General features: G+C 32.6%; 3 protein-coding genes across 7 annotated transcripts in view; 1 reads left to right on the top strand and 2 right to left on the bottom strand.

The window, feature by feature from the left end:
* Positions 1-4,286, bottom strand: part of LOC130818742 (uncharacterized) — a 6,920-nt gene extending 2,634 nt beyond the window's left edge. The window contains exons 1-7 of one of the 2 annotated variants that reach the window (XM_057684932.1): positions 4,226-4,286; positions 3,588-3,750; positions 3,392-3,494; positions 2,066-2,166; positions 1,443-1,511; positions 450-565; positions 318-372 (exon numbers count right to left, since the gene is read on the bottom strand). In XM_057684932.1, coding sequence (XP_057540915.1) covers positions 318-372; positions 450-565; positions 1,443-1,511; positions 2,066-2,166; positions 3,392-3,494; positions 3,588-3,719 — 576 coding nt within the window. In that variant the 5' untranslated portion in view covers positions 3,720-3,750; positions 4,226-4,286. Of the gene's footprint in view, positions 1-317; positions 373-449; positions 566-1,442; positions 1,512-2,065; positions 2,167-3,391; positions 3,495-3,587; positions 3,751-3,859 lie in introns of both variants that reach the window. The other variant, XM_057684933.1, reaches the window with a different exon arrangement.
* A 12,602-nt stretch (positions 4,287-16,888) lies between these two features.
* On the bottom strand, positions 16,889-47,217 carry LOC130818743 (uncharacterized). Of its 4 annotated transcripts, none has more exons than XM_057684936.1 (8): positions 47,013-47,217; positions 46,820-46,933; positions 42,466-42,713; positions 31,993-32,154; positions 31,743-31,899; positions 25,243-25,382; positions 23,254-23,289; positions 16,895-18,238 (listed from the first exon to the last, which is right to left on the bottom strand). In XM_057684936.1, exons 2-8 carry the CDS (start codon positions 46,896-46,898, stop codon positions 17,375-17,377), a joined length of 1,686 nt encoding a protein of 561 aa, XP_057540919.1. In that variant the 5' UTR covers positions 46,899-46,933; positions 47,013-47,217; the 3' UTR covers positions 16,895-17,374. The 4 variants fall into 4 exon arrangements, with proteins under 4 accessions (XP_057540920.1, XP_057540919.1, XP_057540918.1 ...); XM_057684935.1 differs by having other exon boundaries at positions 16,896-18,238; positions 47,030-47,217; XM_057684934.1 differs by having other exon boundaries at positions 16,897-18,238; positions 46,820-47,217.
* Positions 47,218-51,689: 4,472 nt separating this feature from the next.
* LOC130818498 (uncharacterized) lies at positions 51,690-52,244 on the top strand. The gene is made up of 2 exons (XM_057684670.1): positions 51,690-52,011; positions 52,141-52,244. Exons 1-2 carry the CDS (start codon positions 51,690-51,692, stop codon positions 52,242-52,244), a joined length of 426 nt encoding a protein of 141 aa, XP_057540653.1.
* Positions 52,245-61,803: the final 9,559 nt, after the last annotated feature.

Below are 61,803 nucleotides of genomic sequence, written 5' to 3' on the forward strand. Positions count from 1 at the left end.
GTAAAGATTACATAAGGACAGTAAAAGAGTTGAGAGCTGTCAAGTAGCCAGAGTAGTCAATGAGGCGAAGTAAAGCATTTTTCAGCACTGAAATTAGATTTGAAGATCATGGCTTATGACAATTTTCTCTTAGCATTGCTAACCCACAGCCTATTATACTTTGCAAGATCTAGAGACAGTTTTGTAATTTCCAGTTTCATATTCAGCCAACTTTGAAACAGAAACAGAGTACATTGAGAATATTATGATGCATTTTCCATATGAAAGCAAAAGGTCAACAATTAGAAAATTCAAAAATCAGAGAGTTGGTAACAAACCGGATACTTCTCAGCAAAATATATGAGATTCTCGAGAGATATAAATCCTCCACCCCTAGAAAAGAAGATAATGAGATTATGTGAAATTGTGGGACATTTATTGTAAAATTAAGCATCCAACATTTGGCCAACCTAAAATCTGTTGAGGGATCGGTGCCTTGCCACCCCATTTCTTTCCAGAGCTCTGACTTAAGAGGTGGGATCTCCCTAGTGGGAAAGGCCAACCTCCACAACTTCTTGAGCGCATCCTGGAACATATGATTTGAATAATTAGTTTCATAAGATACTAGCAAATATACATCCAATATACAAGGAAGTTTCACCATCTCTTTAAGTACTAGCACACAATGTGGAAGGAGTTAGAAAGAAGCAAAACAATCCATTTAGAGTTTTAGACTTTGGACAGGTAACGTTGTACTGAGTAAGGAAGTGCCTGAAATTTCACTAAGCAACATCACATGTCAATTGATATGGGTATGAAAAAAGGAATCATGTAGCCCATAGAAAGTTAATAGATACTGATTATGGTCAACACTCGATCAAAAACATCTACAGTACTTTACTAATTTTCATAGAGTATAATGCTAAATTGCTCGCAAATACCATATAGCTTGTCAATGATTGTATGTATCAGTTGATACAGACACTGAACAACATTAAAAACTACAAGTAATTTCTATTTAAAAAAAAATAAAGAATCAAGAATGTCTTTCATGAACAGTCGATATATAGAATAAACAAACCATTCAATAGCCATAACAGGAGGGAAGAGGATGCATTGCTCTATACAATTAAAACAGAAACAATTAAAGCATTAAGCACGTGCAAACAGTAGCAGAAAAACCAAAATGTCTGAGCAATTCCTTCAAAAATTCACTTACATGCATCACTAATTTACATATTTCAACAAGTTAGACAAAAAAGCATTCACTTTATCTATAGGTTTGCACATCCTAATGCTTTATTAATTTGTCAGAAGGCCCATTGCTTTAATTTTCCTTCAAAATTTGACGAAATAACTTTTCAAAGCAACTTTACTAGTGCTCATCAAATTTTCATATATTGATTCACTTAATACATTAAAGAGTCTTACAACAGTCTAATAAATATAAGATGAAGAACAACCTGATGCTCTATGTGGTTACCATCAAAAGGAACTTTCAACCTACTTTGGAGCTTTCGAAGTCTTTCTTCCTATGACATGACATGAAATAGCATCAGATAAGGGATGATTATTAAAAAACCAACTATCTTTCAAATGAAAATGAATGCAAAAAAATAAATATTCTCACACCACACAGAACCCCTCTACACCTCAACTCCCTAACCCCCACCACTACTCCCTCTATTCCTCCATCCGTTTGTCCCATATTCTGCATTTCTAATTCTATAAGACAACAAATATGAATCATCAAGCCATGAAAAAGTCAAAAATTATGTCAATACGAAAGTATCGAAAAGGAGAAGAAAAAAAATAGTGACACATGAATGACATGTATCATTTAGAAGAAAAGCTTGTTTGGAAAAGCAGGGGATGGATATTCATCCAATTAGCAAGGAGAACAGAAACTTTTTCCATCCAAATGCAAAAAATTCTCAAATATTATCAAATTGATTAAAATGTCAACAGAAGTTACTATTGCACAAGATGTTCATATTTATGTAAATTAAAATGGTCTAAAAAATGTCAACATAAACTACAATCATAGAGATCGCCACCTCAAAAGAGTGAAGATAAAATATTATACCTGTGTAGATGTAAGAGCTGGTGCAAACAGTGCTGGCTGTGATGTGAGTGCCGGAGTCACAAAGCGTCCAAACAGTGATTTTGAACCAAGGACTATATTTGCTGAGAGACAATATCAATATTTTATTGACATGTAAAAACACATGCACCACTATAACATAAGTAAGCCATAACAGAATCTAATGTGCACAAGATCTATAAAAACACATGCACCACTATAACATAAGCCATAACAGAATCTAATGTGCACAAGATTTATGGTTGTGAAACACAAAATGTACATTATGTCCAGAAAGGCATGATTAATTACTTCATAAATTTCACAACTCAATATACTGAACTAGAGATTTCAAGTGGGCGAAGAATAGAGGTACATTATAGTTTACTTTGTCCATTAGAATATCTAGACAAGTACACTTCACAAAAACAAGAATGTTCATAGCTTGTTGGAATCGAAGAAATGGGAAGGAACGGAAAGGGACTTTTCTCTACCATTTGTATAGCAAAAGAGAAGGAAATGAAAGGGAATTAGAGATATTAGTACCTACTTGCTAGTTGCTACATATTTGATGAAAAAAAATCTCTCCAACAATAAATTCCCTCTCCTTCCTTTCTTTTCTCGTTCTTTATGTACCCGACTCTTAGAGCTAAAGCTGATTAGAGTTGTCACTCTCATAATCTACCAAAGGTTGATAAATATTTTTTTCTTTATTCAAATGAGGGGAGAGTAAAGTTCAACAAAACAAGATCATATAGTCCACAAGGAAGAGGACCAACCAAGATATTGATTAGTCACAGAAAGGAGTAGGTGTAAATGCCAACACTCAAGCACTTTCATCATTAGTAACCATTCACAATCTGGTATGAAACCAGTAATTCATCTTGTACCTGTCAATTGGTAAGCAAATTTTTGGACTCATGATATGCACCATACCAATTACCAAAGAAGCCAGGAAAGATTTTAATAGACTTAAACGGATATATTGGCACAAATTAGTAGCTCAGACCATTCTCTCTTGATTGTAATGTCATGGTTAACAATAAAACAATACTACTTCAAGCAAGAAAGAAATTTGTCTTTCAATCCTCCAACCCCCCCCCCCCCCCCCTCTCTCTCTCTCTCTCTCTCTCTCTCTCTTTCTCTCTCCCTCTCTCCACCTAGCCCCTCAAAAAAGATGAACCGGCTTTTATCTGAATGGCAGATTCTAACTACTAACTAACAACAAACCGTTTAATGTATTAAAATATATTGTTTCACACTATTAACCCCTTTATAATCGGCTTCAAGCGACAGATAACACAAAACGAAACTGTCAATAAAAAGTACCTAGCCATTGAGCCCATTGTGCAAGTAGCTGTGAGAATATAAACGACCAATGGAGATTGACCTTCCTCGCTGGATCATCCAAAAGCTCCTCCAAAGTATATTGCTAAAATTATGGATCACAACAATATCATCCATTCAAAAGCAAACCAAAAAGTCAATATGAATAAAAAATATTTTACAAAGAGAATGAATTTACCTCATTATGTCGATCACCACCAAGCAATGGTTCCCCTAAACTCCCATAATCCGACGAATCATAATGTTCACGCCGTTTTCCATCAACATCCCCATGATGAAGCCTTCGCCTCAAGGTAGATGACGATGTCATAACCAAAATATTTCTTTACAATCAAATTCACCTAAATAGCATCAAATTTCACATCAAATAACAAAAAATTAAGTCAAAATCGAAAACCCCTAAAACCCCGAAATCCGTTAGTTGAAAAAAAAGCTTCAAGAAAAGAATACCTTTTAAGGATTAACAAAACTATGAATTTCTGAAATAGTATTGTATGTCTAATCCCTTTCGTGGCTTGATGTTCAATTTCCACAATTTATACGCATAAAATTTTAGAAAAATAATTGGAAACCTTCGGAAGCAAGGAAAGAATTAGGCAGAAAGTGAATATTGTATTGGTTGAGTTGAATTATTAGGTATTGGAGAACATTGAAATTGTAAATTGGAAATTCTTGGATTTTGATTGGATCGTTGACGATTCGACTTAAATTCTTGAATATCAAATAAAATTGATGATTAAAAATCAAAATCGAAGGACTCAGGCAAAATATAGAGGGAGAAAAAAATGTGTATTGGCAGAGTACAGATGAACGAACCTTCGAAGCAGGAGCTAGTTTCTGTTTGAGTTGCTGCTGCGCAGTGCGGCACGTGTTTGTCGATAAACATATTTAATTTTAAATATTAATTTTAAAAATTATTAAGAATTAATGTTAGTAAAACTAAACAAAGATTCTATTTCACTAAATTTTAACTTAAAAATATTTTTAAATAAAATATAAATTAAAACTGATAAATAAAAAGTATCAAAATTTAAATTGAACTATTATAATAATAGAAGGAAATATTTTATTTAGCAATCACAAACTACTTTGTAAAACAATGTTTTAAATTCAAAAGATATATTTTATCAATATCAAAAATTTCTTTTTTTAAAAAAAATGTTTTCGAATAAACTAGGAGGGTGAACCAAAATAATATAATGGTATATAATCTTAAAAAAAACAATTAGGACAGGACAAAAAAATTCTAAGCAAATATTTATTGGCCTATAATAATAACATATCATTCGGAACATTCATTAGCCTATAACATATCAATACCGGATGTTAGACAATTAATATTTTTATTGGTTTTTTTATTCTTGTACTAGCTTTTTAGACGGTCAAACAGCTAAAAAGTGTTTTGATAAATAACTATTAAAGTAACTATTAAGCCCAAATTAAAAAACCTGCTTATGATAGTATTTTCATTGGCTTTTGGTCTTTTTTTCTCTAAATAGCAGTCAACAATCTGAAAATAATTTTAGCGAACATCTCCGTAACAGTTGGCTTAACACTAGTTTATCAGTCAATAATTTCAATTCGTAGAAGAACTCCTGCTAATAGTCATTTTAAATAATTTTCTTATAAAGTTTAGTTTTATTTTAAATGAGGTTTAAAAGATGTTTTCGGATACACTGTGGTGATGCCCTATTATAGTACAACTGTTAATTCATAATGTATGTTATGTTTTGCAAGTAAATATGATTATCCCGTGTGAAATAGTTTGATTTATCATCATTCTTACAAAAGTATGTTTATCCTATGTGGAAAAAGTTATAATTTATGTTTTGCAAGAAATCGTATTTATACCAAGTGGTAAAGGGTTAAAATTTCAAATATAGATCTGCATACAATAGTATACATATGATGAATGAAGTGTGTTAGTCATAACAAAAGTTGTATACGTGTTTTGGGCAAAACAATGGTTAAGTTCGTTTTATACATAACAATGATTGTGTAAAATTTTGTCATGTTATTTTGCATTAAAAGGTAGACCGCCTACTAAATGATTTAAAAGAACTCATAGTAGTACCATTTTAGCAACGTATTCCAAATTTTACATATAAAAAAGTAAATGATTTGAGTTAAGTATGATTATTTGATTGAAACTGCTTTAAAACGCTTATGAAACGTTGAATTTAAATCAAGGACGATTATACAATTTATGAATGCAAAATTCTCTAAACAGGCTACACATTTCCAAATAAGTTTATTACTATAATTTAATATAAAAAGTTTAAATAACTTGTTTGGCATACACTAATGTTAGATACTCGACTTTTTGATGATATTATGTTTTTGTGTGTTTTTTCAATGTTTTTTTTTTTTTTTTTTTTTGCAAACCCTCTTGGCACCTCAAAGGATGATTAAAGGGAGAGCGGGAACTATTTTTGAGCAAGAGTATAGCTTTGCTACATTTATGATAAGCTACTTTGTTTCGCATAGAGAGATATTAGTTAAACAATTTAGAATTGGAAAAATTACCCTGAATAATACGAACTTTCACTGATTTTCCTACAATAATACGAACTTTTAATTAACCATGAATAATACGAACTTTGATACATATTTCCCGCTGGCATACCATTTTACCTGTTACCGGTAAACTTACTCATTCCTTTAAAAAAAATTTTTTGGCTGATAAAACTAAGTAAGAAAAATTACCCTGAATAATACGAACTTTCACTGATTTTCCTACAATAATACGAACTTTCAATTAACTATGAATAAAATACGAACTTTGATACATATTTCCCGCTAGCATAATGAAGAAATGGGGAATAACCGTTTCTCCAGGTAAAGAACCGGTCAGGTATGCTAGCGGGAAATATGTATTAAAGTTCGTATTATTCATGGTTAATTGAAAGTTCATATTATTGTAGGAAAATCAGTGAAAGTTCGTATTATTCAGGGTAATTTTTCCTTTAGAATTTAGCCGAAGTTTAAGTTGTAACTTGGACGTATGAACTCTATTTTGATGTGGTTGTATTCCTTTAATTTGAGAAGTCAAGATTTTCTTTTTATCTATGTACCAGTATGGTGCATTACTTTGTTTTGGTCCAAGTATTTACTTGGGCATTGGTTTACATTTAAGAAACCCCTCAGTTATTTTTGAAGAATAAAAATTAAGCTTAATTATTACTAAATTGTGGTTAGTCTTTTGTCTTTATAGATGGTATTTTAGAATGTTATAGTTGGTATTTTAATGCACATAAGTTGATATTTTAACTAGATTAAGTTGGTGTGTCTGAATTCTGAAGTTAGCATTTTAACTTATCATATTTGGTGTTTTAATTTAACATAGTTATTGTTTTAACTTAATATACTTACAGTTGGTAATTTAACTTAACATAGTAGATGTTTTACGAAATTTGAACAAAATAAGCTTTTTTGTAAAAAAATTTTCAAAGTGAGCTTAAGATAATTTTATTTCCCAAAATAAGCATCTTCTAATCACAGCTTGAGGAATGACAATGTTCGCTATTAGTAACAACAAATAATTATTAAAGCTGAGTCAAAAAGTCAATCAAGTAATCGCCCGCTGTTACTAACAATGGGTCATTAACATCCAAGTTAAGGGAAGTCAACTAAGTCAAAATATCAACCTAGCAATCGTCCCCTGTTAGTAACAACATGCAATTGTTGGGCTGACTTTGGGAATTTTTTTTAAAAAAAGCTTATTTTGTTCAAATTTTCATGTTTTACCAAGTTACAATAATCGAGCTTTTAACTACATATAGTTGTTATTTTAACCTAATTTAGTTGTATTAAATAATATCTACTTCTATTAATAAAAACATTTACTATATACCATCATAGTACCTACTTGTACATGTAAAATAACTACTATGAACGATGATAATACCTATTTCTACTGATAAAAACAACTACTATGATACATATAAAAAATCCACTTTTATGGTTTGTTAAGTAGGATTTTTTGTTATGTAAAATAAGACATTAAGCTAATTGTATTATTATCTTCTTCAACAATCCTATTTTTGATATACTATCAATCCCTACTTAACAAAACCTAAATCCCTTCTTGACATAATGTGAATCTCTACTTGAAATACACTAACCTCTAACTTGATATATTGTGAACCCCTATTTGAAGTATCCGAAATGCCTACATGAGGTATCCTAAAAGCCTACATGGGGTATCCTAAATGCCTACATGTGGTATCCTAAAATGCATACTTTTAGTAACATAAACCCTTATACGAGGCATCCTAAATGCCTTTTTGAGGCATTCTATATGCCTAATTGGGACGCTTGCAATTAATAGAGCAATCACATAAACACAAATTCTTGTGAGAGGCGGTCTCTTTGAGAGACCATTTTCAATTGGGTCAGCCCATTATATATTTTTTAAAATATTGTAGGTAGGCATTAAGAGTGATGTAAGTAGACATTGAAGACATTGAAAGTAGGCATTAAGTGATAAGTATTAAGGATAATATAAATAGGCATTAAGAATACAATAGGTAGACATTAATCTTTAATGGGTTGGACTTGAGATTTGCTCTCAAAGAGACGGTCTCTCAAGAGACTAGCTGTTACATAAATTAGTTAGCATTTTTTTCAAATTGATTGTAATGGATTGGGCTTCCTGAGAGGCGTCTCTCATAGAGATGTTCTCTCAATAGACCGATTGATTCTCTAAAAAGATAATCTATTTGAAAGACATATTTCTTTGGGCCGACTAGTAATTTTTATTAAAAAAATTTAAAACTTAAAAAAAACCATATGCTTCTTTTTTCATTCTTCTTTCTCAACAAATATCCAAGGTTGTTATCTTTCTTCATCAAATCTTCATAACTTGTATCCATATTGTCCATCAAGTATTTATGACTATCCTTCTTCTTTTCCAATTATATTTTCATCATTAAATTCAGAATGAAATCTTAAGTTATAATTTAATTAAAATTTTATCTTAAAAGGGTAATTTTTTCATTGTCAAACCTTGAACAAATTGAATCTTTAATTTACAGTTGAGCATGCTTTTCTTATTCACAATGAATTTCTTTTTGCGTTTTTTATTTTTTTTTTTGTTCTGCTTAATATAAATTGTCAAATTCAACCATCAAATTATTATACATGAATTTTCATTTGTATTGTGTTTGAAATAATTTTGTAATTTAAAATTATAAATTCAAGTATCAAAGCTTTCATTTCTTTTTAATATCAAATTTAAGTGGAGAAACCATTTTTTAATTGCGTGCCGTAGAGATTAGTTTTGTTTTTCTTTTTCTAATGTTAAAATGGATTGAGCTTATGAAAGGAGCTAATAAGAGGCGACTCTTAAAGAGACCGTCTCTTATAAGAGTTGCTGATAATCTTAGAGTGATTACTTAGAGAAATTAAGTGATTGCATAGGCCTATGTCATGATGAAACTGTAACATCCGTTTTTTTTTAAAAAAATAATAATAATAAATAAATAAATAAATAAATAAATTTCAAAAATTTTAAAAATAAATAAAAAATTAATAATAACTCCCCATTAACAAATAACTTTTCACTTCTCTTTCTAAATCATTTAACCAACCTCACATAACTATTATAAATTAAACCAATTACCCTTAATTTCATTCACATTATTACTCACACTTCCTTTTCTTCCTACAAACTCTTCCTCCATCCTCCAATTGCTTAAAATTAATCAAGAAAAGGCAAGATTTTGATATAAAAGACAGCGAATTCGTAGACAAAGATTATTAAGAGCGAACGTTTCTAGGATCGCGTGACAAGGTAATTCTCAATGTCCATCTAATTAGAACTATCCCGTTAGTATTATGTGCTAAGGGATAATTAATGTGTTTAAATGGGTGTATGATTTGATATGACATTATTTTGTATGATATTATGTTTTATATATTCTCAAATTATATTTACTATTATTTTTGTCAAACTTGAATTTATAATTTTTTTTTATTTCGATAAAATTTATATTATTATTTTGATAAAAAAATTAGATACGGTTCAAATTGGAAGAGAAATATTTATAATATTAATTTCTATTGCCACCAATTGATGTTAGAAGGGTGATTTGGAAAATGAGATTTCAGTTGGATATTCCTAAGATATATATTTATTGGGAAAAATTTATAATCATAAAATAAAATTTATAATGTATGTTTGATTATATGTTTGTGTGCTCGCAACTAAATATTAGAAATCTATTAAATCACGTGAAGTGTAACACGAGGGGAATGAAGCTCTTATATTTGTTGTGATCCAAGTATAAGAGTGATGAACATGTTGTCCTGTTTGGTTAATATAACTGCCGACAAATATTATTATTATTTCTGATACTTGATACGATGTTTGGTCTTCCTTCTATTTATTGTGATCCAAGTTGAAGGGGTGTGCACACTAGGGTTCCCTGAGACTACTCTGCTGGCCTTGAATTATTTGGGGTGACGACCTCTTGATGAAGTAAGTATAGGGGTAAAGCCTCGGCCTACTAGCATTCTTGTTTCCTCAAATTAAAAATTGATTATGTGTTTGTCATTATTAAATATCAAATTAATAAATTGGTTTACGTGATATTATATATATTGTTTTCTCAAATTGTTTTCTTTTAAACTCAGCTATTTATTATTTTCTAAAATTATTTTCAATTTAATTATATTTTATTTTCTTAAATCATCTTCAAACTTAATAGTTTTACGGGATGGAGTTGGAATTACTTGATTTCCTGATTTTGGGAGTTTTCCCTTGTTTTTCTTGCATTCTTATGTTGCAGGTTATTGATTGCGTGGGAATCTTGGAGTGAGGATCACCTAGAAACATAACTTTATTGGAGTTGTATTTCAGTTTAAATTTTACCTTAAGTGGTTTAAATTTTATATGGATACAAATTACGGTTCAGTCTTTTCTTATGTTGTAAGACCCTTTGTTAGATTTAAAATTATTAAGTTATTTCGTAGTCGTTAAGCCTTACATTTATTTTATTAGAAATAGATGTGGCGGTAACACTCCCATGAGTAGGTTTTGCTTCATATTTTTCATTAGAGGTGTTTTCTAAAGTTCGACCTATCCTGAGGGTGTTATAAAGTGGTATCAATAGCTTAGGTTTGTTTTGTCAAATCTTTGGGTTGTTTAGGAATTAAAGTTGATAAAGGCTTAAATTAAAAATAGGTTAGATGGTACAAGGTAAAAAAAAAATTATTTTAAATAATTTAAGTAAGTTACAAAAAAAATAAATAAAATAAAATAAATTATGAGAGTGGGGACCAATGAGTTTATTGTTTTGAAGTACTTTTAAGTACTTAGTAGTAGTAGTTATTTCTTTTAATTATATTTTCGTTGTCTTTCGTTTTTTTGTTAGTTGCCTCGATTTCGTTTTTGGGGATAGATTGGTTAAAGAAGTATCAGGCTAAAATTCGTTGTGCTAAACAGAGAATTACCTTTGGAGGCCCTAAGGGATATTAACTAACCTTCCAAGAAACTGCTTTCGAACCACCAAAGACCAAGCTTATCTCCGCCCTAAATCTCCAGACCCATCTTAGGAAAGGCTACCCCGTATATTTGTGCCATGTAAAGGACACGAGCATGAAAGAGGACGAGTTAGGAGAGATACTTGTAGTTAAGGAATTTGTTGATGTGTTCCCAGGTGAGGTTCCAAAGATGCCACCTGTGAGAGAGTTAGACTTCAAGATTGACTTAGTTCCGGGAACAAGACTCATTTCAAAGGCACCTTATAGGATGGCACCTGCCGAGTTACAAGAGTTGAAGGTACAACTTGAGGATTTGTTGGATAAAGGATATATAAGACCAAGTGTATCACCTTGGGGAGCCCCAGTGTTATTTGTTAGGAAAAAAGACGGATCATTGAGACTATGTATTGATTATAGGGATTTAAATAGTGTGACGGTGAAGAATAAGTATCCACTTCCTAGAATTGAGAATTTATTCGATCAACTTAGGGGTGTAGGAATATTTTCAAAGATTGATTTGAGATCAGGTTATCATCAATTACGAATTGCAGAAGAGGATATAGCCAAAACAGCTTTTCGAACAAGGTATGGCCATTATGAGTTCACAGTCATGCCCTTTGGACTCACTAATGCGCCTGCTGTCTTTATGGACCTTATAAATAGGACTTTTCAGCCTTATTTGGATAAGTTTGTAGTTTTTTTTATTGATGATATCTTAGTGTGCTCTATGAATCGAGAAGAGCATGAAGCTCATTTGAGGAAAGTTTTAGAGATTTTAAGAGAGAATAAGTTGTATGCCAAGTTTTCAAAATGTGAATTTTGGTTGGAAAGGGTAGTATTTTTGGGGCGTGTAATTACAAAGGATGGAGTAATGGTAGACCCCTCGAAGGTTCAAGCAGTAATGAACTGGCCTACACCCACTAATGTGACAGAAGTGAGAAGTTTCTTAGGTCTAGTCGGATACTATAGGAGATTTGTGAAAAATTTCTCGAGAATTGCTCAACCTATCACTAATTTGATGAAGAAGACCGCTAAGTTTCAATGGGATGATAAGTGTGAAACGGCATTTCAAGAGTTGAAATCAAGGCTTACCTCTGCTCCTGTGCTGACCTTACCGAATGAAAGTGGAGAATCTGAGGTTTATACAAATGCATCTAAGAATGGACTAGGTTGTGTGTTGATGCAAGATGGGAAAGTAGTAGCATATGCATCACGACAACTTAAGGCGCATGAGAAGAATTACCCCACACATGACTTAGAATTGGGAGCTGTAGTCTTTGCATTGAAAATTTAGAGACATTATTTATTCGGAGTAAAGTGCAAGATTTATACTGATCACAAGAGTTTGAGGTTCTTGTACTCTCCAAAAGAGTTGAATATGAGACAAAGACGATGGCTAGAACTCATTAAGGATTATGATTTGGATTTGAAGTATTGTGAAGGAAAGGCAAACAAAGTAGCTGATGCACTGAGTAGGAAGTCCAGTCATACAATGAATGCATTAATTTTAGCAGATGAGTTGTGTGAAGAGATTCATAGGATGAACTTAGAAGTGGTAAAATATGGATATGTGGGTACTCAATAGAATGGAATGACGGTTGAATCCGATATTTTTGAGGAAATTAGAGTGCAGCAAGTTACGGATAACTGGCTAACTAAATTGAAGAAGTTGAAGGAGCATGGTCAAGCACCTGCGTTCGAAAGTGATGAAAATGACGTAATGAAGTATAAAGGAAGATGGTGCATAACGCATGACGAGGAGCTTAAGACTAAGATTATGACTGAAGCTCATAATTCCCCATACTCAATACATCCTGGTGGTGACAAGATGTACAAGGATCTTAAGAAGAACTTTTGGTGGCCCAACATGAAGCGTGAAGTTACATGCTTTGTGGCGAAGTGTCTAACGTGTCAGAAGGTGAAAATTCAACATATGAAGCCGGGGGGAAAATTGCAACCGTTAGAAGTACCTGGATGGAAATGGGAGTCGATTTCAATGGACTTTGTAGTAGGATTTCCAAAGTCAAAAACAGGGAAGAATGCCATATGGGTGATAGTGGATCGATTAACAAAAACAGCAAGGTTTATAGCTATGAAGAATACTTGGACAATGCAACAGATGGCAAACGCGTATTTTCAAGAGGTGGTAAGATTGCATGGTGTGCCTAAGGACATTGTATCGGATAGAGATTCGAGATTTCTGTCCAAATTTCGGAAGATGCTACAAGAAGCAGTGGGCACGATACTAAAGTTCAGTACTGCATTTCATCCAGCAACAGATGGTCAAACAGAGAGAACGATTCAGACTCTTGAGGATTTGTTAAGAGCATGTGTTATGGATTTTGGTGGATCTTGGGAGGATAATTTGATGTATGTAGAGTTTTCTTACAATAATAGTTTTCATTCTAGCATAGGAATGGCACCTTACGAAGCCCTATATGGGAGAAAGTGTAGGAGTCCTATATGTTGGAATGATGTTAATGAGTCGTTGGGATTAGGACCAGACATGATTGAGGAGACTACAAAGAAGATAAGGATGATTCAAGAGCGTATGAGGGGCGCGCAAGATCGTTAGAAGTCGTATGCAGACCAAAGGAGGAGAGCATTAGAGTTTGAAGTAGGTGAAAAAGTTTTGCTCAAAGTGTCACCAACCAAGGGTGTCATGAGATTTGGTAGGAAGGGTAAATTGAGTCCTCGTTTTATAGGTCCTTATGAAGTATTGGAACGAATTGGGGAAGTAGCCTATAGATTAGCCTTACCTATGAACCTAGCTAAAGTCCACAATGTCTTCCATGTATCCCAACTCCGAAAATATGTCCATGACCCTTCCCATATCATACAACCTGAAACCATTGAACTTGATGAAACCCTTACCTTTGAAGAAAAACAATAAAAATCCTTGATACCAAAACAAGATGTACCCGGAACAAGGAAATTAAGTTGGTCAAGGTATTATGGACGAACCAACAAACCAAAGAAGCTACATGGGAAACCGAAGTTGACATGAGAAAGCGATACCCCGAACTTTTCGAACAGGTGCGTTGAGTTTCGAGGACGAAACTTTTTAAAATAGGGGGGGTGATGTGAGTCTATCAAACCGTCCAATTTTTTTTCTTTTAAAACTTCAGTAGTTAACTTTAAGTTCGAGGACGAACTTTTAGTTTAAGGGGGAGTGTATGTAACATCCGTTTTTTTAAATAATAATAATAATAAATATATAAATAAATAAATTTCAGAAATTTTAAAAATTTAAAAAATTATAATAACTCCCCATTAACAAATAACTTCCCACTTCCCCCTCTAAATCTTATAACCAGCCTCACATACTATTATAAATTAAACCAATTACCCTTGATTTCATTCACATTATTACTCACACTTCCTTTTCATCCTACAAACTTTTTCTCCATCCTCCAATTGCTTAAAATTTAATCAAGAAAAGGCAAGATTTTGATATTAAAGACAGCGAATTCGAAGATAAAGATTATTAAGAGCGTACGTTGTCTAGGATTGCGTGACAAGGTAATTCTCAACGTCCATCTAATTAGGACTATCCCGTTAGTATCATGTGCTAAGTGATAATTAATGTGGTTTAAATGGGTGCATGATTTGATATGACATTATTTTGTATGATATTATGTTTTATATATTCTCAAATTATATTTACTATTATTTTTGTCAAACTTGAATTTATAATTTTTTTTTATTTCGATAAAATTTAATGTTGGCTTCTTAAGTTTTGATGATGACTTCACTTTTAAATAAACAAACATGTTTTAGAGATTATTTTGTAGGTGAATATCCGATTTTGTTAAAATCGTTGATGGAGCCTATGACTTGGTTCGTGGAAGTTGTACGTGTATTCGAATATCCAAGAAGTTAGATAAATTCTTAGGACGTTAAAAGTAGACAGACGGTCTACTGTTCCCAAAGTTGACATCTGACAGAAGTTGTAGATGGAGACAGTACACTGTTCCTACGACGCAGGTCTGAAGAAAACATCGGCTGAAAAATTGCAAATAATTTATTTTCTGTTTTTAAGTTGATGTAACGGTTAAGAGTTAAATTAATTGCTTAATTAATTAATAAATTGGTTGGCAAAACTATTTTTAGGTTATCTAAAAATAGCCTAAGATTTATTCTTTTTGAGAAAAGATCTCCTTGTAATTAGGACTTTTTGTTTTAACTCCTATGCTATTTTTAGCTTGAAGGAACCGTTTTCCATTTTTAGCAAATGGTGACCGGATTCTATTTTTGGCATTCCACTACCTTTTTCTTTTGAGATCGTGTAAGTTAGTGGTAGGTATGCCTAAGGTAACTGACGGCTGTTCTCACTATAAATAGGAGGGACTATGCTCAAACCGAAAAGTATCCGAGAGTGTCCATAAAGGGAGATCTATTAAGAAAAATATTTTAAGCTATCTCATGCCAATTAATTTATTATATTTTTCTTAAAGCAATTATTTAATTTTTATCCTCTTGAGAATTTGGCCTTGTAAGGGTATTTGTGTGTTTTGTTGTAACTAGACTTAAGGGAAGTCTAGGGTAATAGAGAAACTTCAAGAAAAGCGTGAGAAGAGAAAGAAAAGGAGAAAGAGAAGAGAAAGAGAAATAGGCCTAGAATAGAGAAGCTTCAAGTGAAGCAAATTGTTTTATGTGAATGTAATTGATTGCCTAAAACATAGTGAGAATTTTGAAATCCCGAGGGGTCGTGGTTTTTCCTTCTTATTAGGCCAAGAAGGTTTCCACGTAAAATCTTTATCTCCTTTTATTTTTTTCATTTTAAGTTTAAGTTTTATTTTATTATGATAATTCCACAAAATTAGAGGCAAAAATCTTAAACTTAATGCACAATAATTCACCCCCCTCTTGATGCATTCGATCATCTATTTGCATTTCTACATTTATATTATTATTTTGATAACAAAATTAGATACGGTTTAAATTGGAAGAGAAATATGTATGATATCAATTCCTATTGCCACCAATTGATGTTAGAAGGGTGATTTGGAAAATGAGATTTCAGTTGGATATTCCTGAGATATATATTTATTGGGAAAAATTTATGATCATAAAATAAAATGTAAAATGTATGTTTGATTATATGTTTGTGTGCTCGCAACTAATTATTAAAATCTATTAAATCACATGAAGTGTAACACGAGAAAAATGAAGCTCTTATATTTGTTGTGATCCAAGTATAAGGGTGATGAACATGTTGTCCTGTTTGGTTAATATAGCTGCCGACAGATATTATTATTATTTCTGATACTTGATACGATGTTTGGTCTTCCTTCTATTTGTTGTGATCCAAGTAGAAGGAGTGTGCACACTAGGGTTCCCTGAGACTACTCTGCTGGCCTTGAATTATTTGGGGTGACGACCTCTTGATGAAGTAGGTATAGGGGTAAAGCTTCGGCCTACTGGCATTCTCGTTTCCTCAAATTAAAAATTGATTATGTGTTTGTCATTATTAAATATCAAATTAATAAATTGGTTTACGTGATATTATATATATTGTTTTCTCAAATTGTTTTCTTTTAAACTCAGCTATTTATTATTTGCTAAAATTGTTTTCAATTTAATTATATTTTATTTTCTTAAATCATCTTCAAACTTAATCGTTTCACGGGATGGAGTTGAAATTACTCGATTTTCTGATTTTGGGAGTTTTCCCTTGTTTTTCTTGCATTCTTATGTTGCAGGTTATTGATTGCGTGGGAATCGTGGAGTTAGGATTACCTAGAAACATAGCTTTATTGAAGTCGTATTTCAGTTTAAATTTTACCTTAAGTTGTTTAAATTTTATATGGATACAGATTACGTTTCAGTCTTTTCTTATGTTGTAAGACCCTTTGTTGGATTTAAAATTATTAAGTTATTTCGTAGTCGTTAAGCCTTACATTTATTTTATTAGAAATAGATGTGGTGGTAACACTCCCATGAGTAGGTTTTGCTTTATGTTTTTCGTTAAAGGTGCTTTATAAAGTTCGACCTATTCTGATGGTGTTACGGAAACAATCTAGTACAAGACTTGCTGTAACATTTAAGACGGAAGCCTTCCAAGAGTTGGATTATGAAAAATAATGATAGAGAAGAGAGATTACAAAATTTAAAGAGAATGAAACAAGTCTTTTTAAAATAGTGCAAAATATTTTCTGTTTCTACATCTTCACCATCTAGATCTAGCTGAATTCCTTTAATGGTGTCAGTGACCACTTAAGATGGATTTTGCTCAATTGTTCTTCAATGTAACCCAAAAGAACTAGATGCTAATGGATGTTTTATAAAAGGAACAAGTCTAAACTACAAATGTAACTAATAATGCCTTAATACTACATATTTCACATCCATCATATTAGAGAGACACTATTGTGCAGGTGTATAGCCTACAAGTGAGAAAGAAGCCGATAATGTACAGGCGCATGGGACTTGGGAGATATATAAAACATCCGTTCCCCCATAAAGTTGCAGCACAACCTACTGCCGCTGCATAGGTGATGTTGAAGGCTGATTATTTGAAGTATAAATACCAATACCAGGGGGCCGATAAAATCCACCACTTGCATTCTGGTGTTGACCTAGTTGCAGAGGAGGCTGGAGTGGCTGTGGACTTGGCGGGACAAGAGGCCGTGCAAGGTTCATGGCAACATGAGATGGCAAAGGTGGGGGAGGAGGTAGGCTGTTTCCACCATTAAATCCATAAGGCATCATATTATGCATCATGGTAGGCATCAGAGGCGGCGGAGGTGGGGGTGGAGGAGGTGGGCCCAATGAAGACGGAATGATCGACTGCAACACTTGATTGTTTGAAATTGGTTGCTGGAGATGGGTGAAATAGGGTGAGCTTCCAGCATCAAGATTTGCAGGATCTGTTCCTGATGATGGCTGTTCCAGTTTCACCCGTTTCCCAGGTGAGAAAGTGGGTAGACTAGAAGAAAATGCTGCCGTTTTCGATCCATCATTCTTTGAAGCAGCCTCTTCAGCCACAAGGGAAGAAAGGACCGAGGTAAGCATTTGCGCTGAGGATGTGAAAGAAGCAAGTTTGGCAGCAACAGCAGCGGCAGCAGCCTTTTTGCTCTCTTCATCAATTACTGCCATTGGGGCAAAAGCAGCTGTGCGTTGGCTCGGAGTTTGAGAAACTTGTTGAGCAGGAATCTGTTGACTGCCAATTGGTTGACTGAGAGGAATCTGAAGACTGCTTGCCTGCAAGCTTGGGTTATTAAGCTCTCCTGCCATTGGTGGTTCAGTCAAAACATGAACCGGTGCAGATGATACACCATGATTGTGGGATGATAGCTTTGACCTCAGGATTCCAACTTCATTAATTCGACTACGAGCAATCTGCAACACCATTGCCAATTTAGAGGCATATCTTTTGTAATAAAGAAGCAATTGATTGATGCCAAAAGCGCAAAAAAGGGTGAAGCATACAATGAAGGAGAAAAAACAAAAGAATAAATAGCCATTCTAAAAACAAAAATATGTTGAATTCTACTTGGGCATAAATTGAAAAATTACCGTGAATGATACAACCTTTTGTTAATTTTCATACAATAATACCAACTATTGATTAATCATGAATAATACCAACTTTGAGGGGTATTTTCCTAGAATAATTCCAACTTTAGTTTATTAACTAACATATCAATTTTTTTGTCTTATAATCACCTATAGTATGATTCTTTACATGCTAGGGATTTTCTAGAAAAATATCCCTTTAAGTTGATATTATTTATGGTTAATCAATAGTTGGTATTATTGTAGGAAAATTAGCAAAAGGTTGTATTATTCACGGTAATTTTTCCTAAATATTAAAAGAAAATGAATGCAACCTTTCTTACAACACAAGAATTTAGAGCACAATATTCACACCTAGGAGCCAATATACTCCCTCCAAATCATAGAGCTTGTCATTCAGTCTCCGCTTCAAGGAAGAGTAAATTTATATCTTGTACTTGGTAGTTGGTGTACATAAGATGAGGGCAGCTCCTTCGCAATCCCAGTATTTGACTGGTGCTACGCTAAAAAAGAATTCTAGTCTTCCTTCATAGAACCTACATCAGAATATGAGGAGAACTACTTTCCTCATGAGGTCTCATAGGTAATTAGCACACGATTCAACAGATCATTTCTGCTATTTAACACACATAGCAACGGATCGACTTAATTCATGTTGATCACGACAACCTAGCAAATTCAAGCTCTGTCAAAGCTATAGCATTCGTTTCCAACATCCTCAAAAGTGTACTTGGCACATTCCCATATATTTGATAGTCTTTATAATCACTGCGATATAAATTTTACCTTCTGGAGAAGCAACTCAACTGGAAAAACTTCAACTATTCCTAACATTATTTCTTCATGTTGGTAAACTCTTTAGGCATTTCTCAGTCCACATCCTATCTAATTGTTCCTTTCTTAAAAAAATAAGCCAACCGACCTGTTTAGACAGTTAATGGTGGCTGCTTCACAGAAAAATGAATATTATCCGATAATAGAATTGTCTAAAGACAAATAAAGAAGGGTTCACAAAAGAAAGGACAAACAAGAGTTCTAAACGAACAGGAAAGAGCAAGCCAATTGTAGAGGAACATGACAAAGCAAACCCTACAAATACATGTAAATAAGACTAAAGAAAGAGCCAGAACACCTTTTAAGGACTATTCATGGTTATTTCTCAATAAACAAAGTTATAATTCCCGAAAAGGAAGACCAATGATTGGCCAAAATATCATCTCTTAACAGCTCTATGCTGCCCATGCAAAGTATACCTCAACATCGCTTTACAACTTTTAACAAGTTCAAAGCATAGTGGATAATTACCCCTCTGCTGTTGATATGTTCGATATTTAACAATAACAAGAGAAATTAGGTTGACTTAAAGATGAGCTTTAAGAAAGTACAGTACATCTAAATAATACCTAGAGGACAGATACAGATTCAGAATTTAGAAATGGTTGTGGCCTTGTAGAAATGTACTGCATCAAAGGTCATTTTCACATCTTCAGCACAAAATAAAAAACAGATACATTAAATGGCTAACCACCAGGAAAGCTGCGAAGAACATATAAATCACTAGGAAGCCAAAAGGGCTCCCGCCTAGGGAAATGCAACATATTTCTCTATAGTTATTTACGACAGATATTAGATAAAGAATCAAATAATACATGGTAACAGGAAAGCTGCAGACAACATATAAATCACCATGAAGCCAAAAGGGAGCCTAGGGACATGCAACATGTTTTTTCTATAGTTATTCAGGATAGATATTGGATAAAGAATCAAATATTACATGGTAATAGATATTAAATTTTATGACTACAAGAGACAAAATGAGTCAGAGATAAGGCCAAAACAGTAGTAGGAAAAAGGCAGGAATATAAATTCTAATGCTCAAGACAAGATAGAAATCGGAATGGAGTTGGTGTTATTATGGATGAACGAACATCTAAAGATGTAGTAGACGTATACAAAAAGAAAGACAGGATTATTAAAGTGAAAATGGTATATGGTAAAGAGAGATTGAATGTCATAAGTGCCTATGCACCGTGTGCAGGGATAAAGATCAATTAAAAAGAAAACTTGGGCGGATATCGATAATATGATGCAAAATACGAATGATTCAGAAGCTCTATATCAGAGGTGATTTAAATGAGCATGTAAGGGTGTGTCATAAAGGCTACGAAAGCGTCCATTGAGGCTTTGGCTATGGAGCTAGGAATGCAGAAGAAGAATCCATTTCGGATTTTGTATTCTCATATGATTTTTTGGTTGCTAAAACATGGTTTTAACAGAGAGAAAGTCACTTGGTGACTTTTAGAACTAAGTACACGCAACATGACTGCTTTTTGTTAAGGAAGATAGATTGAGATAATTGCCCAAATTTTAAGATTCTTCCGTCAGAGTGTGTAGCCACCCATTACAAACTCTTTATCCAAAGATAAGAAAGCCAAAAAATGTATAATCAATTTAAGATTTCGCTGAGAATGTTGTTAAAAAACCTTATAAGAGATATATTTGGATGCGGAGGATACCTGAACAATTAAAACTTGCACCAGTCAAATTGTTGAGGAGATCTTAAGATTTTTAGGAGGTGCTATCTTGGTAAAGAAAATGTTGTGGAGACACAACATTCATTCCCTTAAATAAAAAAATTCTATGCGAAGGATGCATAAATCAGAGGTGTAGGGGGCTTTAAAGAACATAAATCTAAATAAAGTGTCAGGGTCAGATGGTATACTTATTGAGATATGAAGATGCTAAAGGGCGATTGGAGTAACTTAGCTAACCGGTCTATTCATCAAGATTGGAGGACTAACAAGATGCCCAATGGCTAGAGAAGTACTCTAGGGCCCATTTACAAGAAGTAGGGAGATGTCCATGATTGCTTTAACTATCGAGGAACAAAAACTCATTGGCCATACTATGAAATTATGGGAAAGAGTGATTAAGATACATATGAGGAGATGTACCAGCATATTAGAAAACCAATTTAGATTTATGCCAGGGAGATCTACAATGGATGCAATTTATCTTATGAGACAAATGATAGAGTGCTATAGGGCACGGAAAATACACTAGCACATGATTTTTATTGACTTGAAAAAATCATACGACAAAGTACCAAAAGAAGACTATTCCCAAGAAATACATTAATATAGCGCAAGATGTGTCGAGTAGTCAAGACGAATGTTGGGACAAATAGAGTGAAAACAAAGGATCTCACTCACAATTAACCTTCATCTAGACTCTGTCCTAAGCCCCTTTTTTTTCCAACAGTCCTAGATGAGATAACTCGATTAATACAAGAAGACGTGTCTTGGTGTATGTTTATGACATTGTTGTGGTAGATAAGACTAAAGAAGGGGTGAATTCTAAGTTCAAACGAAACGATGGAAACAAGAATAGGAGTCACGGGGTTCAAATAAAGTCAAAGTAAAACAGAGTACATGAAGTGTAACTTCAGAATAAACGAGATAACGAAAGGCACTATAGAGTTAGATAGAAAGAAATTGCCAAAGTACAAATACCTTAGGTCCATATTTTGGAATAGTGGGGAGATCTAACAAAATGTGACCCATAGAACTAAGTGTGAATGACAAAAAAAGAAGAGCAGCTACTGGGTGATTATAATTCAATGTGTGCCCCTAAAGCTAAAGGGCAAGTTTTATCAAACAACCATTATTTCAGGATTTGAATGCAGAGCTTTTAGAAAAGATCAAGGTAGGAAGATAGGAGTAGCAAAAATGCAAATGATTCGATAAATGCGTCATGCTTCAAGGGATAAAATTTAAAATAAAGATATAAGAAAGGGTTTAGGAGTTAGAAATATTGAGGAAAAGATGAAGGAGAATCGTTTAAGGTGATGGGCATGTGCAAAGACGGAATATTAGCGAACTGTTAAGGAAAATAGAAAGTTGGAGCTCAGAAGATTTAAAAAAAGAGGGCAAGAAAGAACGAATATGACTTGGAGGGCAAGGATTGAAAAGGATATGAAGGATCATGATAGAAAATCAAAATGAATAGAGAACAATTTACCATTAAAAATAAATATATTGATTCATGTACCCTACCATAATCCTTTGGGATTAAGGCTTTGGCATTGTTGTTATTGTTAAACTGCTACTAAATCTGTCTCTTTTTAATTGTCTCTTAGCACACAATGTATGTTATGTTCATATTAATGCAACATAATCCAATACCCACACAAGGTTGCTCATTTTATATTCTCTATTCCCTTGCTACATAAGTTAATTTAGGATGCCTCTATAACTTTGCTACTCCCCTAATTTTGGCAATGAGCACATATTCTATCTCTATCAATTACAAACTGATTTTCTTTTGTTATATCATCCACATACATCTTCCATACACTAATTTTTTGACTTATTCTCTCAGTCTACAAAAAATTGAAAAGCATTCTAACCCCTTTGTAGCAATCTTCGAGAAAGAGAAAGTAGTTAGTTGCATAAACCTTTCAATCAAAACAAGTGTAGCAGGAAATCAAAGTTACTTAAGGGGATCTTTTCAACAATTTCGCACCTGGTTCTGAGAAGTGTATTAACCTAAAGTCTACAGAGAAAAGATTCTAATTGGTTTTAGCACCACTAAATCAAAGTCTCTTTCTATCAAGCATCATACTCGATTTGATAAATGCCAAGATACTTTTAGAATAGCTATGGAACCAAATTAGAAAGCCAACATTTTGTGTTGAGGATTAGCACTAGAAACACTACCAAATGCTTCTCAAACATCCGATAAATGCAATATAATCTGACACTCATGACGAAAACTTTTCTAATGGACACACATGAAGTAACAGGAAGCACTCTCAAAAAGATAAAATGGACTTTTACCTGCAATTGGAGCCTTAGAGTCTCCAACTGTGCTTCCTGCAAGATTACAACTTATTAGCATTGGATATCACACAACCATAACTCATACAAACAGGAAAACTACTGATCCCGGTGTTTTGTCAAATATCCTTGTACAAGATTTCAGCCACATGTTTTCCTACTTTCAATTGTATCAGAAAGCTTGACCACCCCCCCCCCCCCCCCCCCCCCCCCCCCCCCGGTCTCAAAGTGACAACTTTTTTATATGAAAACATCACAAGAATGAAAACTTATGCTAGGTTACATGTAATCAATCCAAGCAAGGGACTCATTTTGAAGGTATTTGGCAAAACATTTTGCAGTAGCTGGTTCAGGATTGGAGTCCTCCAAATACATAAAACACAAGTCACATATTAAGGTTCTATGCTGTGGCACAATGCTTTAGATAATTTTCCACGACATAATGGTGAGAAAGCTGGCATCATACTTTGTTTGGGAAGGTGGTCTCATTTCCACTAAATGAGAAGAGTAAACTGCAAGTAAAGGATTAAGGGCATGGGTAAATAAATGAAAGGCCGACGATAAATGAGGTGGCATTGAGCTAATGCAATATTGGAATGTTGCTGTATTTCCAAATTACTACTAATGTTCATGGAAGCCCAACTTAACTGCTTGAAATTCAAAAGTCAGCGACACAGAATAGGGGCATATTGAAATTAACCAAACCTTTATCAAGCTGATCAATTTAGTCGGTTTTCGGTTGGGACGTTTCCGATTGGGTCCTTTTCAAATCAGGTCAATCTTGGATTAAGTTGTTTCCTATTTAACTGGACTTGAGTCAACTCAACCGGTTAAGGGTTAACTTTTTTTGTCGCGTGAATTTTGGTCACATCATTTTTTTCAGGTTAGACACTCGCAATGATGTCCCAAGAGTTTAAGAAATCAAGTTTCTATGTCTTACCTTTCCTTCTTCCACATCACATTCTCCTACCTTTCCTTCTTCCATACAACATTCTCCTATATTTCCTTCTTCCACATCACATTCCCCTAATTCATCATAACCCACGCCCGACATTTCACATTTGTTCCACAATGGAGACCTATGGCATGGTATATTGCAATGTAAATTGCAATAAGAGAATAAATGGCAAACTTCATTATTCTCGTATTGTTGTACCCCATTAATTCTTTCAAGGTACAACAATGTCCTTATATATTTAAGTCATGTTGCCTTTTACAAAAGGTTATTGTTGTAGACAAAAAATGAAAAGTCATTGATAGTGACCCAAGAAAGAAGTCTATGTTGCGGATGCTCTTATGATAAAGCGAGTCTATTTTGAGTCGGAAAATAATTGATGGGTTTATGTCACATTGAATCCAAGATGATCGCATGCTTATTATAATTTTTCTTAAAACAGAGAGCAAGTTTCTTTCCACTTATTGTTCACAAACCTTACCACATTCACTTGAAACCTCAATTGAGTAAAACGTTGATGTCTACCCTTCCTTTGACCTTTTTCATCATAAAATATCACACATATTACATCTGCAATACAAACTATTATTATGACCCACCATCGGTTTGACTAAAAGATCTATATCAAGCTTGTTAGATATATACAAAAGGCACCTTTTAAACAGATATGTAAAACAAAGTCAATACTAGATGATCCCAGCGTACAACTAATGTATTGGTCAAACAAATGTTCAACTAAATCCATCTACACTTAAAACATAGAAGGTCTTTTGCTTTGGAATGTTTTTCATCCTCATTTTATTACTTCAAATACATCCAATTTTAGGTCAGGTTGAGACAGTCTTCACTAAACACTTGGGTAGTTTGGTTTAATACAACTAGGTTTCGGAGCCATAAATTTTTGCTCTAAACACTTGTAACAGCTTGGGTCGGTTCTTGACAGGTCCAATTCCAGTTTTTATTGCCTCATTTTAATTAACTAAAAAAGCTGAAAAATAAAACAAAAGATAACTGGTAATATGGTGATGATGTACTTGATCCTGAATTGCTTCTTGCAGGAGAGAAACCAGAGTCACCCGAGTTAATTCTGCGCCTTCAAGTTGTCTGGCACATTCATGAAGGATATTTTCCTGCTCCTGCATCTCATCCGGTATTACTGTTGCTGGCTGAATTCCTGGTGCAAAGGAGAGCAAAACGTAAAATGGAAATAAATTATTCATTTGCATGAAATCATGGGTTTAAATAACATTTCAGCTAGGACTAAACAACTAATTTTTTCTTGGGGTTATTTCATATCTTAGGATGGATCTGGAGGATTATGGAAAACAACTCATTTGAGGTGATTTCATTTAAGGATAAAATTATCTATTAATGTTGTAGTTATGAAGATACTACTTTTTAAATAACTCATTTCAAATACTTTTAAAATCATATTGTTTTATGTATTCAAAAATTATCTAATAAATTCATCCATATTAAAAGTTTTATGCTCCCAAGTTACGAAGATACTACTCTAGGAAATAGCACATAGACTTTTCTATTAACCTTTTCATATCACCTTTTCCTGTAACTTTGCATATTGCAAGCCTTTTGCTTTTCAATCTTTTCATCCAAAAAATACTTTTAATGTTCCCTTCCCTCCTTCCAAACTTCATACAAGACCACTAGTCTCCCAACTTGATTTCTCAACCATAGAAGATTGAGGAATATCATTCCTCCATCATAAAAGATTAAGACCTTTTTTATAGAACAACAATGCCAAAGCATTATATCTTTTGGGGTCACATGAATTCTTCTTCTTTATTCATTTTGATTCTTTGTCGTCTGCACTTGAAAATCTAAAAGCTTTCATATCTTTTTGCACTCCTATCCTTCATGTCGTCTTCGCTCTTCCTCGTCCTCTTTTTAAGTCCTCCAAGTTTCAACTTTCTATCTTCTTTATCTACACTAATACCCCGTCATTGCACATGGTCAAACCATCTTAAACAATTCTCTTTCAACTTCTTTTTGATAATTGTGAAACTTAATTCCTTTTTTATATCTTCATTTCAAATTTATCCCTCAAGGTATGTCCGCTCATCTATCGAAGCATTCGCATAACTCTCTTCTTCCTACTATGATCCTTTCTAAAAGCCCAAAATTCTTATTATATTGTAGCAATGGTCTAATAGTCATCCGATAGAACTTGCCCTTTAGTTGTTAGGGCACACCTTGATCGCACAATATCCCAATAGTCTCTCTTCAAGTCTTCATTTTTTCCACCAGGCTTAATAAATCATATAGGTCAAATTTTGTTGGATGACCCTAGATATATGAACCAAGGTATTTGACATAAGAAATTAAATGCATTAAGCAAAATGTCAAAAAATATTTTCTTAACATTTAACCCAAGAACACATGCATATAATAATGTGAATTATAAAATATAGAAGAATATCATACTCTTGACGCGTGAATTCCACGTTGTAAAACCGGGTATTTAATACATCAAACTTATATATTAGAACGCCAAATGTCATCCCGCCATTGTTGGTCCACATGTATCGATCGGATCACCACGTATACTAGTATGGAATAAAACTACTTTCTTATTACCTTTAGGGTGTAATAAGGTGTTTTGTAAAGAAAAGACAAATCTTATGAAATTTACAATACTAATCTCATAAATGACTATATGAACAAATGCATCTTATATACATAAAGCTCATGTCTCTTCACTCTCTTCATATGCCTTAATTGAATAAATAACACGATGAAGATAAATGTACCTTCAAATGCATTACTAAGTTTCAAATGATATACTAACAATTAAAGGTGTTAAAAGAACTCAAAATGATCGACCCGAAAACGATGACCGCATCCTTTAATGGCGGGTCATTTCTAGGAAAGTATAAACTACTAAGTAAGGTCATATGTGCCGAATCGTGCAAACTAACGGGTACCAATTGACCCGTAAAAATAATAGGAAACTGGGATTTAAAAGCTGTTAAAATGACAAAACCCCTTTTTTATAACAACTCTTTGAATTTTTCCCCATTGTTGATTGTTGATTAGTTCATTGAATAAGGGTTGTGAAGGAGATCATTTCTCTTTTAAGCTTTTTTTTATAGGAGATCATTTCTCTTAATTTTCTTTTAATCTAGGAATTTTATTTTGTATTCTTTTTAAATGTTGAATTATTTTGTTGTCTGAATTTATCTTATTATAATTTTTTTTCTTTTTATTTGATATACATGATATTCAAGAGAATAGGAGTATATTTGTGTTGTGGGTTTTCCATGTTATTGATGGAATATTTCATTCTCTGGTGCTTTCTAGATTAATGGATTATTTCATTCTCTGGTGTTTTCCATGTTATTGATGCAAAAAGTAAATGGGTTTCCCATGCTAACATACCTATGTAATTTGTAAATCAAACTTGTGCTTTCTAGATTAATTTGTATATGTATAAACAGAATATTATAATATCAATCGTTTTCACAAATGTGAAATAAGTCCTGTGATATCATTTGATACGTAAATGTAAAAAACTATTCTCTCCTATTCAAAAGAAATGCCCCATTTACTTTTTGCAAACTATCCTATACATTTATTTATTCAATGATTGATATCTCTTATCATACATAACAAAAAATTATAAACAGTGGATATTAATAATCCTTGCATTGAAACGAATCAAATAATATCTCACTTGCTTAAATTATAAAAATAAATGTATGTAACTTTCTTATTGAATAGGAGTAAGTATTTGGTAAATTGGAAATATATAGAATTTCACTCATGTTAAGCTTTTATTGATAGATTATCAATAAATTTAAAGGTGTTAAAGTGTGCGAATTTAGTGTGTTATGCTAGTTATAGCCAATACTTGATTTGAAATGTGCATCAATATCATCTTTACAATTTGCTAAAATAAATTTCTAGGTCACAACATTCATATTATGCTTTAATAATTGACAAAGTGAAAACATTTTGTTGCATCAGTTGTAAAAGTAGATTTTATGAAAGGGCACCATTTCAATATTTTGGCCTAGGGCCCATGAAAACTCAAAGATGGCCCTGTCTATTGCGCGATTTTTTGCTTCTTAATTTTTGTCTTAAACAAATATTTGTAAATTGTTTAAACATTAAGGTTTGAAATTACATAATTATTATTTCAAGCAATCATTTGGTATTTAAATTCGTATTTAGAAATTTTAAGGTAGTGAATCTTTTCAATTGTTCTCACCAAATTTAGTAAGTTCAAAAGAATAGGAAAAATTACCTAGAATAATTGAACATTTTCATGATTTTCCTATAATAATCCCACTAATTGATTACCCATAAATAATCCCAACTTTAGAGGTATTTGCCTAGAGTTAACTTAGGTAACCCGATGACCAACTATAGTAGGTAATTCAGGAAAAAATAAATGAGTAAACTAAAAATTAATGAAAAATTAGAGAAAATTTTTGAAAATTTGAATAAAAATTTCAAATAATAGAAAACATCAGAATTTTTTAAAATATTCTTTAATATTTTTTTCACATTTTATTTTAGTTTATCTTTTTTTTAATAATAAAACTTGTTAGAGCAAGTCATCCGATTACTGGGTTTACTCTGGAAAAATACCCCCAAAGTTAGGATTATTCATGGTTAATCAATAGGTGGATTATTGTAGGAAAATCATGAAAAAGTTAGATTATTATAGGTAATTTTTCCAAAAAAAAAACAACATTCAACATATAATTATAGATCAATGATTTCAATTACTGCTTGAAACCATGATTGTATGAGAGAGATATGTATATGAATCTGAACGCAAAGTGATATTTGGCAAGTTGGTTTTGAGGTAAGGATACGAAGGTAAATTGGAATAAGAACTTGGTTTATAATTAATTGGAATCATTTAGAATTAGAATATAAATTGGTATTTGGTGAATTGTTGATGGACTGGGAATTATGATTTAGAACTTGGTTGTGTTATTATAAGATAGATGATAAATTAAATATTAACAATGAAGTAAGGAAATTCTTTTGTATGTTTGGTTAAGAAATTGGTAATATGAGAATGATTTGCAAGTTGGTTGTGTAGGAGGTATTATGAAAAGTGTTTTGGGATTTTTGAAATCACAATATAAATCTAGTTCATAGAATTGGTGCCTGAGTTCAATTTTTATTCATGATTTTGGTAAAAAAGAAACGTTCATAGATTGGTATATGAGTTTTAATATTGAGTGTAATGACTACTAGATGAATATGTGTGATTTGATATGATCTTAGATCCATAAAGTATTAAACATTGTGAATATGATTGAAAATTATGATTGCATTACATCTTGAGTATTATTTTGATAAAAGAATATATGATAGCAAAGTGTGAAGCTTTTGTAAATTTTTGAAATAAGTATATGAATATGAACTTAAAGAAAATTTGTACTTTGTTTATAAGTATTGTTTTGCTCAAAATTATTTATATGATATTGTTGATTATATGTTAAACATGAGACCCTTAAACCAAGAACTAAGAACATCAATGCTCAAGATAAAGTGTTAAATACTAGAGACTTGATTATAAAGAGAATATAATCAAGTATGAATCAATATCGTTAAAGATTTGATTTCAAGTCATGAATAAAGAACAAAAGGAAGTGAGATAAACGAAAGTAGAGAACTACAAGAAAGCGAAAATGTTTGCAAAAGACAAAAAAGAAAAGTCCAATGTTGTTTGGGAATGCTAACTTTATTTTTTTCGGTCATTCGGGCTTTCCCAGTGACACTGAACATGTCGATCCACTTAAGTGAGGCAAAATGCAAGTAACACCCAAGACAAAAAGTACCAGTCTAGGGCAGGGCAATGGCATTCTTTATGACCCCGTGTAAGAGTGCCTTATGGCCATGACAACCCGAGGTGGCAAGCGGTTTTGCACAAGGGGGACTTACTTGGCACGCTTGCAAACGCTAAAATTATGGGGTGACGATCTCAGACCTTCATAACCGAGTAGTTGGTTGTGAGAGGAATTAAATCACTAAAAAGACACTAATCAACCTCCTAGGACTTGTAATTAAAACTATAAAATCGAATAAAGAAAACAATTAAATAAATGTAATTACTAAAAAGTAAGCTATATGAATGTGTATTCAGCATACGTTGACTGTGTAGTTTTGTTCTTTGTACCCATCCTGGTGGGGATAGATTTTGTGATCAAGGAAGTCAGCTGCAACTCTGTAATCAACAAAGTTAAGTTCATCCAATTTTATAAATAAAATTTAAGTTACGTAAAACTCTAGTTTAAATTTATTCTAGTATTTTTATTGGTGGTTTAATGAAAAATTATCCACCCTGTGAGGTGTTTTGGACTTTAATGAACGGTGTTTTGAAATAATTCGTTACAAACTTACTGAGTAACTTCTTTAAGTCAAGAAAAAAATTTGGGATATCCAATTTACAAAAAAAACTTTGTTGGATATTCTGCAAAAACCTATGTATTGAAAATTGTTTTAATATTTACTTGTAATGTTATTTCTTTAAATATTTTAAATGGTTTAAACTCTGAAATTCAAATTCTAAAGTAGTCGTTAGATGTGAGTGATTGATTATATAGCTTGACTAAAGTATTAAGCTTTTGCATTAATTCTAATAAATCTTGTTGGTTAATACATCTTTTCTTCTACAAAAGAAGATGTCGTAGGTGTAGACAAAATAATGAAGCAACAGGGAATATATGGTCACGATTAAAGGTTTTGGTATTCGAATTAGTATTAATGTATTTTAGTTATCATGAACAATAAATGAGTTATGCAGATGTAAACGAGCTATCTAGAAGAGATTGGGATAATATTAACATAGTTAGATAACTTTCCAGGTATACTATTGAGATTTCTTCATTAAAAAAATATTTTCTAAATTAAAAGAGAAGTTATCTGGATCAAAAAAAAAAAAAAAGCCACTTAAGAAATTCTAAAACTAATGCGCATAATATGGGGCAAGGACTAGAAAAAATTATGAACCTTACTCATAAAGCTTGAGTTATATGCATTTGCAAAAAAAAGAATTGAGGTTGTCGGTTTGTGGCCTATTTTCGTTGATGCATGGGTGTTCAATCGTGTTAGATACTTATGGGCAGTATATGTGCCAGGTAGATTGCAAAAAAGTGTCTAGACAACCTAAATAGATTGATGAAACATGGGTCCAGAAGAACAAATGAATAAGCTCAAAGACTGAGACGGGTTATTTATTCTATCTCAATGAGTACGCTTTTAAAGTTAAACATCTAGGACTTTCATAGGTTGAAGCCGGACATAAAAAAACACAAAATTTGTGCCAGAGGTTGATAATACCCAGCTGACATATCACAATATGATAAGAGGTTGAAGTCACAGCTTGAGTCATAACTCATGAACTGGGGTACGGTACCAAAGTATGTATAGGGCATACAGGATAGATCCACATTGCACAATGTACAATGTTCTTACCTATCGTCTAGAAAAGACGCAAAGTTAACTCATACAGTAATCCACCTAAGACAAATATAACCCAGTGAAATTGACATACCTTGACTGCTGATATTTTCTACTTCCTTCAGCATTCTTTCAACAGAATGTACAGCTACATTGCATTTACCCATTATATGCTCTTCATTCGAACATTCATCATGGACACAATGAAATGCTGAAACAATCTTTTCAGGAAATCCTCCAACAGCCAATTTCTAAAAAACATGATGAATTATCAGCAGAGTTGCTTACAAAAAAAATTATAAACTAAAAGTTAGAGGAGAGAACAAATAAACACAGAAACTGACAATCCTCATTGACTGTGCATCCTTCTTCACAATTTTGATAGGATTGGCAACGTTTTCATTGCTGACTTGTGGAGCAGGTTCGTTTGTCTTGTTGGTCATGAGTTCATCTCTAAGACTCTGAGCACGAGATCCAAAAACCTTTCTTTCTTCCCATATTTCAACCTACAACATAGTGAAAAGTGGCACACAACAGACAGAAACTTTTCTAAGTAAATAACTAACATCAAGACTATACTCTAACTTGTATACAACAAGTTCCCGAACATTTCATACGTGTTGAAACATTTTAATGAGGAAGTTTGTTTTCACTCTCTTAACATGTTCTATTTGCTTCCAAATCTTGGTTAAAGTAGATAGTTTTCTATACCTAGGGTCTAGAGAGGCATTAAAAGACAAACTCATGTACCATCTTAAATGTATCAAAGAGAACATTGATTTGTCTCTATGAACAGCTGTAAGCTAAACTAAACACATCACAAATAAAGTACCACCCTATACATGAAAAGGCGAGTTAGACAAGAAACCCACCCTAGTTTGAGGATAGGGCATATAAATTCACGAAGTAGCCGCGATTGCAGTAACGATTGCGATGTCACGGACACTGAACCTTGTACCTTGCACTGTCAAGACACATATTGGGGATATTGCAATGTGAATTATTAACTTGAAAAATATTCATTTTATCATAGGGGTTCATTCAAATTAAAGTTAATAATAAATTAGTACCTAATCCATATTAAATGAACGACTTTATTGTTACTCCATTGTTTTAAGTCACAGGTAAAGTTACGAAGTTTTGCAAAATGGTAATCTTAAATATGTCATGAGGCAGCCATTATTTGATGGAACAACCCCATTTTTATACCATGGTTTAGGATTACAAAAAAAAAATATGAAAAATCCAGTTAGGCCTACTCTTGCAAAAAATCGGCCACTAATCTTGTAGCAACCTGGAACTTGCAAGGACTTGAACGAATCCCATTAATTTACAACGATGATGCCAATAAATTCTAACACATATGAGCAAATTGGATGAAAAATTTATATTACTTATTTAGCAAGGTCTAACATGTATATGGTGGTCACAAAATGCTACTAAAGATGACTTTCCATCAACAGTTACCTGCGCATAAATGGCAATCCAACTCTTTAGGGATCTAATGTTATGTTAACAAGAACTAAGGTCCAAATGGAAGATCTCCTAATTTCAAATTAGAGGATAATACCAATTTGAAAACAGAAAGAGAACAAATACTCAACCTGGGAACCAAATGATCAACAAAAATCAAGGCAAAGAATGAAGAAGAGGGAAGCGCTCTAATTATGACCACAATGAGAATATATAGTTAGCTAATAACTATGGATCATTCATGCACATGTTCAAAGGCTCCAATCGCAAGATATTCATGTTATTCTATTAAACCACAACAAGAAATAGTTTTATAATCAGCAACACCTACATTTGGTGCTAAAAACAAAGCTCCATATCATATGGTAAACATGCATCTCTTGCATGAAACAAAACAAACACTAACATGATTCTATTAAGGATATCTTTTGGAAAAGAGAACAGAAACAAGTCTTCTCTACAATTTATTTTCACTTATTTTTTGAAAAATAGTTCAAGTATAAGGTCCAATAGTTTTAACAATGGTTTCCCAAATGTGGTACACAATAACGTTACATTTTGAAGTTTTAGATAAAATGAATTCACCCTAAGCAACTAAAAAGATATAAACACAAAAAGAAAACATATAACAAGAAAGTTTGCAACTCAACAGCTATGGATTTTCATAGAACATCTACAAAATGCAAAAAGGTAGCAAAATAGAGGCCATTTACACCTTTGAAGAAGAAAACGTTTACTGAATTTTAACATCGGTGTTATCTAGTTATGTTGGAAAGATGCATCTATTAAAAAAAGATTGTATTTGGGACACAAGCTAGTTGGAAACGGATAATTCTATTGTCTAAAAAAATTAATAGAACAATTGAGAATTTAAGATTCATAGTTACCTACGCAATATGGTTTGCAACGTGGGACAAGACGTACCTTTGGAGAAAAAGGTTTTTTTTTGGTATTATAATCAGAAGACAAAAAAAAATTAGACTAAGAAAAGCGAAAAAAAATAAAATGAAAAAGCAAGACAAAAATAATATGAATCGCGTGATATGTATACTGTACATGAGGGTGTTTGTTTGTACTCTTCTAGAGTAATTAGCCAAGCCCACTAAAAAGTGTCTTTACAATATTAAAACCAAATAAGAGTAAGAAAGAGTAAGCGTCAATTAATCAGGCAGCCTGCACAATCTTTTCATCTTCTTTCCTTTTTCTCTTCTCCCCATGAAAACCTGAGAGAAACATCTTACTTTTTTGAGTTTCTCTAATAATAAGAACGATCTTCACTCATTTGTGCTCCGTGAGTCGGGATGCGGTTACTGGTGATCTAGGTCGCATTTGACCCGCAATCCAGGACAAGCGATCCCAATCGTGTAACGGGGCTCCGTACCATGTTACATGTAACTAAGTGAAGAGTTTTCCCCCATCGGGAGGAGCGTTATAATTAGGAAAACTCTAGTTAGCTTGACAACTAGACTCTATTTTCTTGTCTTAAAGCTTCTGGTAAGTGAAATGTCAAGGACTGGGCAGTTAAAAGCCTAGAACAAACATGACAATCTCCTCAAAGCAAGACAGCTTGTAGGTGAAACAGCATTACTAGCTTACTGCTATCATTAACTGTAGGTCGATGGAGGATTGCCTTATAACAAGCTCTTTTGGTGTTTCAAGGAAATTCTTGCAATAAGAGGTTCGACATGTCTATCTGGAAAGCTTATAAGGTCTTGAATTCTACATGCTAAGGTAACATGGAGAAGGCTGGTCTTTGGTAACTCATTCCTAGAGCTGTATTTATTCATTGGTTACATGCATAAGAAAATATTTAAAAAGCACATTGTTAAGACTTGAAATATTATTTGAATCTTAATTTTCATCTTTGAAAGAATGTCGAGAGAATATTGTTGACCTATTCTTTGTGCAGTCATATTCAATAGAAATCTGGTTCGGGATTCAGAAGATTTAGTGTGATAGACAACCTCAATGTGCGTTGTTGTTTAGCTTTCTAGGAAGAATTTTAAAGCTAAATCCAAAGCTACAAATGATTTGTATTAGAACTGCTAAGATTCAGCTAGGAAGTTCAAGAAATTTGGCAAGGCTAAAGTAGTATTTTGTCGAAGTCTCTTTTCCTAAACCCTTCCCAGAAGATGGGAGGAAGTTTGACAGTGGTGTTGTTTGCTTCTCATTTGTTACTTCATTGCAATTGGTAGTTGCAGCTAGGGGTGTTCAAAAAAACCCAACCCGGTTGACCCGACCCACTGACCCGCCGACCCGCCTCATAAATGGCGGATCAAATCCTAAAATAAGTTATAAACTACGGGTCTGGTACCCAACCCGACTTAACCGGGTCAGATCATGGGGCCGAAAATAAATATCAGTGGGTACCTGCTGACCCACTTTTAAAGGAGTTGTTTTATTTTTAGGGTTTCAGATAGCCGCTTCATAAATGCCATTTTCATTTTTCAAATTAGTATTCTTCAATTCCTGACTTTTCAGAAACTTGTTTGCTCCAATTTCTCATTTCCTTTTCAGTATCTAGTTTCCTTCAATTTTTAGTCTCAACTCTAAGGTATTTATTATCACTATTTTGTCTCATTTTGTCCTTCAATTTGAGTCACATCTCCGTCACTTTTTTCTCTCTTTTTTCGTTTTGTTCATCATTATTCTTGTACTGATAATGTTTTCTTTCATGATTTTATTCTTGATTTTAGTCTTCGTTACGTTTTGTTCTTATTTTTCATCTGGTCTTGATTTCGTTTTATTATTTGTGATTTTGATTTCTTGCTCTTGTTTTCATTCATGATTTGTTCTTGATATCAGTCATTATTTCGTTTTTCATGTTTAGTTCTTGATTTCGGTTTGTTGTTACTTTTTATTTGGTCTTGATTTCATTTTATTATGTGTTGATTTGATTATTATTTGTTCTTGTTTTCATTTTTGAATCTGTTCTTGATTTCAGTTTTAGCTTCATTTTGTTTGTTGTTCTGTTCTAAAGTTTTGTTATTTTGTTATTTTGATTTCATTCTTTATTTCGTTTTTTATGTTTTCGTATTAGACTGTGTTTTTACTTTTTACCGTGTTTTTGTTGTGTTATTTTGTTGATTTCAGTTGACTTTTTTAGTTGATTTTGTTTTAACGTGTTATTTTGTTGTTTTGATTTCGTTTTATCAAGTGTTAACGTGTTACTTTGTTAATTTCAGTGGAATCTTTTGGAAGATAAATTTGAGTAAAAACTGTGTTTTTAGAAAATGTCGACAATCGGAGACTATAACAAGGATTTTATTACTTCCTTCCAACTCCGAGGAGGAATCTGAATCTGAACTGAAGACAATAGCAAGAATTTTGTTTGGACTCTTGCAAAAAAACTATTGTAATTGTGGATTGTGGATCAGACTATGGTTTGTAATGTTTGGGACTTTTAACATTATATGTTCCTTTTGAGTTTTGAGCATTAGTAGCTTTATAACAGCTGAATTTTGAATGTTGATAAATGGTTATTGAATTATATTGATGTCTTGAAGTCGAAGGCTAAACATTCCCAATAAAATTCTACCAAAAAGTACAATTAAATTTCTAAAATTCTGCTGTATAACTACCAATAAAATCTGCCCAAAAAATTACAAAAAAAACCGGGTACCTGGACAAATTGGGCCGGGACACGGGCCGTTTAAAAAGGTACCCGACTAACCGGGTACCCGCTAATGAACACCCCTAGTTGCAGCTGTACTTTATCTTTATTGGTGATGAATCATTACTTGTTTTCCAAAAACTAGATTAAAAATACACTGACTATCCTTGTCCCAAAGCCAAAACACTTCTTCAAAATGACTATGCAAATCAGAAGGGGAATTTAAAAATCAGCAACAATACCTGACGGTATTGGAAAAAAGACATTGAATTAAAAAATCATGTGTAAAATGTTGTTAAAAGTAATGAAGCCGGTCAAATTACCATTCACTAAAAGGTTACCATATGTCACACTACGGGATCCTATCTCATAAGGCACAGGCCCACACCCCATAATTACCTATAAAAGAAGGTGGAATAGGTCAGCAGCCAAGAAAAAGGGATAGATCATCAAAGGGGAAGCATTAGTGTTATAAACTGAAGATGACACATTTTATTAGTGAGGGTATTTTTGTAACTAACAATTTTATTTTACGGGTATTATTGTATTTAGCGCTATTATGCCGTTGCCTTTATATACCTAACGTTATACATACTGGATTGCATGCATTAGCTATTTTCTGAAATAAAACCCTTGGAGCCTGGCAGTAGCTCAAATCTGCCTGAACATTTTCATAAATCTCGTTCTTGTTCTCTATTGAAAATACGCCAAACTCGATTCGTTACATTCTTCTCTGTCTCTTTCCTCTTCATCCACCTCAATTAACACACTAAATTCCTCTTTTTGCATTCATGGTTACTAGACCATTTCCCATCACACCTAAAACAAAGTCCCTTGGCTCTTTTCCTCTCATCTCTTACTCAGTCAGCCTCTAGATCTTTACTCCAGTTTGATATACTTGGTTTGATTGGCTGTTTTGATTGGTGGTATTTTTTGAGTTTAAGGAAGAACCTTGTGGGTTGATACTATGATAAGTAGGGTGGGTTGTGAGCCTCGGTAAAACGGTTACGTGGGTATTTATTTGTGGCTGCGTATCTTGTTCCTAACCAAGATTTGGTTCCAAGCTATGTAACCTGGACTCGGGTACGGGTATCGGATACGGATGTGGATCCTAGAATCCGATACGTTATTTTTAGAATTTTAGGATACAAGGACACCGTCCTAGTTTTGGATACGGGTACGGGGATACCGAAAAATTAAAGAAATCAAATGATATATATATTAATGCTTAAAAATTACATAAAGATATAAATATTTTATATAAGGAAATTCTGTTAGGTGTATATATTACTTATAGTAAATAAAAATAAAATGTGTAGGAGCAATTCTTATGTTTAAATATCTTGATTGGAAATCAGAGTTTAAAACAAAAGATTGACAAAATAGTGAGGAAGAGAGAAATATATGGCAGGTCTAGTTCTCTGTCAATTGAAAAACAACAAGTAAAGTTTTATAACTAGTTACTTAGTGTTAAAAAAACATAAAAAATAAACAAAAGGCTAACACATATAGCTGTCACCAGCCTGTTAGTCATTATCACAGTCTCTTTACCCAACTTTTATCATTTTGAAATATTTCAAGATCTCTAGTAGAGAGAGAAAAAATTTCAAAACAAAGTTTATTCAGTAGAAGAATGAAATCAAGATGATGGAAAAACTATGAAATTATCAACAATAAAATGATTATGGTGGAATTTCGATCAAAAGCCCTAAATTTCCAACCTTAATAGTTAAGGTGAGATTGAAATTTCAGATCTAGGGTTTTAAAAGAATTGCAAACCCTAATAATGGCAGTATAACTATTATCTTTCCACTCTACTTTTCACCTACCATACCCATGTTTGGCCAGCCGTATCGAACATGTGTCCAGCACTGGTATCCGTACCGGCCGTACCAGATACCGATGAGGCGGCAAAATCGGCGAGTCCGAGTAACAGAGATTGCAAGTTTCTGATCAATTCTATCAGCCATGGTGTCTTCCAAGGTATTGGACCCAAGACCCTTAATTCCTTCTTGATGTTTTCTTTAAGCCCTTGCAAGAAAGCCCCATCATTGCTTAGGGTAATTGATGCAGATGGGAAGAAAACATCAGGAAAGAATTAAGGATCTTGGGTCTGAATACCTGGGAAGACACCATGGAATGGGCCGAGAGAATTGATCAAAAACTTGCAATCTATGTTACTCGGACTCGTCGATTTTGCCGCCTCACCGGTATCCGGTATGGCCGGTACGGATACCAGTGCTGGACACCCATCCGATGCGGCTGGCCAAACATGGGTACGGTAGGTGAAAAGCAGAGAGGAAAGATAACAGTTGAACTGCCATTATTAGGGTTTGCAATTCTTTTAAAATCCTAGATTTGAAATTCAAATCTCACCTTAAAAATTAAGGTTGGAAATTAAGGGCTTTTGATCGGACTTCCACCATAATTATTTTATTGTTGATAATTTCAAAGTTTTTACATCATCTTGATTTCATTCTTCTACCGTATAAACTTTGTTTTGCAATTTTTTCTCTTTATACTAGAGATCTTGAAATATTTCAAAATGGGTAAAAGTTGGGTAAAAAGACTGTGATAATGACTGACAGGCTGGTGACAGCTATATGTGTTAGCATTTTATTTATTTTTTATGTTTTTTTTACACAAGTTTTCTATATCTCCATGATCCTCCCTGATGGCTATTTGCATAATGGTTATTTCCTTCTTCCCCATTCTGCATATTTCTCTATTTTCTTTATTGTTGTGTTCATTTCGGCTTTCCCCAGAATGTTCCCCTCTTTCCGGAAGCTTTGACTAACCCTCCACCAAGACATTCAAAATCTCTTCCATCAAGTCTTGTTTCTTTCCATATATTCTTCCATGGCTGAACCTTCTGTGAGACTTTGATTTGAAATTTTCCCCTACAAACTTTCCATTTCATGTTCCATTGGTTTTATGCGTTGAAGATTTATGGGGTTTCCTATGAGATCTCTCGATGCTCTAGTACTAGAATATAACGAATCGAGTTAGGCATGTTGTCAATAGAAATAAAAAACGAGATTTATGAAAATGCTTACGCATGGCTCCTAAAGGTTTTATTTCAGAATATAAATGATGCCTATGATCCAGTACAACATTAGGTATAAAAAGGCAATGACTAATAGCGCCAATTACAATAATACCCCTAACATAAAAGTGAAATTACAAAAATACCCCTCACTAATAAAACGTGTCATCTCCTGTGATGTTTCTCCTTTGATAATTTGTCCCTTTCTTTTGGTTGCTGACCTATTCAACCTTCTTTTATAGGTAATTAGGGGGTGTGGGCATGTTCTTTCAGAGGGTGGATACTGTAGTGTGACACTATTAAAAAAATTCTAACTAAATGATGAAACACATCTGTAAACATGGAAAGATGTCAATAATATCAGTGAATGTCCAAGTGAAGCTTTTGCATATGTCAACAAAAAAACAATAGCATATTCTTAAGGGAGTAGGCCAGTAAGTTGTATGAAGGTCACTCACTCAAATCCTATAGAACTTCACTCCACAAGTGATAAAATCATTATTCCCCGTAGAAAGCAGCACATACCCATAGAACTTATTCCTCCCATCTTATCACATTTTTATCAGTTGTCACACGAAAAAGATAATAAAACTACGGGGGTCTATTGATACACATTTAGATTTAAAGTTTACGGAAAGTGCTGCAAAAAAAAAAGAACAAGGGAAGCATATTACAAAAAGTGACAACAATTGAAGAAAGAATGTTACAATGTGTAAACAGCCAGATTTTCTTAACACAACACTCACAATCCAATTAAGAAAAGAGTAAAAGAAAGTGCCCACAAGACCTTTTCATCCCACGAAAAGATGATGTTGAAACAAGATGACGCCACTAGGCATATAGGTCCTCTGTTAGGTAAGATAGATCAACTTTGAGGGACACACGGAGATGGGGGAGTAACCGAACTCTAAAGAACATCCAGATGTTGTCACCATCTATACAATTCCTCTTTTAGGTAGGGTACACATGTCATGATTTAAGGACGCAAAGAGATTGACTTCCCATGAGTCTCTAAACGAAAGATGAGATTTTTAGCCCTAGTACCTCTTCATGTAAAAGAACTACAGTAGTTTTAAAATATCTTTTTTATATGTATTCAAGATTTCAACATAGTATTGCTTTTAAAAAATTGACTAGAGTAGATGACGATGACATTTAGATGAAGATGGAAAATGAAAAAATAATGGTGGATGAACAAAGGAGAATCTTGTTGCGTTGATCCAAAGATACTACATGTTGTTATGAAGGAATACTCAGAGAAAATAGTTGTTTTTACAGTGGAGGATAGGACCAACGGGTATTAAAAAACCCTATGCAAAGTAAAATACGAAAGAAGGGTAAAACTTAAAAGAATGATTGGGAGAATTGTGTGGGAGATCCAACACGATGAAAATATTGCCACCGTCAACATGTCGCAACCATACTAAAAGTTGTGAAGGTTTGAAGCATACTACAACCCAAGAATATATAGAACGAAACAATTATTAAACCATCTGCATTTACCGCGAAAATTATCCAAGGTATAAAATATAGTCGTACTATCGTTCAATTGTCATATAGTCCAACATAGGGTTCACGTAGGAAAGTGGGCAATGTTCAACTTGAACATGGCAAAATATGATATGTGATTTTGAGCTATTTGGTTGTCAAAGGTTGTTGTAAGATTCTTTTTCTGCGGAACACGACAACTCGACTTTAAGAGTATTATCCATGTGGGAAAAATACAAAAACAAAGTCGCATCGTATTGTATCGACTAAGATGTAAAGAATTTCAAATCTAACAAACCAATACTACTCACATCGTAAAAGTGTAAAAAAATGTGTTCTAGATTGGTTCAAGGGAAACATCTTGATTATACCAACATTTGGAGATACAACAGCCACATCACCCCGTTAACACAACATCGCAAACATTACCATGATCATAATTCACAACAAACCACTGTTTTACGGTAAACATGTGGCCCAAGTGTTGACTTACCCTTGCTTTCACAGTTTCTTAACATGGGACATTGTACTCGTTTTCCAACTCTTTCTTCTTTCTTTTGTTAACATAATTCAGGAGTAGAAGTAGTGTACCATTAAGACTTTTACTTCTATTATTTTTGGTAGTTTTGTTTCTTTTTCTGTTTCTTTATATTTAGTTATTATTTCGTTTCATTTAGAAGTACTATGACTAAGACATTCAGGTAAATGGGCCTATTAGTCCACAACGCACATCGACTATGAATTCAATAATTGAATAAAGAGTCAAAAGCCTGCTAATATAAACCATAGTACAAATACTAGGTGGGGGCTAATATATAATTTTTAACCAAGATTGTAGGTAAAATGACTCTTTTTAAACGAGTTTAAATGAGCTTTATTATTTACAGATATGAAATTTGGATCATTTAATCAATTAATTAAGAACTATCCAGAAAAGTGCTAGAATCAGTAATCTAGGAAGACGGTAAATTATTCCTCATGGGACTAGGAGTCAAAACATAGGTGCCTACACAATGACATAAAACAAGTATGTCATGGCCAAAGTCTACTTGGGAATTGGGAAACCCACAGTGTATTTGGCTATAAAAATATAAAATCAATTAATAAATAAAACATTTATGTGTATGTGCATGTTCGTGTGCAAGTTCATAAAAATGACTGAAAGACAACTTGAATGCAATTAAACATGATACTAACCAATCTTGTCGCTGCCCTCTTTCCACTTACATCACCATTAGCATGTACATGTTTAAGTGCAGCTGGAAGAACTTTCCAGAACTCATTCACAAAGTCACTGCCCTTTCGCCTGCTGTTTTGCAATATATCATTTGCAAGATAAAGAAAAGGAACACATTGCTCTTTTTGAGATGACTTGAACATTTTCTCCCATGTTTCAACAATCTGCCTCGCTTTCTTACGGTTGGAAACACACCAATGGGATAACGCTGATAACATGTCAAATAAAACAAAATACAAAACTGACTCATAGAACCAGCAACAAAAGAGTAACAATGAGTTGTAGAGTAAGACTACAAAAAAAATTGAACAACGTTTGCTCAATATGCATTTCGAAAACTTATTCAAATGTGAGAAATTATGTGAAAGAAAATTTCTACTAGTTGTTAGTATCTTGCAGTAACCAATGAAAAACAATCTAATTGTCTTTATATTGCTCCAAAATTGATTTTTCGGGACCCTTTGGTTCTTTTAAGATACATACCAATGGGAAAACAGATGGCGTGAAGAGAGCCAATATGATAAACGTAAAATGAATTCAAACGTTAAATACATTTTGCATATCATTAGCAAACTAGTTTAAATCAATAAAGAACAAGAAAAACTATACATATTCCCGATAATTGGTAGTCCAGTAGAACAAATTTGCCTTGAAAAGAAAAATTCAGCTAAGGAATCAGGGATTGAAGCAGTCAAATAAAAACCGAGTGCCAGAAGTTCTCAACACCGAATTTTAATATCCAATCTTTCATTCAACAGGAGGAAATAACAACAAAAGATAAAAATGAAAATTAGGCGGCATGAATAAAATTAATAATAACCAAATCCAAGACATTCTGCAATTTCAAAGGACTTAGATCCATGAATCTATGCCATGAAACTACGAGCAAAACAAAATAGCAAAGAAAATTCCTATATTCCAAGTTTCCAATTAAAAAATACACCATACTTTCGCTAAGCTTTTCTAATTGAGTATGATACCTAAACCTCCCTTTTCCCTAGACCAAAAATTTTCATGATCTGCTTCATCCCCTCACACGTTTTAAAAGATTCGGACGAACAATGATCAATGATACAAAAGAAGGAAGCCTTAACAGGAAAATCATACCCATATAATCCAAAATGACAAACTCCTCAATAAAGAGAGCGAGGAAATCAATTGCGCCCAAGGTCACAGGCACTGGGTACCAAGAACTACCCTACTCTCAAGATAAAAATGAATAAAAAAACTCGTGCAAAATTTTGGTAGGATATGGCCTCTCCACCTCCCAACTTAGCCCAAGAATAAATTGGAGTTTGGAGAGAGTTAACCACTACAATTTTTCAACTTCTCCAAGGAAAATTTGGACTTTGGACTTTGGAGAGAGTTAACCATTGGCAAGCAACTTCTCAACTTCTAAGTTCTAATGCTATAAAGACGAAAGTCAAAATTGCTCTTCTCCAATCTCCGATAGATAGAAAAACCATTTGAGCTCGAGGAAATTAGAGAGGCTACAAATCTCTGTGTCTGATAGTTTTACTTTGGAATTTTTTCAAAAATGTCGAGAGATAATAAAAGATGACCTCTTCAAAGTGTTCCACGAATTCCACAACATGGGAAGATATGCCAAAGCATGTACTCGATTTTCATACACTAAGGAGCGTTCAGTTAAGAACTTAAGGTTAGCCTCCAGACTGGGGAAGGTTATTCCAGGGACAATTTCTAATTACCAAAGTGCTTTCTTAAGGACCGGTTGAATTTTGTTGTTGTGGCGTGCGACACTAGAGAATTTGAAGTCAAAAAGGAAAAAGAAAATTATCTTAAAAGTGGACTTTAAAAAGTGAATCGAGAATTCTTAATCAAAATTTTGAAGCGAAAGGCTTTGGAAATAAATGGTGCAAGTGGTTCAAAGGTTATCTAGATTCCTCGTGTTTCTCTTTAGTGATAAATGGTCTTCCTCGTGAACACCCCTACTAAACATTAGATGAACTATTTAGTGGTTAAGGCTGGATTATTCCTTCTTTATTTACAGTGGTTGTTTCCCCGTCTTCGTGTATGTTATTAGAGGCCTTGGGCTTAGCTCTTTAGAGAGTGTATCCCTTAGATAATCTTGTAGTGTGACAACTTGCTTCTAGGCATAAAGTATTATTCCAATGAAAAAATGCTTCTGGTGCCAGCCTTAGAAAAGATTTCTAAGAGACTAGATGGTTGTAAAAAGTCCTTCACTTTAAGAGGGAGAATCTCATTCACTGAAACATGTTTAAACAACATTCCCCTATACTTCCTTTCACTATTCAAAGCGTCTTCCAATATCATAGAATCAATTGAGGATGATGCGGGACTTCTTATAGGCAGGAGCTGGGGAAACAAAAAAAAATCATTTGGTCGAATGGGATAAGGTGAAGCTTTCTAAAAACAATGGTGGGCTAGGAGTTAACAATTTAGAGGCCAAAAACATTGCCTTACTTGGAAAATGGTTGTGGAGATTTCCCTTTGGAACCCGAGTCGCTTTGGCATGACATTATCAAAAGTAAATATGGTGCTCTTGGATTCAAATGGTATGTGGTTGTTGGTCCGTCTTCTTCTTTCTTTAGTCCATGGAGGGGCAACAAAATTAGAGTTTGGATAGGAAGATAGTTGGATTTCTCATTAACCTCTTAAAGTTCTTTTTCCTAGATTATTTATATTTAACTTGACCACTAGACATAATGACTATGTTGCATCCTTTTATAAGCCAATTCACATGGTGTTTCTCCTTCAAACATGAGCCTCAAGAAAAAGATTGTGAATCTATTATTTAGCGTCTTTCCATTTTAGAAAGTTTCGGCCCTCCTCAGACCTAAATTTTAGGATTTGAAATCCTGACAGTTCCTTCAAATTCTCTTGCGTTTCTTTTTATTCTGTTTTAGCACAACCATTTCATAATTTGTCTCACTTTCCTCTAGTCAATAAGAATTGAAAAACTAACCCTTTAAGATTAGAGTGTTTTCTTAGCTCATGGCCGTGGCAAACTGGCAAGTTCAACAAATTGGAGAACCTTCAAGAAAGACACCCACAATCATCTCCCAGCCTTTAATGGTGCATAATGTGTTATAATAACATGGAAGATAATGACAATCTCTTTCCATAAAGATGAGATGACTTAGCATAAGGAAAGATTTTTGGAAAAAGCCTCTAAAAATTGAAGATTTCCTCCAAACTAGATTCTTTAGTTTTGGTACTAAAGGTCACCTACAAATTCATTAGAATTTTGGTTCGCCATCCTGTGGTCCATTAGTATGGAAAGAAATAGTAGAATTTAATAAGATAGAGCTCTTCCTTTAGATCTTATTTGGGAGAGAACTAAGTTCCTATCCACATTTTGTGTTAGATCCAATGGTTTGCTCCTAAATTTTTCTATTAATGATCATTGTAGGATTGAATGGAGAATCTTAATGTAACTTTTTTTGTTCTTTAATAGATAAATTTTTCCTTATCACAAAACAATACCTGCATCATTAAGGTGTACAAAAACGCACTTTTGACTGATTCAAGGGATATATTATGATTTTAGCATCTTTGTACCACAGATCACTTTCTTACTACATCACCATGATCGTTACAACCAAGGTTATTAGAATTGCGATCCTACATATAATCAATAAGGGGTAGGGTCGAAAACGGTAAAACCAGATTGTAGAATTGTACGATCACTAAAATATGTTTTTAGATTGTATAGTATAATTAAAAGAAATACTTTTAATAATCATTTATGAACAATAAGATCCTAACATTATTAAGATCCTACTTAAAATCTAGATCGCTCATCTATTTTTGAATTAGAGTCGTAGATCAGAATCGGAATTCTATAAACATGGTTACAACAATTGCAACCAAACTACTTTAGCACTATGCCATCAATGTTACACAAGCTTAAGTTTCACCATAAAAATAAAAATTAAAAACTAGTATCTTGGGTTTTTGTTAGAGTTGGTTAAACTCTGATCAGAAAAACCCAATAAGACAATCCCTCGAAATCGATCCCAAAAAATAACAAAAGTGATGGTTAATATCAGATGAGAGAAACCCAATAAGACAATCACTCGAAAACAATCCCGCATGAGTTGAAAAAGCTAAACACTGTTAGCACATAGAATGTTAACCCATTTCAACTACCATCAAAATCATCTTATCCACTTTACGAAATGACTTATAAATGAAATTAAGCAAGAAAAGGCATCAACTTTGATAGACAAATCAAAAGAAAGGCCTAATTTAAGTAGAAGAAGAGTAAATACTTGTAGTAGAGCCAAGTCTTTAACCATGGAATTGAACAAGAAGTGCAAAAAAGGATACATTCTATACATTGTGCCGAATTGTTGAGTTTAGAGAGTTTATCGGCAAAAATCTTGATATCAAAAACTTCATTGCTCATGTTGACAGACAACTTGAAATCCACACGAACGATAACTGGTAATAGAAAGATGGTAGTAATTAAATTCGAAGAAAAACGCAACAATGGAATCAACTGCAATAGACCTTAATCTACCATGATGGCGACCTCACATTTTCATGAACAATTTTCGAAATTCAATAAAACCCTAAGAACCAGTTTGAAGGAATCAACAAGTTCTTCTTGTTCTCTTGATTTCTAAATTCTATCTAGGAGTATGCCTCTCGAATTCTACTTTTTTTTCTGTTATATTTTTTATTCCTCTAATTATAATTTCACCCTTTGGTTTTTCTTTCACAAGGAGTGACCACTCACCCGGTCCGATTTCGATCTAACCCGATTTTCTTCCGGTTCGATCCCGCTTTAGATCGATTAGACTAGAAACATTTTTTGATACCAAAAACAAATTAAAAAAATGGAAGATTTAAAAATAAGTTAGCAAATTAATTAATATAAAATAAAAATATTTGAGTTAAAAAAAATTTTGGGTTAGAAATAAGAAATATAAAGCCCTTTAGATTAGATAAGTAAATACATAAAAGATCGTAAATATTATACATCTTAAAAATTATTTTTATATATATTCGGTCTAATCCGGTCTAACTTGGATTTTTCCGAGCTTAGATCGAACTGGACCGGAAACCCAAAATGAAGAATAAGTAAAACCCGAAGCCCGAACCGGATGCAACCGGTCTGATCCGGTTTAGGTCCGGTCTCAATCGATTTCGGTCCGGTCTTATTTTCCACGCCCCTACTCATCGCTGAGTAGAGATGTTCATTCAAGTCATCGGGTTGTTTTCGAGTTAATTGTTTTGGGTCGGTTTGAAATGAATTTTGTTTTCATAATGTTTTTTACATATTTGTAAATTATTTTTAAAATCGGATCAAATCGGGTTTGGTTATAATGTCGGATAAACTTCGAGTCATCAAATCTGCTTTAAACACCTATACCGCTGAGACATTAGAGACAAACAAGTCTACTACATTTTGCTCACATTTGGAATTGAGCGAAAATTTTAATGGAAAGAGAAAACAACTACTTATGTTTTCATATATTGTTCTGAAATAAAATTTAAGAATTAGTAATATATTTTAATAATTATAATTTTTCATCAAATTATATAAAAAAACATATTTATGTGAAATCTTGATAGATTTGTCTCAATATATTTTTTTAAATATTAATTGTTTAGAATTTTTAAAAATTCACAACTAAAATAATTTGACTTCTAAAGTTTGCATTGTGATCTATGCAAAAAGTAAATAAGTCTTATTTGTAATGGCCTTTATTTAGTTCTAGTACTAGTTTAGTTTTGGGCCTATGTTCAAAGGCTACTCACTATTTATGCTTTCTTTTTAGAAAATTTAAAAAAAAATAAGATTTTTTAATGACTTTATTCAAAAAAACAAGCTTCGTTCAAACTTTATTTTCAAAATAAGCGTCTTTGGCCCCAAAGCTAGGCTTGGTACATAATTGTTGTTACTAACAGCGAGTATAAAGAAATGGTCAAAAAATTTAGTCAATGGTAAAGTCGTTGTTACTAACAGCGACATATGGTCAAACCAGGTCAAACATTTGTTCGCTGTTAGTAACAGCCACTTTAAGGGTTAGGGTTGTGAAACGAAGTTATGTGAAATGAGGAAGGAGGAAGAAGACTGTTGTATTTAGGCACGTATAAGGTCGCTGTTACTAACAGCGACTTTAAAGTTTGACCAGGTTTGACCATATGTCGCTGTTAGTAACAGCGACTTTACCCTTGACTAAATTTTTTCACCATTTCTTTATATCGCTGTTAGTAACAGTGATTATATACCAAGCCTAGCTTTGGGGCCAAAAACGCTTATTTTGGGAATAAAGTTTGAATGAAGCTTGTTTTTTGAATAAAGTCATTAAAAAGTCTTTTTTTTCAAATTTTCTTCTTTTCAAGAATTTAATGCATTACTTTTAGAGTGGAGTACATTCCCCATAAGAGGCTTAGAGCATCAATAATGATGATCTAATTGTGGGTCATATGACCCAACTAGAGGAAAATTAATATTAATGGTGACCTAATATTGGTGGGTTGGAGAAAAGGTTGGCCAAATGGGTTAACAAGTGACCAGTTCATGTGAACGGTCACCTCTTTTTTTTTAAACAAGTCGCCACGTGTTCGCTTACCGATTGACTGACGGAAACTGTCCGCCTACAGCCCTGACACGCCTGGTTCCACATGTCGTCTTGTGATTGGCTGCCAAAAAATAGTCGTTTATTGTAATCAACGGCTATTTTCGTATTAAATTAATTTTTTTAAAAAAAATTACATCAACGGTCATATTTTTTTGAGATCTATAAAATGAGACCCATATTGATATGTTTTTGACATAATTTTATTTTTACATATTTTCTTCTTATTTTCCTACTATTTTTTGTTAAAAAATACCAAAATAATCATTTCAATAATCACAAAAAAACTATGGATTCAAATAACCCAAATTATGGAAGAAATCCAAGTAAAAAAAAAACAAGAAAAAAATCTTCTAACAATCAAAGTGCTCAAATTCAGTATCAAAATCCTCCATTTAATCCTCCATTTAATCCTCCATTTTCTCAAAATACTCCAAATTCTTCTAACTATATTCCTCAAAATATCCCAAATTCATCTTATTATGTTTCTCAAAATATCCCAAATTCATCTTATTATGTTCCTCAACATATCCAAAATTCTCAAACTATGTTTCACCACCACCATCAATCTCACAATGTCAACTCCAATAATGATAACTATTCAACTTCGATAAGGAGTGAAAGTTTAGACGAAAATGAGATGGAGTATGATGATGATGATTATGATGATGATGGTGATGATGAAAATGAAGGAAATGATCAAGATGATGAATATGGTGAAGATGGAGGAAATTCTATTCATCATGTTGATGCTAGTCTCTACACCCAACCATCATTTCAAGATCTACTTTCACAATTTGGTTCACCATCAAGCTTCACTCAATTGGTTCAACCATCTCAACAGCATCCTAATGATGAAGCCCCTATACCTTCAAAGAAAAGTTGAGATTTGATTAAAGATATTGCTCTCATATGTTTAGTCATGAACACAAGTACTGATCCAATTGTGAGCACCAACCAAAAGATAAGAGTGAGGTGGCAAAACGTTAAGCAAGCTTATGAAGCAGCGAGGATGAAATGACCCCATCTGATCCAACGAAGAACCACCGACATGCTTAAACGTTGTTGGAGTATAGTTGCTCCAATATGTTTGAAGTGGTCTGGAAGTTATGACGAGCCTCTTAGGAGGAAGAAGAGTGGCACGAGAGATGAAGATGTGCTAAAAGAAGCTCATTTAATCCATCAAAGAAAATATAGTAACTTTAACTTGATTGAGCAATGAAAAATTTTAGGAAAGTATAACAAGTGGAAGCAAGTGGTAAAAAGTAATCAAGAAAAACGATTGGATTAACAACCAACTAGTGGTGTTAGTAGTGAAAGTAGTGGGAAAAGATCAAGGACGGAAGAAGATTCTGAAACACCAACAAGTGAACCTCAAGGAGGATCATCTACTCGCCTCGAGGGTGTGGAGAAGGCTAAGGCTCGCTTAACTGGGAAAATGTTTACAGATCAATCAATTCAAGCTTTGAGTGCATTTGGAGAGAGTCTTCGACTTAATTCAGAAATAATGAAGGAGAAGACATAACTTCAAAAACAAAAGGAAGCCCGAAAATAAAAACAACTTCAAATGGAAGAATATTGAATGAATTGGGAGATCTATCAAACATTAAGCAAAAAGGAAACTCTTCAGCCATGGAAAGCTGATATGATGGTTCAACTTAGACAATACTTTCAGAATTACAATCGTTAGTAGATGGTTTAATGATGTAATGTCTTAATTATTTTTTAATTATGTATTGTTTTTAATGATGGTTTAATTATGTAATGTTTTAAAATGATGTTTTAATTATGTAATGTTTTGAAAAGATGTTTTAATTATGTAAGGTTTTCATGCATTAGTCTTCTCATTTCCATCACCTTTTGGCATGCATTAGTCTTTTCTTTTTCATCACCTTTTGGCATGCATTGGTCTTCTCATTTCCATCCCCTTTTGGCATGCATTAGTCATTTCCTTTCCATCACCTTTTGGCATGCATTAGTCTTCTCATTTCCATCACCTTTTGGCATGCATTAGTCTTTTCCTTTCCATCCCCTTTTGGCATACATTAGTCTTCTCATTTCCATCACCTTTTGGCATGCATAATATTATATTTATATATATATATATATATATATATATATATATATATATATATATATATATATATATATATATATATATATATATATATATATATATATATATATATATATATATATATATATATATATATATATATATATATATATATATATATATATATATATATATATATATATATATATATATATATATATATATATATGCACATCAATATTCAATTGGATGTATAACTTCAAAATGAGTTTTTATAAGTTCAATTTTGCCTCATCCACTTCAAGTTCTTCATCTTCTGACAAAGAGAATGAACTAATTGATAATATGGTTTATTATGCCTTTCAATACGCTATTCCTCCTATTGTTTCAACACTACAACCAAGGGTGAGAACCAAAAAAATGTCGAATTCAAAGAGACCATTATAAAGGTCATTTCCAACTATTTAATGACTATTTTGCTGAATATCCTACATATTCTTCTCGATTGTTTCTTCGTAGGTTTAGGATGAGGAAACATGTATTTTTATGGATAATGGAAGCTGTTTCCAACAACGATCCATGGTTCACTACCAACATTGATGCAACCGGTAAAAAAGGTCTAAGTGCTTTACAAAAGTGTACTGCAGCTCTTCGTATGCTAGCATACGAGGTGGTTGCTGATCAAGTTGATGAGTACCTCCGAATTAGCGAAAGCACAACACGAAAAGCACTCACTCATTTCACAAAGGGAATAATTAGCCAATTTGGGCAGCATTGTTTGAGAAAACCAACACCACAAGATTTGACGAGATTATTGGCCTTTAGTGAAGAACGAGGATTGCCTGTCATGATTGGTAGTGTTGATTGCATGCATTGTGAGTGGAAGAATTACCCAACAGCATGGAAAGGGCAATATTAAGGTCGAGTTAGTATTACAACATTAATTCTTGAAGCTATCGCTGATCATGACTTATGGATATGGCGTGCCTTTTTTGGGATGCCAGGTTCATATAATGATCTCAACTTGCTATATCCATCACCTCTTTTAGTTGATTTGTTTGAAGAAAGGGCACCACCTGTCAACTTCACGGTGAATGGAAATCAATAAGGCATGGCTTACTATCTCACTTATGGCATTTATCCTAAATGGGCTACTTTTATTCAGTCTATTACTGAACCTCAAACACCAAAAGCAAGGTTATTTGCCTAACATCAAGAAGTAGCAAGAAAGGATGTGGAGCGAGCATTTGGGGTGTTGCAAGCTCGATTTGCAATAATTAGAAAGCTCTCACTTGCTTGGGATGAAGAACGACTCTCTGATATAATTACTTCATGTATAATTATGCATAATATGATAGTGGAAGATGAAAGAGATACATATACACACTATGCTGATGGAAGATAGTTCATGGGAGATCGCCTAAAAGGTCAATCGGAAGGTACAAGTGGATTAAATAATGAGTTTGAGTATTACACAGATAGAATTGTTGATATCAACCGATACTTGGTAAATAAGGATGATGTTGAAGATCGACAAACATATTTATCCTTAAAAGATGACTTGGTTGAAAAAATCTGGCAAAAGTTTGGAGGGAACCGCAATTAATGTATCATTTCAAATTTAGTTTTTTAATTTGTGTATTTATTTTATGTATGCGCATTGTAATCTTTATTTGAAATTAACGAATTTTCCTTAATTATTATTAATGTCTACATTTATATTTATTAAAAAATATTAGTTTTATTAAAAGAATAATTTCTTTAATTATAAAATCGTAGATCTATTTTAGTCAAATAAAAAATTATATTAACCTTGTACATGAAAATATTACTATAAAAACATAAAGATAAATGTTTGATAAATTAAGGGAGAGAAATTATGGTGGGGTAAAAAAAAGTAAGAAAGAGAGGATGATAACCTTTTAAAAGAGGTCATTGTTAACAAAATTAGATTGAAAGATGAACTTTTAGGAGAGAAAAATTGTGAAATAGTAAAATGACTTTTTTTGGGGGCATGAGTAAGGATGCTCTTAAAGCCGAGTTTCTTCATGTTAATTTTTATTTATGAAAAATTAATACAAATTCATTAATTGTCTATATATATATATATATATATATATATATATATATATATATATATATATATATATATATATATATATATATATATATATATATATATATATATATTTATATACACACACACACACACACACACACTAACTGGAATTTAATCTTAATCAAGCGGAAGCTTAATTTTGCCAATACAATTAAGGGGTTACTTAAAGGTTAAAACAATGTCCAAGTAGAATACTTGAACCAAAACCAAAGCAATAAAATAGAAGTCTTAACTGTCTTAAATAAAAGAAAATTACAACCAAATCGAAATAAGTCTAAAGTTCAAATTACATTCTTAAATAGTCCAAACCTTAACAACTAAACAAATAGTTTCTCAAATACAATAAAGAGATCTAAACAAAAGGGGAGTCATACTCAAACTTGGGTTCTTCTTCCGCTCGCATATTCATTTTCCGTCGAGGAGCCATAGGGGTTTACACTAAAAACAAAGCATTGGAAAAACATACAAAGCATAGTATCAGCAAAAAGGCTGAGTTTAAACACACTAGTATCCGTCAAACAAGTTAGTAAAACCTTTTTGATTTGAGTAAACTCATTTTGAAATATATTTTTCATTTGATAAATCATATTATCATTCAAACCCAGTTTGATGGTTATATAGTCATTTTAAATTCTCATTTTTCATCATAAACCATAAGATCTCAATAGATCCAAATCAATTTCAAACTCATATCATAAGTTTGCATGGGTACTCTATGAGTCATCTCGTAACACGTTCGGTAGTCGATCTACCGTCCGCGACATGTTCGACAAGTTTCACACAATGGTATTGCACTAGTGGAAAAACCTCAGTTGCTGCAGTTTTTTGGCCATAATATGCTGCGATTTTGGCCCCAAGCATTAGTGACAGCAGCAAATGGTCTATTTTAAATGTTGCGGTTTAAAAAAGCAGCAGAAAAATGCACTATATGCTGCGGGCATACCAAAAACCGCAGCATATAGCCATATTCTTCCACTCCGGAGAATAAAATGGATGTGTGAGCAAGTGACCTTTCTTCACCTTATCTGTATGCCACCTCAAATTTAACGAATCTTTCTTTATGAAAAAAAACAAGCGTTTAAATCTAGGTATTATTGGAAGATACCGCAATACCTTAGCCAGGGGCCCTTTAGCATCCCGAGCTCCTTTACGCTTGTAGCGCGATAACCCACACCTAGGACACTCTTCTAAGTTCTCGTTTTCATTCCGATACAACAACCAATCATTTGGACACGCATGAATCTTCTGGTACTCTAAGCCGAAAGGACACATGAGCTTTTTGGCATAATATGTCGACTTTGGAAGTTCATTTCCCTCAGGAAGCATCTCACCTAACGCTTCTAATAACATTGTGAAACTAGCGTCACTCCAATTGAACTTTGACTTAATGTTGAAAATTCTCAACACCGCTGTTAATTTGGTGAACTTTGTACATCCAGGGTACAAAGGCTTTTGAGAAGCCTCTTCCAACAAGTCAAAAACACGAGGACGTTTACCTAACTCATCCTCGACTCCCTCCATCATCTCATCAACACGATCCACATCCTCATCGACATTCTCTTCATCTGTCTCATACCCATCAACATGATCTACTACATCCTCATTGACATCAACCACATTATTGACGTCCTCAACAACACTTTTCTCTTTGTAAACTCCCTCCTCACCATGCCAAACCCAAACATGATATTGAGGCCTAAACCCACGTCGAAGTATGTGCTCCCTAAGGATATCAACACTATCTACCTTTGATACATTGCCACTGTTGGCCTCTCAAGGTTTTGATGATGACTTCACTTTTAAATAAACAAACATATTTTTAGAGATTGTTTTGTAGGTATATATCCGATTTTGTCGAATCGTTGATGAAGCCTATGACTTGGTTCGTGGAAGTTGTACGTGTCTTAGAATATCCAAGAAGTTAGATAAATGCTTAGGATGTTAAAAGTAGACAGACGGTCTACTGTTCCCAAAGTTGATAATCTGACAGAAGTTGTAGATGGAGACAATACACTGTTCCTACGTAGCAGGTCTGGAGAATAACATCGACTGGAAAATTGCGAATTAATTATTTTCTGTTTTTAAGTTGATGTAATGGGTTAGAATTAATTTAATTGCTTAAATTAATTAGTAAGTTAATTGGCAAATCTATTTTTAGGTTTTCTAAAAATAGCCCAAGACTTTTTCTTAATTAGATTTAGATCTCCTATTTTTTAGGATCTTATGTTTTAAACTCCTATGCTATTTTTAGCATTAAGGAAACTGATTTTTCCTTGAGCAAATAACAGCCGGACACTTTCATAATTCCACCACCTTTTGTTTTGAGAACGTGGGGGTAGTGGAGGTATGTGTGAGATAGTGGACGTTATGCTTATGGTAACTGCTGGCTGTTCCCTCTATAAATAGAAGGGACTTTGCTCGAATAAAAAATCAATCCTTTTAGGATTCAAGAGTGTCCATTAAAGGGAGATCATCTTAAGAAAAATATTTTCAGTTTTCCAATGCCAATTAATTTATTATATTTTCCTTAAGTAATTATTTTAATTCTTATCCTCTTGAGAAATGGCCTTGTAAGGGTTGATGTGTGATTTGTTGTAATTAGACTTGTGGGAAGTCTAAGGGAATAGAGAAGAGAAATGGCCTTGTAAGGGTTGATGTGTGACTTGTTGTAATTAGACTTGTGGGAAGTCTAAGGGAATAGAGAAGAGAAATGGCCTTGTAAGGGTTGATGTGTGATTTGTTGTAATTAGACTTGTGGGAAGTCTAAGGGAATAGAGAAGAGAAATGGCCTTGTAAGGGTTGATGTGTGATTTGTTGTAATTAGACTTGTGGGAAGTCTAAGGGAATAGAGAAGAGAAACGTGAGAAGAGAAAGAGAAGGAGAATAGAGAAAGAGAATTAGGCCTAGAGTAGAGAAGCTTCAAGTGAAGCAAACATTGTTTTGTGTAATTATAATTGATTGCCTAAACATAGTGAGAATTTTGAAATCCCGGGGGGTCGTGGTTTTTCCTTCTTATTAGGTCAAGAAGGTTTCCACGTAAAATCTTTGTCTCCTTTTTATTTCTTGCTTCTTAAGTTTAAGTTTTATTTTGTTTGCTAAAATTCCGCAAGTTAGAGCAAAAACGTAGTAAAACTCAATACACAACAATTCACCCCCCCCCCCCCTCTTGTTGCTTTTGATCATCTCTTCATATTCCAACAGCCACAAATGACACATGGGCAATAAAAACCAACTCCCCCCGTCCTAACTTGATGTTCAACCGCAATACTACAAAATTCTAATACGCCATCAATAAATTCTAACGATTCAATGCTTCCATACATCCAAGAACGATCTTTTTTCATCCTAATTACTATTATTTAATTAATTCAAAACAAAATTAATACACAACTTTAACCCTAATTAACCCAAATAATAATACAATGTTTTTTAAACTGTCCAAATGATGTTTATTGTACTAACCATAATAAATATTCATATATATTAACAACATATAAAACCAATAAAAATAAAATCACATTCATAAACTTGGACAACTAATTAACATTCATATCAACAACTCATTCATTTAACCATAAACAAACCTAATTAAACCTAATTTACAAACTATAAAAAAAATTATGATAAATTTAAAACTTAAAAACCACAACTACATACACATTCATAAATAACATGAAAAAATTACTTAAAAATATAACAAAACATGATATATATATATATATATATATATATATATATATATATATATATATATATATATATATAATATATATATATATATATATAATATATATATATATATATATATATATATAATATATATATATATATATATATATATATATATAATATATATATATATATATATATATATATATTATATATATATATATATATATATATATATATTATATATATATATATATATATATATATATATATATATATTATATATATATATATATATATATATATATATATATATATATATATATATGATAAATTAAAAACTTAAAAACAACAATAACATACACATATATAAAGTATGACAAATTTAAACCTAATTTACAAAGTCAAAATGAAAAAGATACCTTGAATTTTCGTGGGTTGTGTATAACCTATACAATGAAAAAAGAAATTAGTATAAAAAAAACTAAGCGCCCTAAAACGTACACAATTAATGAAGCTTGAACAATAATGCGTTTGAGTACTAAGCTTTAAAAATTTATACCTTGAAGAAGAGCAAGAACTAAGCCCAAATTTCGTGGGTTTTTCGTGGGTTTAAGAAGAGTAACAACAATGTACGTACAGTCGGCAGTTTAAAGCAGTATATGATGAAGAAGAGCAAGAATGATGAAGATGAACAAGAACAAAAATGATGAAGAAGAGGGATTGAAGACAAGAAATAACCGCAGGTTTTTTAAGAGGGTTTTGAAGGAGAATGCAACAGTCATGTTTTTGAATAATGAAACAGAATGAACTGCACGTTTTAACGTTAAATGGCGGGTTTTTAAAGAGGTTAATGCTGCGAGCAAAGAACAAACCGCAGTATATGATGAATTTATTTTTGTTATCTGCTGCGGGCGAAGAAATAACTGCAACATTTGATGTTATTTGCTGCTGACTGCTGGAAAATCGCAGCATTTGTTGAATTTATTTTTTTTTCTAATTGTTTTTCCTATTTATTGCTGCGTATATTAAAAACCGCAGCAAATGATTAGCAGCAAATATATTTTTTTCCACTAGTGTTGTGAACAATACACGCTCAACATTGGTGAGCAGTTTAATCATGCACCCAACATTTGTTGTGACATATATACCCGCCATTTAGGCTAAAATATATTTGTATCTAATATATATCTTGTAATTTCCATAGCATTTGAAAAGTCAAAAATATTAACTTTTTCCATATGATAAACATCTTTTATTTGCAACATTGCAAAGCATATTTTATTTACAACATAGCAAAATCAAATATTAATCTTTCTCACATGGGTAAAACATGCTTAGCATAATCATATCATCAAACATAACCTTTGTACTATATTGGGGCATCACTAACATGTTTGAAAATGTATCGTAACAAAAAGTAATTAAAGTTCAAAACGATTTTTCAAGGAAACCATTAAAATGTTTTGTTTTAATCCTTCTTGAAGTAATACAACTTAAAAGAGTTTTGAAATTCATTCAAAACAACTAGAACATAGTTCATGAGTCTATAAAAATATTATCACAAAAGATTTCATAAAACACTATTTTCTTAAATACGAGATAGTTTTGCCGGTAATAAAATCGATAATTGGTTTACAAAATACATATTAATTCTCAAACAAGGCCCAAATTAATCAAGTCATTATAATAGCTTATTTAAAATGAATTTAAGGTTGTCCCTTTAGAATATAATTGGTTATGCAAATTTATAACGATTTTACGATTGTTTTCGAAAATTTAGGTATTTACTATTATTTAAATGATGTCTTAAATCCGTAAAATTTATAAAACACCTAAGTTAAACTTATTTTATACTATGAAGTAGGTTATTAATAAATGTATAAATTTTTTATATCGGTCTATTTTTACTCAATTTAATTAACAATATTACACCTTTTAATAAATAAACAATTTTCTCTTAATTTGATAAATTAGTAAATAATTAATAATTAGCTTGATAAAATTATATCAAAGTTTTAGAAATCATATAACACTTTTATTAGCCTATTTAAACTTATCAAAGTCATGTGTGCTATTTTATTGTTTTGTATAGGCATTTTATCGATAAATAAAATAAAATCGGTTTAAAATTATTTAAGTCTGAATAAAATAATATAAAAATTCTATAATGTTCTAGAAACTATTTAAAGGGACATAAAATTTTAAATAACCATTACAAATCACTTGGGGTATTTGTTAATAATTAATTTTGTTATTTTACTGATAAAACAAATAGAATTTATTTAAGTCCATATATGGTCACCAAAATCCAAATAAATTTTATTATATGTATCTACTTTTTATATAAGTGCCTCATAAGATTTTCATTTCCAATAGACGTCATTTAGTTTTTATTTTATATTTTACCGTTTTCTAACTTACCGATTATTAATAACCGAGAAACAATTATTCAGGTCCTTAAACGTCAAAAAAATCTTCCCAAATATTTCCCAAATTTATTTAATATTCATATTAGTATGTGATAAAAATTTCAAGTCCATATGTCTTTATTTGGTAATTATTTTATATTTTACTATTTTATAATTTACCGATAAACAATTTAACGATTACTCAAAAATCATGAAAAATTCCAAACTAAATATATTCTATCCAAATCTTGTTGGAGACATTATAATATGGTTGTATTAATTACTTTTGATGATCATGAGTTTTTTAATACCATGTTTTAATAATAAGAGCATTTAACACCTTAAAATCCATTAAAATATCATTTTAACGAATAAATTTCAACAAAAATATCCAAGAGATTTTCTAAACATATAGCTACTAGAAATTGCTTTTAAAATGCATTTCAAATATTTTTGAAGTCCATATAACCATTTCCATCATGATTTCTTTTACAAAGTAATGGTAATCATGCCTTTAAACGTACAACAATTCTTAAAATTAACATGCGTGATACCCAGAATAATAATAAATCATTCCATACTCAAAATTAACATTTTGATATCATTTTTCAAGATTTAAGAACTTCTCTTTGGGAATACTTATTCTTAAATCCTTTAAAAATCACCCCATATGACATATCTCAACTCCAAGCGTATATAAATATTCCGTAAGCCTCCACGTAAGCTCCTACGCGTTCTTAGAAGTAGTTCCAAATTTGGGTCCTTACTCTTCAAGTCTCAACTAAACATATTACATTCATCAAAAAATCAATAATAATTTTGGATATCTAACATGCACTTAACTTTTCTTAGTTGGGGTTGTTAAACTAATTCTTGTGATGATTTAAACATATTTGGAGTATACTTATTATGTTGAGCAACATACTCAATCAAGTCCCATAATTTTACTTCAATCCTTAAAATAAGAAAATTTATATGTTTGTTGAAATACATCTTTTTATTTTCTATTATAGCCAATTTTTATTGATTTATAAGTTATGATTTTCTTAGTCTTAGAGATAAAATATCTATTTTATAATGATCTTAGTTTATAGAAGGTTTCATGTAAAAAAAATATTTTGCATAAACAAGTTCTAATAAAAAGTAGTGGAAGAAGGAAATAAACATAACTTACTCTATACTTGGTAGATGTCTTCAAGTTTGGTGTCTATGGAAAGCTCTTGAAATGAAGATCATTTTTATGGGAGATATGATTTTATAAACATAAATTTACAGAAGTTTTAGATGGATTTTTGATGAAGATTTGATGAGAAAAGAAGGTGTTCTAGTAGTTGAAAGTTTGAAGGATTCTAGTGTTTGATCACGGATGAACTTGGGAGTAATGTGTTGGGGTTTATGGCTGAATAATTGTTCCGAAAATAGAGTGTTTTTGCTTCAAATTTTTGCAGCTTGCATGCTTGTAATGATGCACAAGCTTTGGGTAGAACAAGAGGGGTTCTTAGGTAGAGTTTTTAGCTTGTGTATGTAAGTGTACAAAGGGCTATAAGGGGGAGTAGGGAAAACACTAGCATGGCTGGTTGGGGTTGTTTTTGGTGATTTTTGTCCATCATTTGATCTATTATAGTGTAGGAAATGTTCATCTAAGATAGTTTAAGGTTTAGGTAAAAATTGTTGCACATGTAACAAGTTATGTAACTTGTATTTCATGTTTAAAAATCACTTGTATATGTGTATGAAATATTTAATTTTCTCCTATCATGGTTAAATAATATGCTCGGGTAATAGTTAAAATTTTCTCGAACTGTTATGGGTAGTTGCTCAACTTTAAGTTTTACCTCCAAAATTTACGTTACTTGTTACGATTTATAACCACGTTACGAATTAACAAGTTTCTAATAATCGTAGAAATTTTTCAAATTACTACCATCACTAATCAAATTATAGTAACGAACAAATATATATATAAAAATTAGGCGCTAAAAATGACTAATGTAATCTCATAATAATGCGATTGTTTCAGATTACATCTAATTTATAATTTTAAAATGAATTTGAAATGATTTATTTTGATAAAGCTTAGTTATTTTTTGAATAATTGAAAGATTTTTCAATTTTTTAAATGAGTCAAAAAAATTACAAATTTGGTTTTATTTTAAATATCTTGAAAAAAAGACCGTTTATGTAATTTTTATCTAAAAATATTTTTAGGTGAAATTATCCATTTAGTAAATAAAACTTTTTTTTTAAGCAAATAGAAAGTAGTCATGTAGTTTGCAATTGTATGACTGTGAAATTATGAAGTGAAGATTTAAATTCATGTCACTTTATCTCAGTTCCCAGACTATGTCTTTTTATATTTGTCGATTGGTTGTTCAATGGACAACAGGTCACTCTTCGACCTCTTTTAACTAAAACATAGTCAAGTGAGATCTTATATTTTTTTTTTCATAACTATATTTTTATGAATC

Source organism: Amaranthus tricolor, chromosome 7 (assembly GCF_026212465.1).
Source record: "Amaranthus tricolor cultivar Red isolate AtriRed21 chromosome 7, ASM2621246v1, whole genome shotgun sequence".
NCBI lineage: Eukaryota > Viridiplantae > Streptophyta > Magnoliopsida > Caryophyllales > Amaranthaceae > Amaranthus > Amaranthus tricolor.

What these genes read in the sequence shown, in the direction of transcription:
- LOC130818743 (XM_057684936.1), bottom strand. Translation starts at nt 46,898, where the DNA reads ATGAGCAATGAAGTTTTTGATATCAAGATTTTTGCCGATAAACTCTCT. An exon ending in ATGCACAGTCAATGAGGATT is followed by an intron (nt 31,900 to 31,992) that starts GTCAGTTTCTGT and finishes CATGTTTTTTAG; the next exon opens with AAATTGGCTGTTGGAGGATT. An exon ending in AAGAAGCAATTCAGGATCAA is followed by an intron (nt 23,290 to 25,242) that starts GTACATCATCAC and finishes GTAATCTTGCAG; the next exon opens with GAAGCACAGTTGGAGACTCT.
- LOC130818498 (XM_057684670.1), top strand. Translation starts at nt 51,690, where the DNA reads ATGGAAGCTGTTTCCAACAACGATCCATGGTTCACTACCAACATTGAT. An exon ending in TAGTGTTGATTGCATGCATT is followed by an intron (nt 52,012 to 52,140) that starts GTGAGTGGAAGA and finishes TTGGGATGCCAG; the next exon opens with GTTCATATAATGATCTCAAC.